This window comes from Diceros bicornis, chromosome 6 (assembly GCF_020826845.1).
Source record: "Diceros bicornis minor isolate mBicDic1 chromosome 6, mDicBic1.mat.cur, whole genome shotgun sequence".
Classification (NCBI taxonomy): Eukaryota; Metazoa; Chordata; class Mammalia; order Perissodactyla; family Rhinocerotidae; genus Diceros; species Diceros bicornis.
The window spans coordinates 93,950,215-94,022,303 of record NC_080745.1 but is presented as its reverse complement, the minus strand read 5'-3'; the positions used below and the strand labels follow the sequence as shown (position 1 = coordinate 94,022,303).

The window sequence follows — 72,089 nt, the reverse complement described above, 5'->3', positions numbered from 1 at the left end:
TTTTTTGTCCCCTTCAGGCTCCTGGGTAGAATTGCACTTCAGCAATAATGGGAACGGGAGCAGTGTTCCAGCCTCAGTTTCTATTTTTAATGGTGAAATGGAAAAAATACTGCTAGATGCCCAGCATGAGTCTGGACGGAGCAGTTCCAAGAGTTCTCACTGTGACAGGTGGGTATAGACAAGTGTGTGTGTTACGGTGCTGATTGAAGTGGAGGAGCGGTCACAGCTGTGCATGCCGGCTTCACCTCAGCTTAGGCCACAGTGGGGGGTGGCTTCTCCAGCCCTCTTTAGACAGTGGGCCCCTTGCCCTCTGGTGGGAGGAAGTGACTGGGGCTTGGTCTATGGAGAGACCATGTTAAAGCCAGGGGCACATCTGAACCTGGTCCCTATGCTTCTGCCCCATTGCGTTGGTTAGCTTTGTCAGGCTGGTCATCATGAGCCCGTGTCTCAGCACTGCCGTGTCTCAGCACTGCCCGTGAATCAGGGCAGCATGGCTGGGTCAGAGATCAAAGGTCAGGTGCTCTCAAGGGCTGTGTAACAGATCACAAAGCCAGTGGGTGACAAAGCCCCGCCACCTGCTGGCTGTCCCATATCCCCCTCCCCCCTGAGGACTGGCCTAGCCGACGCCTGTCGAGCTCAGCTGAAAAGATGGAGGACCAGTTTGGCCCTGGTCTGGTGCCGGTGGGAGAGCAGAAGTGGGTGCTGGTGGAGTGCGTCCTGCCCCTGAGGAGACGCTCCCTGCCTGGGGGTTTGCTTCTCATGGGGAGAACAGTAACACGACGTTGTTTTTCCCATTCTCACTCACATCTCGCCCAGCCCGCCTCGCTCACAGACCCCACAAGATACTAACAGAGTTTCTGAAACAGATACCCATAGCATCGGAGAGAAAAACAGCTCTCAGGTAAGATGAGCAGTTTTACGTGTTTGTGATCTGTTTATACAGGGAAGTTTTCAATGTAATTGAGTAGAGAGAAGTCTGGCTTTTGGACTGTCTCTTGCCTTTTTTTTTTTTAATTTATTTTTTTTGTGAGGAAGGTTGACGCTGAGCTAACATCCGATGCCAATCCTCCTATTTTGCTGAGGAAGACTGGCCCTGGGCTAACATCCGTGCCCACCTTCCTCCACTTTATATGGGACGCCGCCACAGCATGGCGTGACAAGCGGTGCTTCGGTGCGCGCCCAGGATCCGAACCTGCGAACCCTGGGCCACCGCAGCGGAGCACGCGCACTTAACCACTTGCGCCACTGGGCCGGCCCCTCTTGCCTTTTTTAAACTGTGGGGTGGGGACGTCCCCAACGCTTGGGTTTCACCCTGAGCCGACCCGGGGAGGTTCAGGCTCGGGCTAGGATGTGTAGCGTGGGCTGCCTCTGCCCCACGGCACCATCCAAGGACACCTGGGAGGGAAGGCGAGCTGGGAGCCCGTTAGTGGCTGCTCTCTGTCTTTGTGGCTGTTGGTTGGGCGGTGAATGGGTTTTAATGTCTGAGCTGTTCAGAGCCAGGATTACACCCATGCGGCTGTTCGGGAACCCCTGCTACTGTGGTTGGACTGCCGACATTCCTTCCTCATCGGGCACTGCGCTGCAGCTGCTTCCAAAAACTGTGCCTCAGGCCGTGCCCACTGGTGCTTGGGTGGTCTTGAGTTAGGAGCCAGCCAGGCTGGTTACTTGAGCCTGAGGTCGCTTTTCCAACATCTGCTCCACAAATATTTAAGGGGTCTGAAATGTCAGGCACTAAGCTTTGTTGTGGGGCCACAAAGCCTTCTAGAGGCTTAGGTCTGTGAGGACAAGTGCCCTGGGGTGTGGCTGAGTGTCCTGCACTGCTGTTCCAGTCCACTCGCCACAGGACCTTGGGGCCATGCCCAGTCTCTCGAATCCTGTCGGGGAGTGCTGCCCCTGTGCACACTGAGGCACAGGACATGTCTCTGTGGGTGGTTTGGTAATTATGATCACGTGACAGTGGAAGTGACTCCCACGCTGTCTTAGGGAGCAAGTCTCCCAGTCAGGACCACTGAGTCACCCTCCCTCCTGGGTTGGGCTCCCCTCGGCCTCCCTCACCAAGTTGTCAGGTGAGGCTCTGCCCCAGGCACTCTCAGAGAAGGCTCCCGGCCCCTCAGACTCTAGAGGCTTCTGGAGCTCAGAAAGAGCCCTGACAGAGCGTGCCGGGGGCAGCTGGCCTGCTCCCAGACACTCGGAGTCCACGTCTAGCTTGGTGCACCCAGACGTTTGATAGGTTTTGGTACTACATTCCAGAGTATTTCCAAACTGTTTTTCCTGATTTTAAAAAGGAATTATATGCTCAGGTATAGAATTTTTAAAAGACAAAAAAATAGAGAACAACATGTATAATCCTAATTTTTAAAGTCCCTTTTAATTAGTGTGTTACTTAATTTTAAAAACGTAGCTGAAATCATGGGTGTATATAGGTTTCTGGTGGTTAGCCCTCTTATTTAACATGAAAGTATCTTTCTTTTACACTCATCTGCTATCCGGTATTCCATTTACGGTTTTGGGCCATTTTTATTTTATTTATTTATTTATTTTTTTAAAGTATAGTTTTCTTTTTTTTAATTTTTATTTATTTACTTTTTTCCCCCCAAAGCCCCAGTAGATAGTTGTATGTCATAGTTGCACATCCTTCTAGTTGCTGTATGTGGAACTCGGCCTCAGCATGGCCAGAGAAGCAGTGCGTCGGTGTGCACCCGGGATCCGAACCCGGGCCGCCAGCAGGGGAGCTCCAGCACTTAACCGCTAAGCCACGGGGCCGGCATGGGCCATTTTAGATGGTCTTCATTTCCTTCTGTTCTAACCAGCACTGCAGGCAGCATCTGTGTGTGGATGTCTTTGTCCTCACTTCACATTGCTTCCTGGGGACAGTGTTTGCAGCTCGTGGTGCCACCAGAACTTCCCAGCTGGGCTTTCACTGTAGTCCCTAGAGGAGGAAAGCAGGGCTGGTGGAGCCCCAGCCGCCCGCTCTCCACTGTCCTTGGACTGGCTCTGCTGAGTGGCTGTGGCCTGAGCTCAGCTTGCTGATCTGATGTGCTCAGGTGGAAGGTGGTGCTTTCTGGTGTGGATGCGATAGGTTAATCTACTTTTAACACTTACTTTTTCTTAGTCTGAGGAAGATTATATGGAGAGAAGGAAAGAAGTTGAAAGCATCTTGAAGAAAAACTCAGACTGGATATGGGATTGGTCAAGTCGGCCAGAAAATATCCCCCCCAAGTGAGTCTGTTTTCAGTATCATGGGGTCTTCCTTTGACACAGCACCCTCGACTCACTCAGGTCTCTTCCTGCCCCAGGGAGTTCCTCTTCAGACACCCAAAGCGCACAACCACCCTCAGCATGAGAAACACGAGCGTTATGAAGAAAGGGGGCATTTTCTCCGCAGAGTTTCTAAAAGTTTTTCTTCCCTCTCTGCTGCTGTCTCATCTGCTGGCCATTGGACTGGGGTAAGTGACTCCCAGCACGACGGGCCTTAGGATAATTCTAGGTCTTAGTAATTTATTTTTAAACGTTTACTGAAAGGTAGAGCATAAGTCACAGCTGATGTCATGTAAGCGTGTGAACAAACCTGGGCATGTCATCACCATCCAGGTCACGATCAGAAACATAACCTGTGACCCTAGAAGTCTCCCCCCTCCAGTCACTGTCTGGCCCGCCTCGGGGCAGCGTGGTGCTGACCCTCGGACATCAGAGACTAGTTTAGCCTGTCACTTCCCTTTTTGCAGATGAGACTCTTGTGTCCGGCTTCTGTGTCTCTACTGTCTAGTGTAGGTCTCTGTGCACATCAGTCAGCCTTACTCCTTACGGTGTTGCAGTGCGTGGATGCTCTGAACTGTCCCTGTCCCTTCCTGCCGCAGATGGGTGGTCTCTGTAGCTCCTATAGGACACGACTGTTCTAGTTCACTCTCAGCAGTAACAGAAAGGCGAGGTCTTCAGTTCTCAGGCTTCTTGCACTAAATGTGCAGAAAACATACACGTGCAGCCATGGATCCTAAAGACATTCAGCACAAACAGTGCTGAGGAGCCAGAGCATGCTGCTTGGGAAGCCAGGGCTGCTGTTCTTGTCCTTCCTCAGCCTCTGTCCGGGTGGGTAGTGGTCTCAGCACTCCCGGTGTGTGATGCTGTCCTGTGGCTGCAGCTTATTGGACAGACTGGATAGTCGAGAGGGGCTTCTGATTTTGGCTGGGGCTACTTGGCCGGAGGGCTTGCTTCTAGGGCACAGAGGGAAACAGGATGAAAAAGCCGCTGTAGTGCGGTCACTCTTTTCCCAGGTTCCATGAATGTGGCAGATGAGAACCGGTCTGTTCTGTTTTGGGGCAAATGTGAGTGTCTGGGTCTTGCAGGTTATGCCCAGCCCTTCCACCTGTGGGTGGTGAGAAAGGAGTCGCCTTCCCTGACCTTCTGAGCCCCAGACCACAGTTCTGCCTGCCTCTGGAGATGGCTTCCTGGAGGAGCCAGTGGCTGCTTGCAGTCTGCATGCTCCAAGTGAAGCTCATCCAGTGTCGTGGGCCAGACTCCATGGCTCCCTCCCCTCCTGGTTCTGTCCTAGCTGTTTCCTCTCAGCACAGCCCACTGACCCCATTCTGGCCAGTGCCTCTGGAGTCACATGCACAGACAGCACGTGTCCGTCTCACCCAGGGAGTTTAGATACTGGCCTCTGGAGCTTTCTCCAGGACCAGCAACTCAGATTCTGTGGGGGCAGGGCCTAGTAACCTGCATCTTAAATACCTGGTTTAGGCCTTCACTTCAGGTTGGATTTCTGCAGCCAGCTCCCACCTAGCGTCCCTGCCCTTCATCCTTCCAAAGCCTGCTGGTGTCATGTCCTGTCCAGAAGCCCCCAGGACTTCCCGTCCTCCTCAGGATAAAACCACCCTCTTCAGGTGGTCCAGAGAAGCTCCGGCAGCAGGATCTGCAGTCTCTTTCTCACCACTGCCCACGGGCCTGCCAGGCTCCTGTTTCGGCTTCCTCCCTCCCGGGTGACACCCACTACTCTGCAGGCATCAGCTGAGCCTGTCTCCTCAGGAAAGCCTTCCCTGACGCTCTTGCTCCTTAGGTACTGGGCCCTTAGACTGTGTGAGGCAGGGGCTTTGTTCTCAGCGAAGGCCTCTGTGAGGCTGGGGGTGAAGGTACAGCGTATCACCTGCTCCTGGGGACCACCTCCTCCAGCAGTGTGGTCCTGGATCCCGTTCCAGACCCTAGAGGGAGTGCAGCAGGTGTTCCGTGAGTGACAGCGTTTTGGGTGGGTTAGCATCCTCCTTGGTACTAGTTTTGAGTACATTGCACTGTTAGAGCACTGTTGGATTTTTTCCTAAGTTAGAGTACTGTAAAATGCATAGTGATGAAGAATAAAATGCTTGATAGAAGACTGCAGATAGTCATCACAAAACTTTGAAAAATAGGTATAAGATAGCCTTTTCCCTCCCATAAGCTATAAGCATAGTTAGCTGCCTTCAGCTGTGCAAAATCATCCAAGAACGTGAGGCCACATTCACTGCCAGTTGCTTTTCCTGTTAGGATCTATATTGGACGGCGTCTGACAACCTCCACCAGCACCTTCTGATGAAGAACTGGAATCCAGCTTTTTTCATGGAGCGGGATTTATATCGGAGCTTGCAGCATAGCTAACTGAAGAGCTCTCTTGGTCCTTGGCTGGCTGCACCACTTGTGTTTATTTGTTCTGTAAATGTGGCGTTGCTAATTTAGTGAAATGAAAGATAGACACTAAAACCATGCTAATCTATAATCATACCTATGGGATCAATTAATAAGCATGTCATATTAATATCTACTGTAATAATTTGGTAGTAAATTTTCTTTGGATGTTATAAATATCTAAGTATGAATAATTTTAACATACAAGTCATGATGTACGTAGTATTTTAACAAAAATTATCTGCAACCTTAATTTGGTTAGAACACTTTATATTTTGGAAGAATGAATAATGTTGATATTAAAATGACTACATAAGGGGTTTATCCCAAATAAATATTGTGGCCTTATATTCACACTACTGTAGGAAATACTATATTTAAGGGGGCGCAGGATAGTGTAGTAAAGACTACACTCAGCTCTGCTCGTTGTTCTTTGTTATGTAGTGAGTAGAACCCGGGGCACACACAGACTTGCTGTGTGGTCAGACACTGGACTGCTTGCTTTGCAGGGTGATGGCTTCAGTCTCTGACTGTTAGTAGCCACCCTGCGTGGTCAGTCTTCTGTCCCAGGCACCTGCCAAGCTGAGTACCTTACTCTTTATCACTCAAGGTTGCTGAATTTAGTCTTATCCTTTGTGTTCAGTTTTTGTGTGCTCTTAGAATTAGCTTCATTCTAAGGAAATGTGTCTACTTTAAAAGACTGGAAATAGAAAAAAATAAACCTTTGCCAAACCTTCCTAGATTACTTACACATGGTTGAAAACAAAACGTCATAAAAGCTTTTTGATGAAACCAGGCATATTCCCCTCTGTCACATTCTTTATCTTTTCTACAGCATGATTTTTAAAAGGCTGTGTCTTTGATATACTGTATATATGCTGTTGGGTATTTGTTTGAGTTTTTCCACACTAAATTAGTTCTGCTAAAATAAATAACATTTTAATTTTTTAATATCTTTGTTGATATTTAAACAATTACTATGGAGTAGTAGCTTAGAGCCCTTTCATTTGGAGACATCTGGTGGGATGGCATCGGAATTCTTTATGTAGTTCATCCTCTAAAAAAGAGAAGGCCTAGGAGGTCCCATTGAATCACTCTGGCCAAGAGAATTCCCTTTTGTTACAGCGAATGTTTCTCTTTCATCAGAAATAAAGGGGTTCGTCCCTTTGCTTCTCTCCAGTGTCCTCAGAATCAGCACCCCTTACAGGGAGCTCAGTGAACCCCTATCACCATCTGAACCATCACTCAGGTGATTTTGGGCCCTTGGCAAAGGCAGTCAGGTTTGTCCTCCTCCTCGATGGCATAAGCTGAGCTGAGACTGGCTGGAGGTACCAGAAGCGCTCCACACAAATGAGACGGGACGTCACAGCTCTGGTTTTCAAGAGGCTTTTTTCAGACAGCAGCCTTACAGTGGACATTTTAGTCATATAAAATGACCATTTAAGTGTGTATGTATATTGGTGATGTATGTGTACTTTGTTTTTATCTTGCAGGCAGGATAACAGCTGTATAGTAATTGAGCTTTTGCAAATAGCCCTTCTTTCTGCTGTTAATACAAACAACATCTTATTCATTTTATTCACTGAAGAGCAAAGTTTACGAAATATTTAACATAATCTCAACAATTTTGGATTTAAAAAAATTAAAACACTTGGCTCCTACTTTTAAATGCAGTTTTCTGATCCCGACACTTGGACTAACCAGAGTGAGTTTGCAGACTGTAATGTGACACTTGTACTTTGCTAGAAGGAATGCAAATGGGTACAGCTCTCTGGAGGGAAATTGGGCAGTACCTTAAAAAACTATCCTTTCATGTTCCTTTTGACTTAAAACCCACTTCTAGGAATTTACCCTGAAGATAAACCTCTAAAGATTTGAAAATGTATATGTACAAGGATGTAACTACAGTATAATGTTAGTGTATTAAGTATAAGATATTCAAAACAACTGAAGTTCCTGTACATAGGAGACTGGTTGAATCAGCTGTGGTAATTCCACAAAATGGAGTGCCACGAACCATTAAAAAAAAGAAAACCACAGTGAAATAACTGATAGTGATTCCCAGGATATATTTAAGTAAAAAAAAAACAAGGTGTAGGGGCTGGCTTGGTGGTGTAGTGGTTCAGTTCACATGCTCTGTTCAGCAGCCCAGAGTTCGTGGGTTTGGATGCCAGGTGCAGACCTACACACTGCTCAACAAGCCATGCTGTGGTGGCGTCCCACATACAAAATAGAGGAAGACTGGCACAGATGTTAGCTCACGGATAATCTTCGTCACCAAATAAAAAAAAAAAAAGGTGTAAAAGTGTATGTATCCCCAACAGATAGGAAATAGAGTTGGCAACGGGGTTTTAAAAACGACCAGGCTCGCTGATGGGCAGCCTCAGGATGAGATGAGAGGCACCATCTCGGTTCCCTCCCCTGGACTCAGGACACTTGGCAAGCAGGAGGAGGAAGTGATGCTGGGCCTCTCTGTGGGCCCAGCCTTCAACTGGCAGCTATATCCTGCCTCTTCAAACCCACTCACTGTGCTGTGAGGAAGCCAGGCCATCTGGTGCAGAGGTCTACCTGGAGAAGACCTGTCAGCCGTGTGGGTGACTCGTGTTTGACATGGATCCTCTGGCTTCAGGCGATCTGCCCCAGTTGACACCATTTGGAGGAGAGAGGAACTGAACCCGCTGAGCCTAAACTGTAGACTGGTGAACAAATTAAACTGTTCGAAAAAAGAAAATAGAACATACATGGTATGCTATCATTTATGAAAAAAGCACAAGAAAACATCTCTTCCATTTGTACAAAAAAATATGGGGTGAACTTTCCAGAAATGAAAGACAGGCTACCTCGAGGGGTGGGTGGTGACAGTACAAACAGTGGGAGAATGGGAAGGAGAAGGAGGCACTAGGGTGCCCTCTGTGTGACTGACTCAGAACACAGTGCTTCACTTACTGCCAGAATCCATAGATGAAGTCAACATTTTGGGGGAATTCAAAATGGAATACGAACAATCAGGAGACCTAACTAGTACAAATGAATGAAGCCACGTGGAAGGGTGAGAAGGAAAACACTAACGTGAGCACCTTGGGGACACGTTTGGACTGGGTGCTGTGAAGGAAAATTGAACACAAATACTGTGCTCTTGCTAGTAAGTCTGACTGTCGTGAAGGTACAGGCTGGCAGTCCTGGAGCTGCTCGATGTGTATGCTAATAGTGAGCACGTGAGTCTCACAGGCAAGAGATCCAGGTTTCACTGAGACAGGAGTTCGATCAGGAGTGGGTGCTGGCGTCAGGCCTCTGGTGGGTGTGAACTGGAGGTGTTAGTATTAACTCATGGTTTCAGATATATAGAGATACAGAAATAGAAGAGTGTGTGTCAGTATACATGTATATAATTCCTAGCTCTCTTCAATAAAGGGCCTTGGAGCAGTGAGACCTCAACAGTGCTGAGCCGGGCCAACACCCAGATTCTGGTTTCTAACACCATTCTCCAGTAAACCAGGGCTCCTTGGCAAAGTGGTTGATTCCAGTGCAGTATGAGTCTGGAACATTTGTGGTACCAGAAAGTTAAGGAAGTGCTCAAAAGATGATGGCATAGTGAAAGGACACAGGAGCCAGCTTGCAGAACTCCCAAAGGCCCAGACTGGGACAGCTAAGAAAATCGTGGTAGTGGGTTTTTACCCACAGACTAAGGCAGCTATCCACAGGTGCACACAGAGAGACACCAAATAAGTGGGAGAAAGGGACAGTTCCTCCGTAGAGTTCCAGCGGATAAATACAGAAGGGATGACAGAAGGAGTCACCGTCAGGCAGACAATACAACTGCTAAATCATCAGGGGTGCTCACGTCAGTGGGCAAAGGTCTGACAAAAAAGGGTATTTCTGTTTCTCCCCACGAAATAGTAATTTCTGTAAAACTAGCAGCTTTACAGTGATGGAACCTAGCAGACACCATCTATCTCCTGATGATGCACAGAGAAGCTATAAGATCTCCTCTGTATTCTTGCCAAATGTGTAACTGAAGGTTAATCACAAGAAAATATCAAGCAAACTCAAATTGAGGAAGATTCTACAAAATCATCCAGGGTCGAGGTCATGAAAGACTGAGGAACTGTTGGAGATTGGAAGGTAGAGAGGCATGACAACTAAAGGCAATGTGGGTCCCTGATTGGATCCTGGACAAGAAAAAAACGTTACAAAGAAAACTGGGAAAATCCACAGAAGGTTTGTAGATGAGCTAATAGACTGTCTTGTTACTTGCCAAGTTTTGATATGTCACTATGTGACCTAAGATGTTAACGTAAGGGAAGCTGGATGAAGGATATGCAGGAACTCTGTGTGATTTCTGCAACTGGTTTAAAATTATTTAAAAATTAAAAAAGATAAGTAAAGTAGACGATACCTTCTTACTCCGAGCACTGTCCCTGGACTAGTGGCATCAGCATCAGCCCGCCCCAGCCCTAGAGCCTGCTTCTCATGGTGCTGGATGCCTCCTTCCAATAGCAGAGGAAGCTCCCCATGAACTGCTGCGGGGAGACGGCAAGACGACTGTGTGGAAGGAGCGACACAGCAGTGCACATATGCCACCTTGTGTGCACAAAGAAATAGGAATGTATCAAAGTATGCCCAAGAAGAGAGTAACAAAAATGACCCACAAGGGTCAGAGGTGGGGCACGACCTTGCTATGATCCTTTTAAAGATTTTTGAAATCTGTACAGGCATTACCAGTTCAAGACTTACATTAAGGAAAAAAAAAATTTATCAACAAGGGTTGGTGAAGCTGTGGAGAAAAGGGAACCCTCATGCACTGTTGGTGGGAATGTAAATAGGTGCAGGCACTATGGAAAACAGTATGGAGGTTCCTCAAAAAATTAAAAATAGAACTACTCTATGATTCAACAATCCCACTTCTGGGTATTTACCCAAAGAAAACGAAAATACTCAAAAAGATACAGGCACCCCCAAGTTCACTGCAGCATTATTTACAATAGCCAAGATATGGAAACAACCTAAGTGCCATTGATAGCTCAATGGATTAAGATGTGGTGTATATATATATAGAATGGAATATTATTCAGCCATAAAAACGAATGAAACCTTGCCATTTGCAACAACATAGATAGACCTTGAGGGCATTATGCTAAGTGAATGAACCAGACAGAGAAAGACAAATACCGTATGATCTCACTTATATGTGGAATCTAAAAACAAAACAAAAACAAGTTCATAGATACAGAGAACAGATTGGTGGTTGCAGGTGGGTGGGGGGCTGGGCAGTGGTGAAATAGGTGAAGGGGGTCCAAAGGTAAACTTCCAGTACAAAATACATAAGTCCTGGGGATGCAGTATACAGCACGGTGACTATAGTTACTAATACTGTACTGCGTATTTGAACGTTGCTAAGAGACTAGATCTTAAAAATTCTCATCACAAAAAACAATTTTGTGACTGTGTGGTGACAGATGTTAACTAGACTTACTGTGGTGATCACAACATATACAAATACAAATCATTGTGTTGTACACCTGAAACTAAATAGTTATGTCAATTATATCTCAATTTAAAAAAATCCCTAATAAGAACGATAGAATTATACTACATTCAGATATTTAGATTTTATTTTATTTTTTAAATATAGGTTTGCAAGTTCTTTTTTTTTTTTTTTAAAGATTTTATTTATTTATTTTTTCCCCACATCCCCAGTAGATAGTTGTATGTCATAGTTGCACATCCTTCTAGTTGCTGTATGTGGGACACGGCCTCAGCGTGGCCGGAGGAGCGGTGCGTCGTTGCACACCCGGGATCTGAACCCAGGCCGCCGGCAGCGGAGCGCGCACACTTAACCGCTAAGCCACGGGGCTGGCCCCCAGATATTTAGATTTTAGAGAACAAGTTTTTTCCCTGAAAGTTCTTGTAATAACAAGTTAATGTTTCTCTTTCTATGGAACACACGTTTTAAAGATGTCTCAAGATTTCCAAAGGTAATTTTACAATAATAAACTCCCAGGCAAACCAGTGAACTGTCTCAGGACACGGTTGTCTTGAAAGCTACAGTAAACCCAAGAGAAACACCCAACAGGTTCATTAGGGATTTGATGTCACGTAATGACTCCATGTAGATGGAACCTGAAACCCTGGGCCTCAGCTGCACTCCTTCATGGCCATGGCCCAGCAGGCAGCTCGAGTGGACCTGGGCCAGGCCACAGCGAGGTGGCGTCCATGCACCAGGGCATCCATTCTGACTGGGGCGGCCTGGGTTCTGTGTCTAAACAGCTAGGCCCTTGCAAATGTGCAAGAGACTGGGTATCCATCTGAGTTTCCGGCCCAGGAGCAGAGCTCGTTAGAAATGACAATGACGTCTCAAGGACATTAAGAAAAGGAGAGCTACGTAGCCTGAGATGAGATTTGCAAAACTGAAAATTATATCACTACCAAAGATATTTTCAAACCACCAAATGGAAAATGAAAACTGAACAAGTCACCTTCGTGACTTACTAGTGACTATGATGGCCAGAGCAACCACGGGTTCCATTCACTCACAATGTCCTGAGGTTCACGGAAATCAAAGTGACCAGAAGCTGTCTCATACGAGTGCTCTGTCAGGCCTCAGGGCGGCACATGGGGGATGAAGTCTGAGGCAGCGGGGGGAGTGAAACTAGACGGGAGATCCAACAGGACAGGGGTCCGTCAGCCTTGGATAACTCCAACGCCAGAAAGCAGAAGGGCCTCAAACAGCGAGCTGTCCAGTGTGACTCTGCCCCCTGCCCTGGACACGGAATTCAGGGAAACATTTGGTGCACCTACCTGAGGTCGTATGTGGAGGTCTGAGCTGCCAGACAAGAGGTCCAGATGACTGAAGCTAAGACTCCAGGCCCAGATGACCCCAACTCCGATGTTGTTCAGTCGATGATTCCCTCCTCGCAACTTCAGGAGCGCTGTAGTTCCTAAAGGATCAAAGTCAAGCCCCACAGCGTGCAAGCATCCTGTACGCACCCCGGTACCGAGTTTAAACCTGAGCCCATCCCCGGTGACCGTGTGCTGCAGTTTGTCCTTTGACCCACCACCAGATCGGTTTTAGGGAAACTCAGCCCAGTGCCTGCATGCAGCAAGCACCGGGCAGAAGGGGGTTGGCACCATTACTGTCACCATCTCCTTGTCACTCATACCAGTCAAACCCGAATGCTCCCCGTGGCCAGGCCTGTAATAGCCCTGTGTGTGTGGAAGGAGGTGCTGCCCCTTCCCCAAACCTCGTGTACACCGCATCCACACTTGGCCTCCAGCACCTCCTGTGTAGAGAAAGCCCGTGTGGGGTAACGTGCTCAGCTGTCTCAGGCAGCCCCTGCTGTGGGCACAATGAGCCCCTTTGCAGTGGAGGATGGGACCCAAGGGAAGCGCAGTAGAGCCTGGCCAGGCAGGTCTGGGCTGCCCACACGAACAGGCCTTTCAAGTAAGTTGAGGAACCTAAGGTCAGCAGGCAGATGCCCAAAGGTTGGTGTCTGTCTGTGGCTTCCTTTCCAACTCCCTGCCTCTGCGCTGCGTCTGCTCTGCACCTGGAGTGCCCAAGGATCCGAGTCCTGGTTATTTATCACACCAGCTCACACGAGAACTTTCATCTGACTTTCTAGGCTCACCTGGCACAGCACTGATGGGACAGTTCATAAGGGAAATGACTTCCATCCCCACTCAACATCCCAACACAATCCTAGGGCAGAACCCGGTCTCAGACCAGGGCTCTGAGTGCAGAACGATGTCTGCATACAACAGGCACCTACTGCTCCTGTGCTATGGCAGCCACGAAGATGCTGCTGCCCAGGCTCTCCTCAGTCTGGGCTCCCACTACTCTGACCTCATCTCCGACACTCCCCTGGTTAACGCTGATGCTGCTGGCCTGTGAACAGAACATGTTTAAGTGAAAAAAGTCTAAGTGCCAATTCTGACGTCCTTCTCAGTCCCCTTAAGCAAAGACTTGCACACAATTCTTCCTAAGAAAGCAATGTAGCAACACAGAGCCCTCTGCTCAGCCCAGGAGGGAACTGGACACACCACACTGACCAGGTGACAGCTCTGGGGATGGCTCCTCAGCCCTCCATAGGAAGAGTGGGCAGAAACTCAGCATTTGCTCTTCTGTTCCACTCACTAATGACAAGGATTTGTGGACACTTTAAAATCAGACTTTGAGTCTTGTCTTGTACTGGTTTACAGCAGCTCGATTTTTTTCTGAAAATGCATGTCTAAATCCACATGTGAATGAAGCTTGTTCCTCTAGTCCAGGTCATCAGCCTGGAGAGCATTAATGCTTCAAGTAAATCAGGAGCACGAAATTCTAAGCAATGACAAAAATTCACAGATTTAACCTCCAGGAACAGATAAAATTTCTCTAATTTTAAATGAGAGAAAAGGGGAAAATTTGAAAAGAACAAGAAAAATGACAGGTATTTCATAAATAACAAATAAATATAAGGCTGAAAACCATAGGATTTATACCTCATTGGGAGGGAAAAAGGGTTAAATGGAATCAGAAATATAAAAGGGAAAAACACGAGGGAGAAATCCCTGGATGCCTTGTAAAGTGCAGACTTCTCACAGGGAGTTGCTCCTGGGAGCAGCTCAAGTACCGACAACCACAACACTGGGTAGAAGAGCCATAGAAAGGGGGGCTCCTGAGCCAGCAAAGAGAACACCAGGGAATCCACACCCCAGACCACGTGGCAGCCCCTGAACCACAGTGATGCCGCAGCCCTTACCTTCTGCGCCGTCCCCTCCAAGACACAGAGGCTGGTTTTCTATTTGGTAGGAAACATGTTTTAAAGGAAAGATGGAAAAAGTTGTCCAAATACACAGTGCAAATCCAGTTAAATACTTAAAATTTATTAAATTTTTTGGTCAAAATAGCTGAACAAATATATACAATCGTATTTTACTAGAACTGCTTCTTTCTTAAGGACCAGGGTTGACTAATACTTAAGTCTGTCCCATATCTCAGATTTTTAAATTGTGTCACAGCCAATATACAGTATAAGAATTATTTTAAAATTAAAATAAATGTACTTTCAGATTCTCAATTTTTAAACTGAATATGAACTTAAGTGGCATTCTGTTAATATTAATTCAGGGTAATCAATGGTAAGGCATTTTGTCCTTGCATATCTATATCATTAGAAATCATACTACACCAATTTCAAGAGCTACAGTATGAGCCTGGCTCTCCCACCTCACCCTCTGCAGGACACAGTGATTTGGGTTCATATGTGAAATTCCACATAGCAAGCTCCAATCACTTAGTATTGTTACAGCTCTATATTTTTTGTTTTGTGAAATCCTGATTTCTGATATCAAAGATCCTACTTTTAAAATAAGTCACTAAGGTACTGGTGGTATCACATAGTAATTAAAATGATTTAATTCTGCTGGCTTGAAATGCAATATGAAATTCAGCATGCATATAATTTTAGCAATTTTTAAAAAGCATATCCCCCCTAAGTACTTCTAAAAAAGTTTTAAAAAGAAAGCATGTAAGTCTTCAATGGCAGTGAACTTGAGGTGTACTTGAAACCAGGTGTTAACTTTATAGCAGCAATTCTGTGACTGTTCCTTGCAGGTTGCTGTCTCAGACGGGGTCTAGTTAAGGCTTTTCTTGACCTTACCTGGTGTGTCATGTACTATTTCTACACAAACAAAACCAAGTCACAGAAGTCTGGGGATAGCTACATTCAGGGTGTGAAGTCCTGCACACGTGCCACCATTCTGCCAATGAAGGACAAAAGCCTTCCAAATTGTTCCAAAGCATAATTCTGCATAATCTCATTATATGCAATTAAAGCAAATAAAAAGACGATACTTCCGTTTGGATTTAAAAACACTTTTTATAGTGTGTTGCTTTATTTAAGTGGTTGTAAACCAGAAGGTGTGATGGTAGGTACAGGTGTGTGGGGGAGTAAAGCCGCCTGAGCCTGCTCGGGCCAAATTTGCGCATCAACGGTGTGCCCACCCGGGCTCAGAGGAAAGCAGAGGTGAGGGCAGACAGTCGCCATGGCATGTGCACGTGAAGGCCCAAGTATGAGGGCGGAGGAGGAGGGAAGAGAGCTGGAGGGAAAAGAGATTTTATCTGACAAAAGCTTTTCTCTTGGATTTAATTTTTTGGTGTATAAACTGGAAAGGAAGGCTCAGATTTAAATAAATACATTTATTTTGACTAATGGCCTTTATTAAGCACTGTTTGTCAATTCTGCTTCGAGCGGGTTTTCACTTGAGCAGCGACACCCGAGGCTCACCTCACTGAAGGCAGACGCGTCATGGACTCCGCAAGGGTAGCCCACTCCAGTCTATGGAGGAAGCAGGAAGGTACTGCTGCTCTGCACAGAGGAGGACGCCCCTGCTCTGACAGAAAACCACTGGGCTCGACTATGCAGGACAAGACGCGGTCCTCACGCTCGCTGCCTTAGTTGATTCTGTCCTGGAATATGTACAAGTTATTGGTGGCAGCTACAGCAATAATATTCTCTGCAGGGTGCCAGGCTGTGTGGAGAATCTTCTTATTGAAGTCCAGACTGTCCACACTAATCTCGTCCTTCTTTCTCTTACCACCTGTACATACTTTACGAGGCTTTAAGCTGGCTCGAGGCTTGCTGTTCTCTCTGGAAGCTTCCAGTGTAACATCTCTCCGTGTATTTCTATCAAACATCCTGAAGAAGTTGTTGTAGGACCCCGTCATGATTGCACTGTTCAGAAAAGAAGAGAGGGTGACGTGTCTGAACAACACAGCGCCGGGCCCAGCACACTAGACATGTGGTAAGGATCACTTTCCGTTCCTCCCTCCGCTACATAACACAATTATTCTTAGAAATAAGACATAATAATGGTCAGGAGAAAAATGCAGTGAGTATTTCTTACTGAACTTTATATGTACAATCATGTCAGTAAAAATAAATATTACAGGAGTGATGTCAGCATCACGGCAGAGTGAGTTGTGCCCTTTGTCTCTGTTCTTTAAGTTAAAAGTGCATGGACATTTATTAACCAGGAGAGAACTCCCTGCACAGCAAACAGGACATGTGAGAGATCCACACAGACATGCATCTGAAGGTGGGGGGAACGGATCCCCAGGAAGTAGTGGAACTAGGGGAGCACAACACCTGCCCCCACGCCCCCCCACCCCACTGGCGGCAGCAGTCCACGTCATGGGTCCTCACAAAGTGGCCAGCATGACGAAAGAGGAGGTGGGGGCAGCCTGGCCTTCGTGAATGCTTTCAGAGTTGTAGCCTGGCCTGTGGGAGTGTTCCTCACCGAGTGGTGGCAGCTCAACCCCCATGAAGGAGCCCCCACCAAGTGCAGCAGCCCAACTGAGCCGCCAGCGAGCGTAAAGCCGGCCAGCACATAAAAGACAGCGCCTCATCCCCGCCTAGGACACCAGCTCAGCCAGTCCCCTGCTGAGTGCAGTGGTCCTGGCTCCAGAGCAACCTGCCGGCAGGGCACAGACGCCTGGCCTCTGTGTGCGTGACCTGCCCAGTGGTTGTGGCCAGTGCGCAAATGCAGTGAAGCCCTACTGGCACAACTTCCAGCAGATGGGGCAGGATCAGCAAACAGCTCCTGCCCCTACCCCAGCAGTGGCAGGTGGACCCTGCAATGTGATACAACCACAAACGCACCAGCAAAGGATCACTTCATCAAACACTGTGAAGAACTACAGTAGCACTTCAGAGCAGAAGGAAAATGACAAGTCTCCAGGAACCAATCTTGAGAAGTTTACAATCGGAATGACAGAGAATTCAAAATAGTTGTCAAGAAGAAATTTAAGGAGTTACAAGAAAACTCAGAAAGACAGTTCACTGACCTCAGGAATACAATTAATGAGCAGCAGGAATACTTCACCAAAGAGATTGAAACTCTAAAAAAAACCAAACAAATTCTGGATATGAAGAACACAATGAGATAAAAAATAATCTAGAATCCATAAAAAATAGAGCTGACATTATGGAGGACAGAATTAGTGATTCAGAGGATAGAAATGCTTCAGGTGGAGGAGAAGAGAGAACTAAGATTTTAAAAAATGAATAAATATTTTGAGAAATATCCGACTCAATTAGGAAAAGCAACATAAGGATTGTAGGTATTCCAGAGGGAGAAAGGAGAAGAGAGCTTCTTGAAAGAAATAATAGCTGAGAACTTCCCAAACGTGGGGAAGGAACTGGACTTACAACTACATGAAGCCAATAGAACTACTAATTACATCAATGCAAAACGATCTTCTCCAAGGCATATATTAGTAAAACTGGCAAAAGTCAATGATAAAGAAAAAATATTAAGGGCAGCAAGGCAGAAGAAAACAATCTCCAAAGGAACCCCTATCAGGCTTGCAGCGGATTTCTCAGCAAAAACCTTACAGGCTAGGAGAGAGTGGAATGATATATTCAAAATACTGAAAGAGAAAAACTTTCAGCCAAGAATACTCTATCCAGTGAAACTATCCTTTAGATACGATGAAGAAATAAAAGCTTTCCCAGACAAACAGAAGCTGAGGGAGTTCACTGCCACTAGACATGCCCTACAAGAAATGTTGAAAAGGAGCCCTCCCATATGAAATTAAAAAGCAAAAGTTTACAAAACCTTGAGCAAGGAGATAAATAGATAGAATCAGAAAACTGCAGCTCTATATCAGAGTAGATATATTATAGAGTAGATATATTATAGATATAGATATAGAGTAGATATAACAATTATGTTAAAATTGTTAGTAAACAATTATAAAAGACAAGGGAAGGAAAGTATCAAAAATAACTATAAATGTTTCAATTTAGTCACAAACTCACAACACAGAACAATTCGTGACAACAATAACTCAGAAGGGGAAGAGGGAAGGGATGGAATCTGCTTAGGCTAATGGAGATAAGAGGCTATCAGAAAACAGACTATCTTATCTATGAGATCTTTTATACAAACCTCATGGTAACCACTGAACAAAAAATCAGAGCAGAGTGACAAATCATAAATAAAGAGAAAACTGAGAAAAACATCACAGAAAACCACCAAACTGAAATGGCAGTCAGAATGCCAGTCAGAATGCAAGGGAAAAGAAACAATGAAAATATAGGACAACCGGAAAATGAGATAAAATGGCAGTATTAAGCCCTCATGTATCAATAATCACTCTAAGTGAAAATGGATTGAATTCTCCAATCAAAAGATACAGAGTGGCAGGATGGATTAAAAAACAAGACCCAACAATATACTGCCTCCAGGTAACACACCTCAGCTCTAAAGACAAACAGGCTCAGAGTGAAGGGACGGAAGACAACACTCCAAGCAAATGGCAAGCAAAAGAAAGCAGGTGTGGACATTATAAATAATCAGACAAGGCAGATTTCAAGATAAAAAGCAATGAGAGATAAAAAGGGGCAGTATATAATGATAAAAGGGATACTTCCTCAAGAGCACATAACACTTATAAATATACATGCACCCAAGACAAGAACACCGAAGTACATAAAGCAACTATTAACAGACTTAACGGAGATATTAACAGCAACACGATAATAGTGGGGACCTCAACATCCCACTTACATCAATGGATAGATCATCCAGACAGAAAGTCAACAAGGAAATAGTGGATTTAAATGAAACACTAGATCTGATGGACTTAATACATATATATAGAACATTCCATCCAAAAACAGCAGAATACACATGCTTCTCAAGTGCACATGGAACATTCTCAAAGACAGACCATATCTTGGGAAACAAGGCAAGCCTCAATAAATTTAAGAAGATTGAAATCATATCAAGCATATTTTCTCACAACAATGCTATGAACCTAGAAATGAACTACAAGAAAAAAGCTGGGAAAGTCACAAATAGGTGGCGACTAAACAATGTGCTACTGAACAACCAATGGATCAAAGAAATAAGAGATACCTGGAGACAAATGAAAATACAACACACCAACTCTTAAGGGATGCAGCAAAAGTGGTTCTAAGAGGGAAATTCATAGCAATACCAGCCCACCTCAACAAACAGGAAAAATCTCAAAAAAGTAATCTTAAACTACACCTAACAAACTAGAAAAAGAAGAACAAACAAAGCCCAAAGTCAGCAGAAGGAGGGAAATAATAAAAATCAAAGCAGAAATAAATGAAATAGAGACTAAAAAAACAGTAGAAAGGATCAATGAAACTAAGAGCTGGTTCTCTGAGAAGATAAACAACAGTGACAAACCCTTAACCAGACTAAGAAAAAAAGAAGTCTCAAATAAAATGAGAACTGAAAGAGGAGAAATTACAACAGATACCACAGAAATACAAAGGATTATAAGAGAATACTATGAAAAGGTATATGCCAACAAATTGAACAATCTAGATGAAATGGATAAATTCTTAAGACTCATACAACCTCCCAAAACTGAATCAAGAAGAAATAGAGAATCTGAATAGACCCATCACAAGTAAAGAGATTGAAACAGTAATCAAAAACGTCCCAAAAAACAAAAGTCCAGGACCAGATGGCTTCTCTGGTGAATTCTACCAAACATTCGAAGAATATTTAATACCTAGCCTTCTCAAACTATTCCAAAAAACTGAAGAAGATGGAATGCTTCCTAACTCATTCTATGAGGCCAACATTACCCTGATACCAAAAGTAGGTAAGGACAACACAAAGAAGGAAGATTACAGGCCAATATTGCTGATGAACACAGATGCAAAAATGCTCAACAAAATACTGGCAAACTGAATACAGCAATACATTAAAAGGATCATAGACCATGATCAAGTGGGATTTATACCAGGGACACGGGATGGTTCCACATCCACAAATTAATGTGATACTCCACATTAACAAAATGAGGAATAAAAATCACATGATCACCTCAATAGATGCAGAGAAAGCATTTGACAAGATCCAACATCCATTTATGATAGAAACTTTCAATAATATGGGTACAGAAGGAAAGTACCTCAACATAATAAAGGCCATATATGACAGACCCACAGCCAACATCATACTCAATGGTGAAAAACTGAAAGCCATCCCTCTGAGAACAGGAAGAAGACAAGGCTGCCCACTCTTGCCACTCCTATTCAACATAGTACTGGAGGTTTTGGCCAGAGCAACAAGGCAAGAAAAAGAAATAAAAGGTATCCAAATTGGAAAGGAGGAAGTGAAATTCACGCTGTTTGCAGATGACATGATTCTATATATAGAAAACCCTAAAGAATCCACTAGAAAACTATTAGAAATAACAACTACAGTGAAGTTGCAGGGTACAAAATCAACTTATAAAAATCAATTGCGTGGGGGGGTGGGCACAAGGGGTGGAGGGATGCACTTATATGGTGACTGATAAGCAATAATGTACAACAAAAATTTCACAATAAAAAAAAATCAATTGCATTTCTATACACTAATAACGAATTAGCAGAAAGGGAACTCAAGAATACAATCCCATTTACAATCGCAACAGAAAGAATAAAATATCTAGGAATAAATTTAACTAAGGAGGTGAAAGACCTATACACTGAAAATTATAAGACATTATTGAAAGAAATTGAAGATGTCATAAAGAAATGGAAAGATATTCCATGTTTACGGATTGGAAGAACAAACATAGTTAAAATGTCCATATTGAGGCTGGCCTGGTGGCATAGTGGTTAAGTTCGTGTGCTCCGCTTCGGCGGCCTGGGGTCTGCAAGTTAGGATCCCAGGTGTGGACCTACACACTGCTTATCGAGCCATGCTGTGGCAGGTGTCCCACATATAAAGTAGAGCAAGATGGGCACAAATGTTAGCCCCAGGCCAATCTTCCTCAGCAACAAGAGGAAGATTGGCAACCGATGTTAGCTCAGGGCTAATCTTCCTCATACACCCAAATAAATAAATAAATAAAGGTCCATATTATCTCAAACAATCTACAGATTCAGTGCAATCCCAATCAGAATCCCAATGACATTCTTCATGGAAATAGAACAAAGAATCCTAAAATTTATATGGAACAAAAGACCCCAAATAGCCAAAGCAACCTTGAGAAAAAAGAACAAAGCTGGAGGTATCACACTCCCTGACTTCTCTACAAAATATACTATAAAGCTATAGTAATCAAAACAGCATGGTACTGGCACAAAAGCAGACACACACATTAATGGAAAAGAATCAAGAGTCTAGAAATAAACCCACACATCTATGGACGGCTAATTTTTGACAAAGCAGCCAAGAACATACAATGGAGAGAGCAAAGTCTCTTCATTAAATGGTGCTGTGAATACTGGACAGCCACATGCAAAAGAATGAAAGTAGACCATTATCTTACACCCTACACAAAAATTAACTCAAAATGGATTAAAGACTTGAATGTAAGACATGAAACCATAAAACTCCTACAAGAAAATATAGGCAGCAGACTCTTTGACATCGGTCTTAGCAGCATCTTTTTGAATACCACATGTACTCAAGTGGGGGAAACAAAAGAAAAAAATAAACAAATGGGACTATATTAGACTAAAAAGCTTCTTCAAGGCAAAAGAAACCAGGAAAAAAACAAAAAGACCACCCACCAACGGGGAGAAAATATTTGCAGATCATATATCCAACAAGAGATTAATTTCCAAAATACATAAATAACTCATACAACTTAACAACAAAAAGACAAACAACCTGATCAAAAAGTGGGCAGAGGATATGAACAGACTTTTTTTGGCTGTGAAAGATTCTCCCTGAGCTAACATCTGTTGCCAATCTTCCTCTTTTTTTTGTTTTTCCCTCCCCAAAGCCCCAGTACATAATTGTATATTTTAGTTGTAGGTCCTTCTAGTTCTTCTACATGAGCCGCTGCCACAGCATGGCAACTGACAGATGAGTCATCTGGTTCCATAACTGGGAACTGAACCCGGGGCACCAAAGCAGTGAGAGCACCAAACTTTAACTACTAGGCCATCAGGGCTGACTCTGAACAGACATTTTTCCGAAGAAGATATACAGATGGCCAACAGGCACATGAAAAGATGTTCACCATCACTAATTATTAGGGAAATGTAAATCAAAACCATGATGAGGTATCACCTTACACCTATCAGAATGGCTATAATTAACAAGTCAAAAAATAACAAAGAGGATGTGGAGAAAAGGGAACCCTCCTACACTGCTGGTGGGAGTGCAAACTGGTGTAGCCACTGTGGAAAATAGTATGGAGATTTATCAATAAATTAAAAATAGAAATACTATATGACCCAGCTATCCCACTACTGGGTATTTATCCAAAGAACATGAAATTAACAACAGAAAGAGATCTATGCACCCCTATGTTCACTGCAGCATTATTCACAATAGCCAAGATGTGGAAGCAACCCAAATGCCCAACAACTGATAAATTAATAAAGAACATGTGGTGTGTATATATATATATAGTGGAATACTACTCAGCCATAGAGAAGGACAGAATCATCCCATTTGCAACAACATGGATGGACCCTGAGGGTATTATGTTAAGTGAAATAAGCCAGACAGAGAAAGACAAACACCGTTAAGATTTCACTCATATGTGGAAGATAAACACATGGATAAAGACGACAGATTACTGTTTTCCAGAGGGGAAGCAGTGGGTGGGAGAAAGGGGTAAAGGGGCACTTATGTATGGTGACGGATAAAATCTGACTACTGGTGGTGAGCATGATGCAGTCTATACAGAAACTGATATATAACAATGTACACCTGAAATTAAAAAATGTTATAAACCAATATGATCTTCAATAAAGTAAAATTTAAAAAATAAATATTACAGAATAAAAAATGAAAAAGCAGTGGATTCATAATTACATTAATGCATTTTTTGAAAAGGTAAAAAAAACAGTCCATGTTCATCTGTCCCAGTCATGAATAACAGTCTAACTTATTTTCAAGTCTTAACTTCTGCACTGTCAATGACTCAAAGTTGATCTCCACATCTTCATGTTTCATAGATATTAGATTTGTCACTGTATCTTCACTCATAGTTCATCAAAGAATGCTTTTTAATTCACTTTAATTTCAAAAAGTTTTTTCACATGAAGCAACAGGTATACAAACAGGTAGGAAAAGTCTTACACAGGGCTAAGTGTGGGAGAAATCTAGACCTCATTTCACTAAATTTCAGATGCTAGAATACTGTCCGTGTTTTTATCTCTTCAGGATTAATCCTAACGACTTTCAGTGTCTCTGCAGTCAAAAAATTCCAGTGAAATAACTATCACCACGATACATTTGTATTACATTGGTAAAAACTTCTGCTCTTTTTCTACAAAAATGAGAGAAAAATAGCTCAATGATAGTGAATGTTGCCATGATTCGACTCATGGATTTCCTGATAAGAAAAATGTGTTCCAACAACGACTTTCTGATCTCTTCTGACAGGATAAGACCGGAATCTTCTGCTACTTTGCTGGCAGTCTTCCTCCTGTCTTGTTACTGCATGGTTAGTGACTGATCTTTGAGGCACCGTGAGAAGCTTGGCGTTCCATTACACAGCTCAGGGCTGTCCTGGCTGTGTGCAAATACTTCAGTGGCTGATCAACCTTACCTAACACTTGACACCAGAGAAATAGATAAGCTCATAAAAGAAAAATTACTTGTAGCTATCCTTGCTTATTTCAACTGTACTGTTTAAACCCAGGAATATGTAGCACTTCAGGAACTGGAGAAGCGAACTGCGTGTAAGTCAACTCTGGCAATGCCAAATGGCAGTGCCTGTGTGAGGACCACCCACAACTGGGAGTTCTCCAAATTAATTTCCATGTAGAATACAATGTTCATGAAAGGATAAGCAATAAATGTGCTGATCTGAGGCTTATATTCACGTTACTAAAACTAACCACAACTGCAACAATTTTCAGAACAGAGATGAATAAAAGATCCTTTCCAGGAAGGAGTATTTTATTATCAACATTGATTAGAATTGTTGGTGCATGGTAGAAAGAAAAGGAGACCAACTTTTATACAGTTTTATTATAATACTTTAGAATTCTGGACAGACAATGCCTGCACAAGAAATGGGCATTCCCACTGGCCCACCACTCCACAGTGCATAAATGAGAACCTTCCAGAGCACCTGGCCACGTGTTGCCCTGGCGGGACAGGTGGGAACACTGCCAAACGCAGGTGTGAGTAGACTCACAAGCAAGCAGCTATGTCTGGTTTTGCTAGACAATCTAGAGCACAATAAAGCAGTGCCCCTCAACAGCACGGTCTGGGCAGAGTGACAGGATCTCACCCCACTTCACTCTACCCCTCATGAGAAGCTTCCAGGCAAGAAGGCTGGGGAGCATTTGCAAGAGTGAATGAGGGCCAGCCCGGTGGCTTAGCGGTTAAGTGCGCGCGCTCCGCTACTGGCGGCCTGGGTTCGGATCCCAGGCGCGCACCGACGCACCACTTCTCCGGCCATGCTGATGAGGCCGCGTCCCATATAGAGCAACTAGAAGCATGTGCAACTATGACATACAGCTATCTACTGAGGCTTTGGGGAAGAAAAAAAGGAGGAGGATTGGCAATAGATATTAGCTCAGAGCCGGTCTTCCTCAGCAAAAAAAAAGGAGGATTAGCACGGATGTTAGCTCAGGGCTGATCTCCCTCACAAGAAAAAAAAAAAAAAGTGAATGAACAAGTAAACATTACTGGAAAACTTTTGGATGTTCCTGGGGATCAGTAATTTAAATGTATTCTGCAATATCTCGGATATACAAGAATAATACCCATAAGCCACTGCTAGTAGAGTTAAATCTTACTGTGTAGCCTTCTAGAAAGATGATCTCCCCGCCTGTCCCCTGGCTGGGGCAATCACTTGTTAAAGTGTATCATTCCTGTATGGTTTATATTTTGAATAGTTTAATTCATTGTTTCACTGCTGTTTAGTACTGTACATTACGAGTGGACAAACATTTCCCTGTCTATTCCCCTAATGATGAACACAGGGATTGTTCCAGGCGTTTGCTAGTTCAGTTTTCAGAACGTTTTCTCGTCTGCACATGGGAGAAGCTCCCACCCGCCTGGCCATCTGGAGTCTCAAAAGAAGGGCAGGTCGAGCCCGTCAGCCTCTGCCTCTACGCCAACACCTCCAGCACTCTGGTGGGTGTGAATGGGCATCACCATCACTTGAATCTGCTGATTACTAATGAGGATGAGCGTTCTTACTCATTCTCCCCCATTTCTGTTAGTTTCCATTCATGAGTTGTTTGCCACTTTCTTATTGATAGAATTCTTTACATATTCTGGATACTTATCTCTGTTAGTTATATTTGCTTTTCTGGGTTTATTTTCATTGTTTTATTTTGAAATAAAGAAGTTTAGAAGTTTTCATGTAGTTGAATTTCTTAGTGGTTTTCTTCATTGTCTGGGTTTTTGGGGCCTTGTTTAAGAAGACCTGTAGGCTCCAGAGCTCATAAAGATGCTCCCCCATAGATCCTTTTAGTATCTAAAACACCCCGAGTTTATTTACTGTCTGGTCTGAGGGAAGGTTCTAATTTTTGTCTCCCCAACACAGACAAATCACTACTGTTTCATAGAGTCAATGTTCCTTTAACGTGGCTCACATCTTCACCAACTATTTTGCTTGTCTGTCTGTCTTACGTCTCCAGGGTCCCTTTCCTTCTCCTAGAAGTACATTGTTTAGTGAGTTCCTTTAGAGCTCACTTTCATGCGTTTTCTGTTACGGTAAATTCTGTTTTCCATCTGAAAATGCCTTTATCACACACACATCCTTTAATGATCATTTATCTCAATATACAATGCTAGGCTGGCAGCAGCTTTCTCTCAGCACATGGGAGAGTCAGAAGGGATCACAATATACTACATCATGCTTTCTTCTGGCTTCCGGTGTTCTGCTGAGAAGCCTGCTCAGTCTGAACGTCTTTTCTCTGAAGGTAATGTCTTTTTTTCCCTGTCTACTCTTTGCTTTTGGTGCCCTGTAATTTCATTACGATACAGATGTGGATTTCCGTGCTTCCTGAATCTTTGTATTCAGTCTTTCATCAGTTATGAAAAATTGCTGGCCATTATCACTTTTAACATGACATCTCCACAATTCTCTACTTCTGGATACTTCTCTCCATTTAGGTGTATTTTATACCTTACCCTAGCCTCCATGTTTGTTAACCTGCCATATTTTCTATCTCTTTAGCTCTCTGAGCTGCGTTCTGAAAAATTTCTCCTGATCTTCTTCAATTCACTAATTCAAGATCTCTTTTGCTGCACTGGATCTGCTACTAAATCCATACGGTGATTTTCAACTACTGTATTTTTCATTTCTGAAGTTCTGTTTCTTCCCAAATTTCTTGGGTCGTTTTTAATGGTCTGTAGTTCCTTGTTCAGGCTGTGGGTCCTTCCTATAATCTGTAAGTATTCCAGCACTCTTATTTTACATTCTGTAACTTGTGATTTCAGTACCTGAATTCTCCGAGGTTGTGGGTTCTGCAGCTTGTTCCCAGTGCCTCCCCTACATGTGCCTGGCAGTTCTTACCTGTGAACTCACATTGAACTGCTTTTCACCTGGGGACATCCTGAGCTGTGGCTGTCCTGGAAGAGGCAATCGCCATGGGTGCTGGGCGCCCCTGCATGTTTGCAGGAGGCTCCAGGAATGTGATTCTTGAGCGCTCTCGACCTGAGCATCTCAGGGCTGTGCTGCAGCAAACTGCAGGCTTGTTTATCAGCTTCTGTAAAAGCTGTGGATCCCCCAAGCTCAGTGTGCATTCACAGTGACACAAACCTCACAGCTTGTGTGGCACCCGCCTGGGTCCCTTGTGTCACTCCCGTGGGACCTGGGGGAGGCTTGGGAAACTGATGCCAATATGAAGCTCATGCTGCCTTGCCGTGCCATGAGGAAAAAAGTCCTCTGTCTCTGACCCCGGAGTCTCATGTCTTCAGCTAGCATCCATGACACACTAACAGGTGGCACGTCAGCTTGTAAAAGAGGGTGACAGACCAGACCTGACATGGTTCACCCTCCTGGTGCCCAAGCACCGCCTGCCTGGCAGCACTTCACTCCTCACTCAGCTTTCCCAGATCACACACCACCAGCACAGACATGGACTCCCCACCCTCGTGAGGTGGGCAGGCTTACGGTTACAAATCTCAGGGGATTTTTATCTATCCCAATCCAACGTCTCAGACAGACAGATTTCCCTTGGGACTCCATCTCAACGAAGATGGATGCCTTTTCCATAACCCTTGAGGGTCCCAGCTTAAACTGCCCTCCTTGTGTAGGCCCAAGGCCACAACTCTTATATACTCCTGGGCTGTTAAATCCAAGGCAGCAGGTTCCTGGTACCAGCTGATGCCTCCAGGCCAGCCTAGGGCTTCAGGGTTCACTGACCATTCTGGTTTCAACTCCTTCTTCATTTCTTGCCATTATGAAATCTCCCTTACTTATTTGTGAGCTCAACTATGCACGTGAGGAGATTTGTGGTGTCACATCCAGAGTTTCTAGGTGTTTGTGCCGAAGAGTTTTTCAGAATGTCCAGTCAGTCCCTTACTGCCAATAGCAGAAGTCCTCTCTCTGTTCACCTAAATTATGGGCAAGCACTACACTGTACAAAATTCTATTAAAGACGATGCAAGATGATCTGTTATCTGAAATGTACTTTTTTGTATAAAGACATAACTCTCTGCAGTACTAGGATTATCATCTTTAAAAAACGTGCACAAAATAAATTATTGAGGCATCAGAACTGTCACATTACAAATTAAATCAGGATTTCACATCAGCCATCTCCACTTTTTGTCCAAGTATGACATCCACTAAACTCTAAGGGTATTTTCCTCTACTTCTCTCCAGAAGAAAAGGCAAACTAAAATGTGGCCATTCCACATACTTAATAAGAAATAAGTTCCCCACTTCCTTCCTTTTCACTCACCTTGGAAATAAAAAATAAGAAAGCATCCTTCACTAAGTATTTTAAAAACAGCCAGTATGAACCTGGTGCTATGCTTACTGTCTAAACATAGATGGAGTTATAAGTAAGGTGAGAAATTTGCTCAGAGATCCTATTTTCGCCACCTCAATACTGTCATCAAACAAAGAAACAAAAGGCCTGGAAAGAAAAGTCCATCAGCACTCCTCCCCTGCAGCCCCAGACTGCAGCTCACCTCCCTCCCTGCAAGCCCCTCCCTGGCCTTCTGCTCTGGCTGCTCCTGGCTGCCCGAGGAGACACTGAGGGAAATGGGCATGCTGCGGGGTGTCAGTCACAACACAGGCCTTACCTATCCGAACCGTTCCAGCAGCACTCAAACTTGTCAAAGATGCAGTCATTTTCGTACAGAGAACAAAGCTTGCTTCGAAGGTATTCGTGGACCTTAATGAAATCACAGGAAGGTTAGAAAGCGTCACGTGTGAGGTATGGTGCCAACCCCGCACGGTGGCCTCACCTGGTGGGTCTCCACAGGCCGGCTCTCCATGTTGAGGTCCCACACCTTTACCGACAGGTAGTCTCGGGTCATCATGTACCGACCACTATGACTGAACTTCACATCGGAGATGGAGGAAATTATTTCTGAGAAGAAAGACCTACTGCTGGGATCCTCAGGTTCTTCGAAAACTGAAAAACACAATGTTTCCAGCTTCTATTTAAAAACTGGAGAACAAATCATTTTAAAGTTCAAGCAGGACTCGGGCCCTCCTCAGAGGCTCCAAAGGGTGCAGCCTTGACACCACTTAAACTTCTGACCTTTGTATGTTTTCGGTCTTTGACTTCCATGCTTAAGAGGTTTAGATAAGGCATTCCAGTACCAGTTGCTGACAAGGGACAGCATCAGAAGCACCGGCCCTCAGTCTCACCCAGACTGGGAACCAGTGTCTCTGTCGGGGAGGCCCTGGACTGCAATCTGGAAGAGCTCCTCAGGACACTATGGGTCCTGGTCAAGGACGCCTGTGCTAACCTGAGGTCGTTACTGCACACACGTGCCCTAGCAAACCATGTTCTGCCCATCCCGTCGACATCACAGGAAGACATAAATGGCATTACATGAGAATGCAGACACGGCACTCCAGAGCTGCTAAGAAGTACCCACTGACAGCCCACCTCAACGTGGGAACACTGTGGTCCAGATTTTAACACCCATAATGGTCCTGCCCGCCCAAGCCAGTCAGGAAAAGGGGGTCTCCTCTTCACTATTCAATATTGTGATCTACTATTAACAAAACTGAATGACTATTTTCAGAAAGATTTTAAATGCTTCCTTGGCAGACCTTTCTTTCTCCTACAGTTCTGCCTTCTCAGCAGTAACTCAGTGGCCCCTCACCTGTGCCCTTGCAGAGAGCCCCCCCCGATGCTCTGCCGGCTCCCGGGGCACACTCTCATGCCTTTGGCTCAGTCAACTTTGGGTGAAGAGGTCTGTACTTCCTTTCATTTTAAGCTACTTTAGCTTTTTTTTTTTTTTTTTTAATGTAGGAACCTGTATGTTTCTTGGCTCTGCATGTGAACTTGATTTTAAGCAAGCTCATAGAAATATCGAGCATTTACTCAAATAAATTACTTTGCTAACAAATAAAACTACTCTTGGAATCCAGAATTGTTTATTCAAGGACGTTATCTTGAAGACACAGGCCAAAGGTTATAAAAGACTCGTTCTTCATTGCAAAAATTCTACAAGGAGTACAGAATTCTTTAACATATTTTAGCCTCAAAACAAGAGAATAATGCAAAAAGGTTACTGAGACCCAGTTAGCAAGCACATTTAATGCTGGAACTGCTGGTGTTGGACACCTGAATCAGGAGACACCCTAGACAGAGTGACCAACAAACCGACAACACTGAACGAGCAAGTGTCTCAGGCTATGAAGACCCGAGGAGCTCTCTTGGACAGGGCTGCTTTACCAGTCAGCACATCAGGGACGCGTCAGCAGAGTTTCCAGTGCACACGTCACGACACATGACACACAGACTACTGGTTTTCTATAAAGTTGGGCCTATTCTTTATGGCTAGAAATAAAAACAAAACCAAAACTCTCCTCACCTAGAGGGAACTTCAAGGCACAGTGGACTAAAGCACTAGACGTTCACCTGAGGGAACTGGCTGTTAAGTCCAGCAGAGCTCACTGTGAACAGCCCATTCCGACAGCTGAGAAGGGTCATGAGTGAAATGTGTCTGGCAACCTCAGCGAGGTCCTAATGCTCAGAGCTAGAGGCAACAAACATTTCTGGCTGTACCCGGACAGGGAGCCCTCTGATGAAGCAGAGATTCTGGGCAGGAGTAAACCCATGGGGTTTCCCCTCCACGGAGCCTGAGGGAAGCACGACCTCGAATTTCAGCAGGCCCACGACAGAGCCATACTGGGACTTACAAAACAAAGGCAGGGTCCTAAGCTTGCACAGGGATATGGACACCAGAAGAAACCTCTAAGTCTCTGGAGATGGTTTTGTGTCTGGAAAACAGAAGACTTAAAGGAGACGTTTTATGCAGGCCAACACTTACACTTGGAGTGCCTGTCGCACAGGGCAGAGGAGCGCATGTCGCACAGTCTGACGGTCCCTTTGCTGCTGCTGTAGACAAACACGTTACACTGGCGCGGGTGGAACTCGGCCGCGGTGATCACCTCCGTCAGCTCCTCCATGTTCGCAGGCTTAATGTCCACGATGTCTGCAGCGCACGGTTAAGGCAGAGCGCTTGCTGGTGTTTTCAGTCCACATTCAAGGCAACAGCAGGCATCAAATAACCCAGCAGTGAGGTTTAAGAGGTCAGATGTAAAAGAAGTGATTATACATACTGTACGCCAGAGGAGCGCTCCAGTAAGAGGATCTACATTAATGCGTTAATCAGAGAGTGCAGTAACGTGCCTGACGGGGCTGGATCTACACACAGACATGAGTGCTGCTTTCATTTGTTGCTACTGCTAACGTTCTACAAACAGACTTTCACGGCCAGATATTACATATTAAATGATCTAAATAAGAAAAGCAAGCAAGCACCCACCTGCACAAAAATCCCATACTTATATCTATAAATAATCATACACACAAGAGTAGTGCCAAATTCCAGAAGATTCTGCTTTTCCAAGTATCTGACATCAAGAGCTTGCTCTTAGTTAGGACAAAGTCACACAGCAGGTTGCCAAATACAGAAATCATTCCACTGAACAAACACAAAGAGTAGAAGGTGGCCTTGGGCCAAGATGGAACAGCAGGGACCAGAGTCTACCCTTCCACTGAAACTAGGAAAGCTGACAAACTAGGGGACACCACAGCTCAAGTCACCAGACATCAGATAGCGCAGTGACCCCATGGGCAGTGGAGCCCCACAGCTCCCCAGCATGCTGCCTGGGGAGTTTCCAGGCTGGGCCCAGTGACTGCCTGGGAGTCTGGGGCTCACAGGGCCCGCAAGGCCAAGTGCCAGAGAAGAGCTCCCAGCAGGTTCAGGTCAGCGCAAGCCTGTGAGGAAACTGCCCAGGCTGTGGAAGAGCCGCCTCCACAGAGATCAGCACCCCAGCTCACGCGAGAGCTTCCCCAATGGCACAGCTGGCCACGGTCTCAAGAGTTGCCTAGGAGACAAGAAGCCCGAGGCACATTGAGGGACAGCTGTCAGAGGAGCAGCCCGAGTGGGGCTGTCTGTGCACAGATGGTGCAGAGCTGCGGGGGCACTGGGGTAGGTGGCCGAGCATCTGGGAGAAGACAGTTAGCCCCCATCCCTCTCATGTAGTGGATCAAAGGTATTTTTAAAGTGTTAATAGATAGAGTAAGTATATGCAAGTGTATATGTTTTAGAGTCTTGTTCACAGGGAAGAGCATCTGAAGCATGATCATGGGACAAAATTTTTAAAAAAGCAATGAAAGATATGACTACATAAACAAACCCTTTATGTTTTAGAGTTCTCACAAATCATTAAGGAAAAATAGGAGCTTCTGCAGGAGAAAAAATGACAAAGGACAGTGAAATAGATAAATAGAAGATATTCTAACTCAGCAATAATCAAAGAAATTAAAAACTACCTTATTTTGGTTTCATAGAACTGAAGTTATTTTTTAAAATATCCAGTGTTCTGCTGAAAACAAGGACAGTACTCACAGACAGTAAGGTGCACCCCGGCTCAAAGTCTGCACGAAAACGTACAGTGCGCAGCCCTTCAATCCAGCTCAAGGCCTGGGGATTGAGTCTAACGTAAGCGTACAGAGATGCGTGAACACAGCCATGTGCTGCAGCACTGTGTCCACACTGATACACTGGAAATGATCGACAGCTCCACAGAAGGGTTCATAAAATAAAGGAACATGTGTACGATGAATTCTGCAGTTATAAGTCTGTACTCCTACTGATATGGAAAGATGGTCATAATATGTTAAGGAAAAACGAGGCTAATGGTAGGAGGCTTACTGCTATATAGCAGGCACTGTGCTGAGAGCTCTGTATCCATTCTCTCTGTTAGTTTTCACAATAATCTCAGGAGGCACATTCTAGTGCCTCAATTCTACAGAGGAAGAGAAAAGCTTGGAGAGACCGAGTGACTTGATGCCAAGGTAGTCAAGCTTGACTTGGGCCTCCCGACCCTCCCTCGTGCTGGGAACTTCATTATCATTGTGCAGAAGATGAGCCAGTTGTTTTTTTTTTTTTGTGTGTGTGTGTGAGGAAGACTGGTCCTGAGCTAACATCCGTGCCCATCTTCCTCCACTTTATATGGGACACCGCCACAGCATGGCTTGCCAAGCGGTGCGTCGGTGCACGCCCAGGATCCGAACCCGCGAACCCTGCGCCACCACAGCGGAGCACGGGCACTTAACCGCTTGCGCCACCGGGCTGGCCCGAGCCAGTTGTTTTTAAAACATAAACTTGTTTATACACACATAAAAGCTTGGAAGAGTATATCTCAAACTACTTACAATGGTTATCTCTGGAGGGCAAGATTAAGTGGGGAGAATCTTCCTTCCTCTATATTATTTGAGTTTTGTTCAAACTGGTTATGTATCACCAGAAGGAAAAATTATTAAAAATATCAGGGTTTAGGGAGAATCAAGAGAAAGCAGGGGACACAGTTTATACAAAGTCGAAGAAAGAGAAACAGAGGGAGTCAGAAACGGCTGTCAGTTCACTAGTGTGGCCCCTCATGCAGCACCTGGGGGGCCACCCCGACCGGGCCTTCCACCTGCCAGCACGATACAGAGATGTCTGTACTGTCGTGCACACTTTTACATTAACTAAGTAACCAAATCAAGTAAAAGGACAACAAACAATAAAAATTACACGTGAAATGCTAGAATTTAAAAATCACATATACCTCACTCCACGAGATGCACCTGAGTAAAGCCCTGTCTGAGCCTCAGCACTGGACTCCTCGAGGACTATTGTCCAACTCTGGCCAGCCAGACGTCACTCCAAAATGTGGGAAAATGTGATGGAAGTCACCTGATATGCACATATCATAGGGCTCTCTCATTTTCTGGAAAAATCAGTAACTTTTTAAATGCGTGATTAGCCAGTAATATTTAGATTTTCATCTTAAAAATAACAGTACCGTTATATCATCTAAAAGAAATGAGTTTTTAACTATTCCTGAAACAGTTTGTCTTCTAAAACAGAATTCTTACAGGATCAGTCCCTTCTCTGGTTGGGTAATTAAAACATCACTCTAACCAAAGCCAATATTTTCTATTCTTTTATCTATTAGCAAATTCAGAAGAAGAAAAAAAGAACATGCCAGACTGAATTTCCAAATCTACACTATTAAAACTGCCTCTGACTCTACCAGAGAGGCAAAGGACTTGAGGTCACCCCCATTATATAGAGAACTTTCCCCAAAGGTAGAAAGAAGTTTCTATCTTTAGGGTCACTTTAAATTGCAGAGAACTTACATCACAGGCTACTATGTAGCAAACCATATTCAGAAGAGTAACCTCTGACATACAGGAGTATAAATGCATGTGAGAATCACCCATCTGACAAACAGTCCTACGAAGAATGCCGAAATATCCATTTGATGAAGGATACTAAAACTTCTATCTGTGATTTCCAAATGCCACAGATTAATTCTCAGGTCATCTGCAGAAAGATATGTTTCATGGTCACTATTTACTGAAATGGAATTTACATGATACGTGTGAGCGTTTGCAAAAACGCGCCGTGGGCTTGCTTCTACCATAAGGTCCATGGGCTTCAATACTGGGACCTAAAAATGGAAGGAGATAGGAATTCAAAACAAAGATCACAGCAGCATAAAATGAGAACACTTATAGCAGATAACAAAATGGCACAAATCTACATTCACAGTTAAGGAACAGTTTTGTACAGGTAATACCCCAAAATAACCAATTAACAGAGTTGTGACCACAGGCTGTGCGATGGGATACTCTCTGTTCCCAGCTGTCCCTCCTTGCTGCCATTACCGAGGCTGAGAGCTTCCCGGTGAGGAAAAGATGAAACCGCCACCCAAGCAAACGGCCTCCAGGGCAGTGACGGGGGCGGGGGGGGTGGCTTTAGGCTCCTGTCTGTCCCTGCGTCCACGAGTCACCTGACAGCACAGTCTGCACAGGAGGCTCAGGCAAGACCCTCCCTTTCTCTTTTCTCCTTGCAGCCGCTGCCTCCAACAGTGAGAGTGGGGCGCAGGAGGCTTTTCCTTCACTTCATGAGTGGTCTGCTGCTCAGCACACACACCACGAGCCCTGGGAGGGGGAGTGCACAGGAAGGACCCTGCGGAGCTAATGAGGTGCCATTTCTTGATGTGGTGCTGGTTACGTGCGTGTGTCCAGCCTGTGAACCCTCATGGGGCTGTTCACTTGTATGGCAGAGGCATTTTTTGGTATGTGTATTATACTTCAATAAAAGGTTAAAAAAAAGGCACAAAAACATCATCTCTGTGCTGAATGCTGTGGTCAGAGAAGGATTCCCAGGGAAGTGGACATCTACATGGAAATGGAAGAAGTGAAGAGGAGTTAGCCAGGTGAAGGATGAGAGGAAGGAGCCCGGCCCGAGCACACCTGTGGCCAAAGCCGGAGGCAGGGGTGCAATTGTGGGTGATAGTGCCCACACATGAGAAAAAAGAAAAAAAGGCCCAACGTCACTGACATCGAGCAGGAAAGAAAGCAGAAGTTTTAAAATCAAAACAAAAAGTTAACGATACTGGCCATGAAAACTGGATGAACAGCAGTGGAGCATTGTCTGATAAAGCACCAGAAGGTGAGAGGATGGTGTGGACCCTGTCCACAGGGTCGCCAGGAGTCAGAATCGACTCCAGGGTACTAACAACAAAGAAAGGCTAGAAGGAACTCTCTCCATTTAGTCTCCTCTGGCCTAAATTCTGTAAAAACTAACTTGGGGAAATGGGCATAGAAATACTTCCCTCATTTTACACCAGTGAAGTGCTGACCACACATTTGGGTTCTCTAGAGCAGGGAAGTGTCAGTTGCACAGGCATAGGACAGGCCGGCCACACCCCTCTAACAAGTCTCTAATTAATCAAAACATGTGACAACTACAATACATATAATAGAAAGAGTCCTTCTTCTAATTAAATTCCTTTTCGGGCTCTAAAATAATTTAAAAGGAAAACAAAATTTAAAAAGAGCAACATTTCTGACTCTTACCTAGTTTAGACAAATTAATAGCCCATGCTGAACTCTGAGGGAGGCGAGCTCATGAAGATGTCACGTGTACACAGTGATCCTGGCTGTGCTCTCTTACCCCACACTGTGGTTAATCAAAGCAGTTCTTGAGAGAACTACACTTCTCATAGGCTTTACTCTGGCCACCAATCAGACCAGTTTTATTTAGGCTAAATGTAAAAAAGCAGCCTTGAATAAAACCAAGATTGGGCCTAATAAGACCTACATTTTCCACAGTAGGCAGGTGAGCATCACGGTGTGGTGAAGCAGGCCTGGCTACAGGAAGAACCTGGGTTCCCGAGAGAGGGGAAAGTGTGTTTGGGTGGGAGGCAGGGGAGAGATGGACAGGATGGGAGCCGGATTATTACATCCCACAGGGCACTCAATGCCTTACCCGTTCTATGTTCTATTACACTTACAGTTTAAAACGTGCAGTTTACGTGTTGGTAACTGTAAAACTAGTGTTCTTGTCACTAACAATAATTTATCTAAAAACTATCACTAATTCACAGATGCAGAAGCAGCAGCATGGTGTAGTAGAAATTACCAATGTTTGGATCCAACATCTTGGTTCAAATTGGGGTTCTATAAACTCGATTTGAGCAAAGTACATAGCTTCTCAGTCTCGACCCCCTGGAAATACGGTGACACTAAGGACCTAGGAGGTCTTATGATGACTCTGTCCCATCCTGCACTTCTCCTTGGCAACACTTACCTAATCTCATCCCACCGGTTTCCTAACTGTGGGTAGGGCAGCCTTCGCCACTGGGCTGTGCCTCTGTCCTGTGTGCCCACCATCCCAGCACCATGCATGCACCCACTACAGGAGAGCTCAGGGATGGTACTAAACAGACCACACACACTCTGTGCCCTGTCCCTACAGTAGGGCGTGGAGTGGGGAAAGATTTCTGCAATACACCTTGCTCTGCAGCACCGCAACTACTAATCTGCAATGTGTTCACGATGTCTTCATTTGATACACAACATTTTAACAAAGTTTTAAAACCTGATAAAAAAACAAACTAGCCAAGAGTTTTCAGATGTCCTGGGTAGGGTCCTGACTCAGGGCCTCCTCAGAGCTAATGTGACTGCTCTCCTGCTGCCGTTCAGTCCTTGGCAGCACGCACAGGACGGCGCCACTCGGTGTCTCACCGGGCATGCCTGGGCTCGACTCAAGTCTGTCAAACCTCCTTTCCTGTATTTCATCTCACTTAAGACACCACTGAGGGTGTGCACCACTAAGCCAATTACAAGACACTAAGATTTTAACTTTTACTCAATTTCACAGATGTTAAAATGTAAAAAAAGATCTAGGTATCAGAACTGATGAAACATGGTCATTTCACACTGTACCTAGCGGCACCAAAAAGGGAGTGAAGACGTGAACAATTAGAACAAAGAAGTAATGATGCTCACAGGTTGACAGGCAAAGAATTCTGAAACATCAGAATCTGCCTTAGCTAACTTGGAGGAAATTCAGTTAAAACCATCATAATGTATCTTAGTAGTCCACAGTTTCCTTTCAATTTACAACCTATGCTATCTCATCTAGGGAAGAGTTCTGAATACCCCCTGGACTTCAATCCGACCAGTGTGCTATTCTGAACCTTCACAGTGAAAGGTAGTTGATACATTCAGAAAGACTTCTCTTGCGGAATTAAATCTGAGTCTTTTCTTTACTACTATTATATTTTTTGAAGATAATGTGCAACTTTTTGCTTTTGTGAAAATATGAAGAATCCCATTTTTAACGCATATACATAAAAATGATTATGATTATTACAAATAAGTTTCATGAATCAAGAAGGCAGATTTCACAGTATTTCTACTTAACAGTATTCTCTAAACAGCTAACTTAAGCATTATTCTTGATTAATTTATGAAGTGTTGGATAATTTAAAGAAAATGTAATGTATACCCGTAGTGCTGTAATTCTAAATGGATCTCGAAGTCGTCCATCTTCATCTTTCAAGTTATAACCTTCTGCTCTTTTATCCCGTTCACTTATTTTCCATAATTTAATAGTTTTATCTGAAAATAAAAACCTCATTCTCCATATTAAAAGAAAAACCATATCATGCACCACTATTAGTTGAGTATCAATTAGAAAAGTCTGTGGTTCTGTGTTGGTCTATAAGCTAGGAGTCTTTGAACAGTAGCATTTCTAATTATGGATGAACATTTTGTTTCCTACAAAAAGTAAAGATTTTGTAGAAATGTATGCAAAGCTAAGTAGTGTCACATTGGGAGTATGTATGTTTTTGCATACTTTGAGTTTTCAACCTATCACTTGCTACCTAGCTAATAATTTACCGCCCACTGCCCCCAAAGTTTAAAGCAGAAATAACTTCTAGAATGGGTTAAAAATAAAAGGTAACCTACACATAGAAAATTAGAAATAAAATCATAAATAGCCACTTAAAGAAAAAGCTCTTACCATTTGTAGAGAGTAGAAAATGAGCAGCATTCTGTTGTGGTAACCACCTAATTTTATTAATTTTTTCCTCAATTTCTAGACTTTTCAAATAATCAAACTCTGGTTCATGACTTTGAAAGGTACTGTAAACATTATATTCTCCCCTAGAATGAGGGCGGCTTTTATTCTGCAAGGAAACATGAAGCTGTTTTAATGAACAAAGCACAGTACAGAGAAAAATTCAGTATGACCAAGTTGAATATCAAAAGACCACACAAATTTTTAAAAGTTAAAAAAAATCCTGGGTCAAGAAAATGTCAAACAGTTGACCCTCAGAATTAATTTACTTGGGGAAAAAAATAAGAAAGACCATCTCCCGGCCCTTCTCTGCCACTTCCAGGCATCTCCTCTAGAGCAAGGCGGCCACACTTGGCTCACTGCATGTGCCAGTCAGGGTTCCTGGAACAGCCAGGCTCCCTGGTGCACGCACTGGCTCTGGCTCCTTCTGCGCTACCCGGGAAGAGGGCTGTAGCTGTGAGAGAGGCCCAGGAAGCAGCCCATGTTTGCAGTCTGGCCCTGTGGAGAGTCTGCTGAGCGGGCCCAGGTCTTCCAGGAGCTGGCCGCAGGGACGCGCACTGCACCATCACCTGTACCAGCCAGCCAACACAATGCTTCTGCCGACCAGGGAAGAAGACCGCTAAATGACAGAGTCATACAAGAACACCATACAGCAGTTACAATAAATGAACCAACTTGGGCAAATCCCGCAGCATTGTGTAAGAGAGGCAAGTTGCATAAATATACCCATAGTAAGTTACCTCTTGTGCAAATTTTTAACACACATAAAACAATTCTATACATTGCAGTAAAAGTTAAAAAACATGCTTGGGAAGATATACACTGCCTTCAAAATACAGGCATGCGTTGCTTAACGACAGGGATACGTGCTGCGAGAAATGTGTCACTGGGTGATTGCATCACTGTGCGAACATCAGAGAGTGCACTTACATAAACTCAGATGGTAGAGCCCACCACACACCCAGGCTACAGGGTACTAATCTACCATCATTCACCAAAGCATCATTATGTGGAGCATGGCTGTCATGACCAACTCTGGGAAGGGAGAGGGAGAATAAGATATGATTCGGGAGTAAAGCGGAAAGACAAAGTGAGGGAGGGGCACAACGGGCGCTTCATCTCTGTGCTGAGGGTTCTCTTCTTCTATAACATCTGGGTGGTGGGTTCACAAATATATTTATATTTATCTCTGATATCTTCTGTATGTCCAAAATGACATTTTCTAAGAAACATTAAATATTTCATAATTAGAAATCAAGACCAATATTTTAATTCTTGCTCGATAATCGATATCTAAAATCTTCTGTTTTTAAGTTTAGTATGTGTGTCAAAGAAATTGAACTAAACAAATGAACCTTTATGTCTAGATACTTCTTTATATTTCTGAATTAAGATCATGTATTATGAGAAAACATCCCAAAACATTACCTGAATCTCTCTACTGCACTGACTTCTTATGTACTGTATATTCCGTCAAATCAAGCATTCACAGGCAGGATCCTGGAAATCGCTGTTATCTGATTTCCACAAGTGTGTTGTGTTGGTGGTTAATGCTATTTAAACTACTCTCCCTGTTCACTATCCCCAACATCTCGACGAAAAAGCAGAATACACCAATAGATACTCCTAACTCGCAAATAAACAAAATGAAACGCAAACATTTAAAAAGAAAAATCTGTAGAATCAATGAGTCCCATGCCGTTAAGACATTAATCTACTAAGAAAAAACAGAATAATATGAGCAAAGAAGTGAAGCGCCCACGTCAAAGTGCTGCCTGTACTTCCCCGCCACTCCCTCCAAGAGCTGGAACAGACGCTCCTTACGCTGCGGGCCTGTCTTCCTGCTGCTACCTGTGCTGAGCCCCCATCCCAAACACTTAACACCGCAGTCAACCGCTGAACCCCTCTGCCCTTGTCCAATGCGCTGAGATCTCTGTCAGCCTGTGAGGGGACCCTAAGCAGGTCTTCACGCCCTGTCTAGGGAGAGGTGAGAACAGAAAAGGTGAGAGCAAGGGCCTCTGAGGGAGACTCGCCAGGACATGGCGACTTGATTCTGAGCAGGAGAGAGCAGAGCCCAAGCCCGCTGAGGCTCCAGCCTGAGCTTCGGGAACATGATAAACACACAGGAAAGGGAGACGGAGGGAAACTCATTTTGTTTGTAGGTACACTCATCTCTGATGTAACTAGATGAACTATTCAAATAGAAGGGATTCTATGGAGGGGTGGGAAGCAAAGATCTTGGGAGTCCCGATGCATGGCAAACTGAAAAACTGAGCTTCAAGGGCAGCGAGCTGAAGAGTCACGTCCATAAAAGCCGCTCCCCTTAAGATTTACACACTGGGCTTCCCTGGACAGGGGGCTCTACTGCTAAGCAGGAAAAAAGCTCAAAAATCACATTGCTAATTATGCTTCCTACCTCTTGTCTTTTGCACAGCCAGAACTTTCCAATGGCTCTCTATCAAGCAGACGCCTTAACCTAACATCCTGCGCCCTCCCCAAGCTAGCAGGGCACTGCGTCATGCTTCAGCAATCCTCTATGCTTCACCGATTCTAACATGCATGTTCTGACACCTCTGAAACCTTGGTGCAGCTTCTAATCGAGAGCTGTGGCAGTTTACTTGGCAGCAGTTTCATTCTAGTGCTGCTGCAATATCATCAACTGCATCTTTGATTATGGATGAAAATATAGTAAGTTTATACTTGTATCCACAATGGAAAAGTTCAAATCCACAGTGAGGATTATACATAGGAACCACTAAAATATTTTAAAAGTAGATGGAACAGGAAAGCTCTTTTTATGTTAACCAAGATATGAAGAAAAAGATGGGGGGAAAAAAAGCTGCCCGGGGTTTATTTATTAAGTTGCAGTTGGTCAGGTTTACCAAATTGAAACAACTTTAGGAACTTGTTGCTATACGAATCTGTTGCTTCACATAACAATGACTTATACATCTGAACTAAACACTTAACATGAGAAGTTCTCAAAACTCCAATGCCCAATGTATTCTATAACCAGATGCTTGACTATTATCATAATCTATTTCATGTTTGAAGCTAGTATTTTTTAGGTTTAAACAATGACCCACAAAACAAGAAAAATTTCATATTCTATTAAATCATTAAAATGGTGAATTTTAAGGAGCTAAAAGTGTCCTCTTAAAGACACCTATGATTCAGCAGTCTGTTAAATAATCCTGCTAAAAGTAATATTCAAACACCACCACCCATTTTTACTTCTGTTGAAAAATGTAAGTATACAGTTCTTTTTATATAGCACTGTGTGATAAGCTACCTCTGGGATAAGAATGCAAATTGTAAACTTATCAAATTGTCTGTGAAGAGTCAGAAAGATTAATGATAATATATATAATATTCACAAGAGAATTCTCACCATCCCAAATCAGAGAAAATAGGATTTAAAAAAAATTTTAATTTCTACAGACATAATCAAAATTAGAGCTGCAACAGTTATCTTTTAATAATGAGATGTTGGTACCCCATAAATCTCTTCCCATTTACCAAGCAATCCTCCACTCCCACTGGGGGCTCAGGGCTCACTCTCCTACAGAAGCCCCTAAGGACCCCTCTCTGGCGGCAGGGCTGGCATTTACTGCCACACAGAAGATCTATACAGAAGGGAACAAGGGACGCTAGCCTCTATATCAAAGTCTTATCACAGAAATTTACAGACTAAATTTGGAGACGAAAAAGTAACAGCCCACTGATCTGCCAGGAATCAGACAGGACAAACAGGAATCCTATTTATGAGTCTGTCAGGGAAAAAGCAAGAGAGACACCTTATAGAAACCCCCAGCCTGCTGCACTGTGGTCTTGCCTGGAACACTTGCACAACAGATCATGACCTTGCTTCCTTCATCAGCACCATTAAGAAGTCTGATGAGGCTCACCAGAAATAAAACGGGGGTTGGCAAGGCCTGTTCTATTTCCCATTCTCCTCTTATGCATAACAAAAAAGAAGTGTTTTTCTCTCCTTTCCCCCAAAGAAGGGGAATGACCTAAAAACCAGTGCTCCTGAGTGAGGTTCATGTGTGGGCTCCTCCAAGGCCCACGTTCTGAGGATTCCTTCCCTTCCCAGTGCAGCCCTCAAGGGCAAGGAGTGAGTGCTGCTCAGCTCTGACTGAGGAGGGATAGAGAATTTTTGCCCGCCCCTCAACACACAGAAAATCTCCTCTGCAGCCAGCGCTGCAGGAGCCATTCAGAGCATGCGGCACCGCCCCCGGACAACAGGGCTGGAGGCCAGCACCACTGCAGGCTTGTCAAGCGATTTTCACAGACAACCACTTCAATTAACTACAGGATGAAAGCAAATAAATGCAGAACCCCACCACCCCACATCCTTCCTTTGTCCTCACGACAACCTGTGGGCAGGGCAAGGACTTGCTTCCTACCCTAAACATGAGGGCACTGGGGACTGAACGGTGCTCAGTGGTTAGAGGTCAGGGAGCTGAAACAGATCTTCTCTCTCACCCCTGAGATAACTTCTGAAAGAAGACTCCGTACAGTTAATGTGATAGAACTGAAATCTAAATGAAATGAGAAACTGAGAAAATAACTGCGCTTCCTTCCTTATAAGTGTCATGAGAAGGGCTGAATGATTTCATTTGGTTTGTGGATTGTAAATTACTGACCTCTTGTTCCCGCTGAAAAATAACAACTCTGCCGCCCTTGTCTCCTGTTGCAAGAAGATCTCCAGAGTAATTAAATTCAACAGTTGAGATGATGTCAGCTGTCAATAAAATACAAAAGCAATTTACCAGATTATGATTTTGAGAGGATTCACAATGAATATAAAAAAATCAATACAAAGGATCAAAGAAAGATAAACATACATAAAACTTTCCCTGGTATTTTCATGGGAAACTTCTAATTACCCAGCAGCCACTTCTTGGTGCTGGTGCCCAGAGCCCACAAACACATATGGATTTATGGGTTTTGCTCAACTGATCTAATGCCTGGTCCCTGGTGCACCAAGATTTATCTAGACTGGGTTGTCTTAATATAAGGATAGAGGGTAGAAATTTAGAAAACTAATTTTGAAAAGGAAAAAAATTGGTCCTAGAAAACTGTAGCCTACTTTTGTAATGCATGCCTAATATTAGCTTTTAACATAAATCTGATTCTTGTGTAATATTAACAGAAATGTTTTATTCTAAGCAATGACTTTGGTTGGCTTCTGTACCAAATAACAGTATAGACAGCACAAGTTCTATTCCATTGTCTGGGGAAGGTCACTGCCATTCATAACAATGACATCATTACCTGTGAGACACTGTGGGTCAGACCCCTGAGATTTCTGACACCATCCACACAAAGACCTTGGACATCAGCTCACTAGGGGTGGCCCGGGGTACAAAGAACAAACCCAACTGCTGGAAAAGTCCTTAGGTATCCTAAGGCTAATACTTGTCAGAGGGAATGGATCTGGATTTACGACACAGACACGAATCAAGAAAAATACCCCAGGACAGATTTTAGAGGACACCTGCCTTCTCCGTAGCTCAGGAGCACTGAGAGCTGTCGGAATGAAGACAAAGGCCTGGGTCTGGTGTCAGCTTGTTCTGTGACCACAACTGGACTCGCAGTCAGCTGCTCCAGAAAATCTCATCTCTGGCTGCTCCGAGGAAAGGCTGCATCACTACAAACTCATCCCTGCGGCTGGGGCACCAACTCAAAGGGCGAGCCCTACTGGCAAAGGAAAGTGACGGTTCTGCACATGCCAGGGCCACAGTACCACTGAAGTCCCAAGTGTTTAAAGACAAATACTGCTAAATGGCGATTACAAACAACATATCTACTAATAGGAAACAAACCCAAAAGTTGAAACTACTTGAAGAACTCCCCAAAAAAGTGGTCATAATATAATGCAGTTCTTAAAGGCCTGCAAACACATTTTAATCAAATAATTGTCAATATATGATTTCCTGCAAAACAAGTTCTTACTGCATTGGCACCATTTACTGACTTTATAAAACTACTGAATTCTATTGCCCGGGATTTCTTTTTTTTAAAAAAAATCTTCCATTAGACTTGAAAAAAGGATTAGGCTTCTTGTTAGAAGTGTCACTCTTTAGATTAAATTACTCAAAATAACCTAGTTGGCATGAAAGAAACCAAAATATTCTGTACTGGACTAAAAGGGACTAAATCTACGTCATTTATACCCAGGGTGTGTACAATATTACATAATTAATGATATTCTAGCTCTGTCAGTGATTTTCAAACTTAAATAAAATGGAGTGAATCTTTAAAAAGAGAAACTCCCATGTCTGCCAGCCGTGAGAAATTATTTTCATTAAGCTACGTAAATATGTATGAACCTAAAATTAGAAATACCCTCTGAAGAGTTTAGAAGAGCTCTAAAATCAAAATAAATATACAAACTAAATACTAACAAAATTAGAAAACCAATCAAGTTTAAATCACCAACATGAATTTAATCTGATGGATATTACTTTACAAAACTAGACAGATGCTAAAAGCATAAACGTGGTGCTGACCGAGGGCACCGCGGTGGGTATTTTAAAACTACCCTGTGGGGCTGGCCCCGTGGCTTGGTGGTTGGGTGTGCGTGCTCTGCTACCGGCAGCCCGGGTTTGGATCCCAGGCGCGCACCGACGTACTGCTTATCGGGCCATGCTGGGGCGGCGTCCCACATGCAGGAACTAGAAGGATGTGGAACTATGGCATACAGCTATCTACTGGGGCTTTGGAGAAAAAAAGGAGGAAGATTGGCAATAGATGTTGGCTCAGGGCTGGTCTTCCTCAGCAAAAAGAGGAGGATCGGCATGGATGTTAGCTCAGGGCTGATCTTCCTCACAAAAAAACAAAACAAAACAAAAAACTACCGTGTGCTGCCAGATGACTCCTTTCTGCCCCTTTTTCTGTCTGAGTGGCCAGGAGCCCCACTCACAGCACAGACCGGCAGCTCCTGGCCGTCCTGGTGACATCAGGTCTCTTCCAAGAGCCAGAGGCAGGCTCCTTTGCAATGGCGCAAATAGCCCATGCCGAGGCACTTGGCTGTAGGGGGGTGGTCTGGCTGATGCAGAACTTACTTACTAAATGTTTACATCATCCTCAAAACCATGACGATGCTCAGCAGCCCCTAAGAACCATCTCAGACTTTCAGTCAAGTGTGGTGGCCCATGTGATGTGCCCATTTCCTTTCTTCCCAACCACACTAAGGTGTCAGAAGGAAACTGAATAGCTATCCGTCCAGGAGGCAGTGAGCTGTGAACAGGCTTTGACAAACGCGGAAGACGGCAAGGGGCCGCAGAGGAGTGGAGACTGACTGGTGACGGTCTAAATGTGCACAGGAGGCCAAGGTCTCAACGTGCCAAGAGCCTCGGGCAGGCTCTGCAGCAGGTGCTGGGCATGGAGATGGCAGAAAGTCTGCTTACAGAACCACTGGGTCCCCAAGCTCCCATCAGGTGGGAGCACACAGCTACTCCCACTTCTTGTTTCCCAAATGCTGGCTGCCAGGAGTGAATTGTTCCGCCATCCCCAGGGTTCCTCTCCGAAATGCCAAAGCCCAGGAGAAAAGGCCTCAGGATTCAAACGCTTGGGGTCCTTAAAGAAATGACCAACCACAGGGAAGCCCTCCAGCTGAAAACGCCCACCTGCTCACAGAACTGCCTATTGGATCCAAAGTGGCTCCACCTTAAACCTGAATTAATAGCTCAGGATCTGCAGACGTGAGAGAAAGCGCCAAAACAAAGAAAGGACTTGGAGGAAAGAGGGACAATGCATCAACAAAATGTCAAAGAAACGACAATTCATGTCTGCAGGGAGCCAATTTCTAATAACAGTAATTACATTACCAGTGTTGGCTGAGTGTTTGCTAGGTACCAGTGCTATTCTAACCAAGTACAAACCCTGTATGCACCTGGTAAGCCTCACAACAGCCTATGAGGCAGGGGTACTGTCACCCCTGTCGGACAGGAAGCAGGCACTGGGCACTGCACTCAGCTCACCCACAGTGGCAACCCCAGGTGGTAAGTGGGGGCAGGATGCCACTACATCCAGCAGGATCTCTGGGAGACAAGTAGCATGCTATGAAAAGGAAAAAGAACAAGGAAGTGCTCTTTGAAATTCAAATGGTAATAATAAATTTAAAACTCAAGACCTCTTCCAAAGGGTAGATAGAGCAAAAAGACAAAGAGATGGACAACAGGAAAGAAAAGATAATCAGAGCATTGCTTTAGGTGGCCCATCACCCAGTTAAGTTCCAGAAAGATGACAGAGAAAAGGAAGGGAAAAAGCAAAGGAGTAAGACAAAAGTTTCCCAGAGTAGAAGCACCTGAGTTTCCAGGCTGAAGGGCCCATGGAGCTCCCAGCACAACTAATGAACAGACCCAGCCAAGGCACACCACTCTGAAATCTAGAACACCAAGGATAAAGGGAGACTCTCCAAGTCTCCAGAGAAAGCAAATGGGCCACACACAAAAGGAATCAGACAGCATCACAAAGGACGCAGGAATATGGGTGATGGAAGACCAATCACTCTCAAAATTCTGAGAAAAAATAATTTTCAACCTAAAATTCTTATGCCTAGTCAAATTTTCAATCAAGTCTGAGGGAAGAGTAAAGATGTTTTCAAACATGCAAAGAGCAAAAACACCAACAAAAACCCCTTTCTCAGGAAACCACTGGAAGATGCAATTTGGCAAAATGAGAATAAACCAAGAAAAAGGAAGATAAGGGGATCTGACACCCCAACAATGGTGAAGGAAGTCCCAAGACAGGAGCCATGTAAGCCATCAGCCCTGGAGAGAGCAATCCAGGCTGGAAAAGACTGGCCAGGAGAGGCTGTCTGGGAAAGAAGGGCTGAGGATTACCTGGTGTGTTGGGGAAAAGTTACTGCTAGATATCTGACAGATCTGTTGAAGTGTCTGTTTAAAAACAAACAGCACTAAAGACATAGATAATTAAGCATATAAAAACTTAGGCAATCATTAGTTCTAGGAAAAATGAAAACTTGCACGAAAAAGAAAACGTATACTTTAGTTCAGTAATGAACAGTATTTACATGGGCAACGTAACACTGACATAACTAAGACTTGTAATAGAATTCTCTCAACTCCTTTCTTTAGCAGGGAGAGGGGTCCATGTGGGTGGAAGGTGATGTTAGTAAAAAAGCTAAATCATCAGTTACCATAACAGGAAGTGAGTACTTAATGTTCAAAATCAGGAAATCAGAAGTTAGCAGTATAAGACATTATTGAGGGGCTGCTGAAGATGTTTCACGGCTGGGAGGGGGCAGGTGATAAGGAAACAGGTGCTGGATATAAGATAACGTTAGTGTGAAATGTGGAGGGAGCAGAGGGAGGGCTCAAAGTGGAAATGCAGTCAATGGGATTTTTGAAGATGGAGAATATGAAACTATGTCCCTGTGCCCATGCGCATGATGTAGTAGTGGGGGACAGACTGATGATGCAGGAGACAGAACAGGGTCAGAGGACAGGCAGGAACGATGGAGATCCAGAGCCCAAGTGGGGGGCTGCAGAAGAAAGGAGCAGGGATGCCTCCGTTTGGGGAGGGGTCAGGGGTGTGCATGGCACAGAAAGAGCAGGCTGTGAACTTGGGCTTGGGAAGATGAGAGCTCATCAGACTGGATCTAGTTCCTCTATGAGGTATGAGAGAAGATTAACCTGCTAAGAGTGAAAGGGAGGGGGGCAGTTTGGGGGAACATATGAAGGAAGTGTTCTCAGAACAGACAGGAGTGACCACACTAGAGAAATGCAGGGCTGCCTCACAGCATCAACGTCCAGGGGAAATTTGAGGTCAGTAATTTATTCTTCAAATTCAGCAAACATACTGAGTGACTACTATACAGCAGGTGCTGCACGTTGCAGTAGGCACTGGGGATATAAGAGACAAAGTCCCTGCCTCCTGGGATTGACATTTTAGTGAATGAAGTAGTGACTGTAAATGAGACCATTCAGTACAGCTCCTGTAGCTATGTGTTTCCAGAAACGCTGTCCAGTGGAGTAGGGGTATAGGCTCAGAATAGGCAGACAGTCGCTTGAAACAGGTTTCGGGTTTTGCCAGGAGTATGATGATAGGGCTGAGAGAGGCAAGGAGGTTAAGAGGGAGCAAGGAGTGACGCAGTGTTAGACCCTGGAATCCAGTTGAGGGGAGGGGAGGCACAGGGGGAAGGGTGAGGGACAGGGAAGGTGGAGTTGGGGTAGGAGCCCAGCTGAGTTAGAAGTACAGGAGGTAGAAATCCGAGAGCGGGCAGCCCCTGAGACTAAGATTTCAGAGGTGGGATAGCTGCTGATGACCAGGATGTCTAGGGTCAGCATTAAGGAGATCCAGAAACTCATCACTGTATCCTGGAGCCTAGAACCTTGGACAGATCATTTACAGAGATACTGAGCCACAGAAATGAAGGAAGACAGGCAGCTCTAGTGGCAAATTCTGGGGCTGAGTATACAGATGTTAATCATTCTTGTACTTTTCCAAACTTTTAAGCTTCTCAAAACAAAACATACAAATGTGAATATTTCATTTCCTTTACTTCTGTCAATCTTACTGCCACTGCCCTACATCCACAGCGACCACCATCTCTGGCTGAATTATTGAGACAGCCTCCTAAGTGGGCCCCTCACTTCCTCTCCTGCCCCTCAGAGTCCAATTCCCAGAAAGGAGATAGAGGAATTTTTTTAAAGGCATAACTAACATTACTAGCCTGCTTAAAACCCTATCAACACCCAACTACCAAAATCAACTTGTCTATTTTTCAAATAAGTAAAATATGGTACTCAGAACTTATCACCTAAAATTACTGAGCCATTGTCAAAACAAATGAATCCATGACAACAATTAGATGGGAGATATAGTTTTCAGCACTTTCATTTTCTCCCTTCAGCTAGTTCAAGATTCGGAGGATTATTTAAACACCACCTCTTGGCCAGTGACCACAGTAGGTTCCAGGTAAGGAATACAGCTCCACTGATCTAAACAGCCACCAGCAGGACTAAGGGGAGGCCCGGAGCTCTGCATGTTCCTCCTGAGACCACTCCCCCTTTCTTTTTTTTTTTTTCCCCTGAGGAAGATCTGCCCTGAGCTAACATCCATGCCAGTCCTCTTTCTGTTGAGGAAGACTGGCCCTGGGCTAACATCTGTGCCTATCTTCCTTCACGTTATATGGGAAGCCGCCTTGTCAGCATGGCCCGACAAGCGGTGCATCGGTGCACGCCTGGGATCCGAACCCAGGCCGCCAGCAGCAGAGTGAAAGCACTTAACCGCTACGCCAGGGGCCGGCCCACCTACTCCCCCCTTTCTAACATGCTCTGCCTCATCACTCGGAACCATGTTAGAAACAGTCCCAAGAAGTGGTCATAGTTAAAGTCAATCATCTACTTCCCCTTAAGGTGTCAACAAAACTGATCCCAGGCCAGTAAATATACGAAATGGTGTTCAAGCTCGGCAGCCGGCGGGGGAGGAAACTGACACCTGCAAGAACGGCAGAAATTAAAAAGACCGCTCCAAGTGCTCATAAGGATGGGAAGCAACAGGAACACTCACACGCTGCTCCTGCGAGTGAAAACTGGACAACCACTTTGTCCATCAACAGTAGAAAGGATGCACGAATTGTGGAACAGTCACACAGCGGAGTAGCACGCAGCAATGACAGCGAACAAATGACTACTCCACATCTCACCATGGGTGAGCTTGCCCAGTGGTGGAAGCACACTCCTCAGAGTCTCACCAAAGCCCTCTCCAATGGCGGCTGTTTGCTCTCCCACACCCACCGACACTGATTTCCACTGGAGGTGCCCAGACCACTGCTCCGGCCCCCCACCTCACGACAACCTCTTTACACCTTTTCTGGCACCCTAGCCACTCACCTCAATTTCCGTTAATGATTCTGCTTATTTCACTGAAAGACAGAAGTGCCCAGAAGAGATCATCCATATACTCCCATCATCAGACACATCACCTGCAGCGACATGCTCCCCTTTCCCCTGTGGCAACAGGAGGAGCCACCGCTTCTAGCCAGGACCAGCCGGAGCAAGAGGTCCCAGCCCACCCAGCCTCCTCCAGGACTGTGCTCCTACGGCAATCCTCCTCCTCTCCTCTCTCCGCAGCACCACCTGTTCTCTCCCCTCTAACAGATCATCCCCATTTTCAAACAGAAATGCTGTAATCTCTCATCTTAGAAGACAAAAAACAAAAACAGCTGACCCCCACGTCCCCCTCCAGCCACTGCCGCACTTCTCTGTCCTCTTAAAGCAAAGCTGGACAGTTGTCTGTACTCACTGCCTGCACTTCCTCCCCTCCCATTCTCTCGTGAACTCACTCTAAGGAGTGTGTGCTTCCTACCAGCAGGTTCACCTATTTCAATGCATCCAGGTCCTTCCCCCTGAGTACCAAACCGATCACCTCTCTCCCCTATCTGTGAACTTATAAGAGGTGAACTGAGGGTGTGGCCATTTACCTCATGCTCCCTAGCACTTGTGAGAGTGGCATGCAGATTATAGGGACTCAAACAATGACACAGAACATTAGTCGAGTGACAGGAGGCTTTTTACAAATTACATTCAAAAATTCTGCAAGATGAATTCACTATATATTCCAATTAAGGAGTACTATCTGCTTTCCAAGGATGAAAAGTCTTATGAGGATGTCAGATAATTTCCACTTATTATGGTGAACATGACGATAGAGCACTCTGGGATATTACACATTTACATAAAAGTGGAAAAACTTCCACCAGCAAACACAAATAAATAAATGTGTGTATGTGTATAAATGAATATATACATGTAAGTGCAATATGTTTATTGCATTTCTAACTATGTCTTTTTAAAGCAGATCACCAAAGGCAAAAGTTCTCTGCTCAAAAACCAGACATGAACTGATAGAAGTGAATTATATGCCTCCACCAAATATAAAAAGTGGAAAACCACCTATGTAAGAGATATAGTAAGGTTCTACACGGGAGACACTATAATCTAAAGCACCCAAAATTCAGTTTCTCCAAATTACAATTAGATTGCATAAAATGTGACAAAAGAAAAAATCTGAATATCATTTTCTAGTCAGTTAATCACTAAAAAAAAGTTCATGGCAAATTATTCTAAAATGAAAAAGTCAGAAGGGACAACTAAAACTCAATTTCTCTGCTCCAAGAATAAACAATATTTTAATAAAAGGAAAAGCATACCATATTCTAGGAATACAAGGCTGGTCTAACATAAGAAAATGAATCAATGTAATACACCATATTAATAGAATTAGAGGACAAAAACCACATGGTTACCTTATGTGCAGAAGAAGCTTTTGACAAAATTCAATACCTTTTCATAATAAAAGCACATAAACTAAGAATAGAAGAGAACTTCCTCAAGTTGACCAGGAACACCTATGAAAAACTCTCAGCCAACATCACACTTGTTGGTGAAAGTCTGAACACCCACTACCAGCCACCAGGATGCTCGCTCTGACCACTTCCAGTAAATGTAAACATTCAACTGGAGGTTCCAGCCAGGGTAATTCGGCAAGGAAAAGAAATAAAAGGCATCCAGATTGAAAAGGAATAAGTAAAATTACCTGTTTGCAGATGACATTATCTTGTATATAAAAAATCCTAAGGAATCCCAAAAAACTATCAGAGCAAATTAACGAGTTCAGCCAGGATGCAAGATACAAGCTCAACACACAAAAATCAATTATATTTCTATACACTAGCAACGAAGAACTCGAAAAGGAAATTAAAGAAGCAATTCCATTTACATCATCATCAAAAAGAATAAAATACCTAGGAATAAATTTAACCAACTAATTGCAAGGTTTATAAACTGAACACTACAAAATATTGTTGAAAGAAATTAAAGAAAACCTAAATAACTGGAAATACATTTTGTTCACAGATTAGAAAACAATGTTAAGATGGTAATACTCTCCCAATTGATCTAAGTGATGAGACACCATCCCTATAAAATCACAGCTGCCATTTTTTTGGGCAGAAATTGACAAGCTAATCTTAAAATGTATATGGGAATGCAAGGGACCCAGAAGAGCCAAAACAATTTTTAAAAAGAACAAAGTTGGAGGATTCACACTTGCTGATTTCAAAACTTACCATGAAGCTACAGTAATCAAGACAGTGTGGTATTGGCATCAGGACAGAAATATAGACCTAGGGAATAGAATTTAGAGTTCAGAAAGACACTCTTCCGTCTACAGTCAACTGATTTTCAATAGAGTTGCTAAGACAACTCAAAAAGTTATTTTCAACAAATGGTGCTGGGACAACTAAATAGTCACATGCAAAAGAAAGACGCTGGACCCTTACCTAACACCATATACAAAAATTAACTCAAAGACCTAAAGGTCAGAGCTAAAGCTATAAAACTCTTGGAAGAAAAGAGTAGCGAATCTTTGTGATACTGGGTTAGGCCATGGTTTCTTAGATATAACACCAAAAGTACAACAAACAAAGGGAAAAAACAGATAAATTAGACATTATCAAAACTAAAAATTCTTGTGCATCTAAGAATACTACCAAGAGAGTGAAAAGACAACACACAGAATGGGAGAAAATATTTGCAAATTATATATCGGATAAGGGTCTAGTGTCCAGAATATATGAAGAACAATTCAACAACAAAAAACCCAATTAAAAAATAGGCAAAGGATCTCAATAGACATTTTTCCAAAGAGGATATACAACTGTCCAATAAGCACAGGAAAAGATGCTCAACATCATCCGTCACTAGAGAAATTGCAAATCAAAACCACAATGGGAGACCGCATTACATCTATTAGGATGGCTAAAATAAAACAGATAGACAGTAACAACTGTCGGTGAGGATGTGGAAAAGCTGGAACGGTCATACACTGCTGGTGGGAATGTAAAATGATGCAGCCACTTTAGAAAACAGTTTGGCAGATAACAGAGTTGCCATATGACCAAGCAATTCCACTTCTAGTATCCTACCCAAAAGGACTGAAAACACCTGTCCACATAAGCACTTGTTCACAGCAGCCCTATTTATTTAACAGCCAAATCGTGGAAACAATCCAATCTCCATCAAATGATGAACTGATAAACAAAATGTGGTATATATTCACACAACGGAATATTATTCAGTCAAAAAAGGAATAAAGTACTGATACATGCTATACCATGGATGAAACCTGAAAACATTATGCTAAGAAGCCAGATAGAAAAAGCCACATATTATATGATTTCATTTATATAAAATGTCCAGAATACGCAAATCCATAGAAAGAGAAAGTAGGTTAGTGGTTGCCAGGAGGTCGGGAGGAGGGAATGAGGAGTGACTGCTAATGGGTTTCTTTTGGGGGTGATGAAAATGTTCTAAAATTCTAGATAATGGTGATAGTTGAACTGTAAACTTTAAAAGGATGTTTTATGCTATGTGAATTTTATCTCAATAAAGCTGTTATTAAAAAAGTGTATCATAAAAACAGTTGGATGAAGTCATTACAAGGGTCCTCACAACTTGTAACCTTTGTCAATTATATCCTAAAAGTAGATTAAATTTCTAGTTTTTCCTTAAAAAAACAAACAAAGACCTGCTATGAATTTTTCAGCAAGACACTGTTTTTAATCCCTCTTTCCATTTAAGCGCAAAGAGCCTCTGCTTTCTTTTTGGGTGCTTTACTTCTTGCGAGTGTGAGCATGAGGAGAGGGCGGCGGATGGAGAGTCTTTTACTGTTGCATCAGGAAAGTCAGTGTTCCATCATTCCCTACCTAGACGTCTTGTCTAAGCAACTTCAACAGACTTCAGAACTCAGGAAACCACACGTAACCTCTGTCATTAAAGCCTCTCTCTAAAGACTGAACCACTCTTTCAAGGAAAATCTGATTCATACAGAATATTCCATGCTATCTCCCTCACCTCATGCTGAAAAATGAGAAAGTTTTTACCCAAAAGTCTGTCTGACTGTATACATTAACCTTTCTCCCAAACATATTAAATGACTTGCATTACAATGAGATTTCATGCTTAATTTCACGCTCAGTAATTCTTCCAGTGAGTAACAACTGTGTGAGCCATGGCAGAAGTACGACCCAAGGCAAGTCAAAGCACTCGATGACTATTAAGCACAGTTCAACGTCTCTGTAAGACAATCATCAACGTACTTACTACGCTCTTCTGAAAATTAAAAACACACTCTCCAGCTGAGCATCTTGCCCTAAAATGATTCCAGCCCACCTCTGCAGACTGCAGCTGGAGTAATTTTTATTTTTTAAACACAAACGTGATTGTGCTATTTTTCTACAAAAACACATCAGGTGAATTCCCCCTGCCCTGAGAAGAAAGATCAAAATTCTCATGCCATTCTCCTTTGTTTTCTACGGTCTGGTCACCTAGGCCTCTTTCAGTAATTCTTCCTATTGCAAGCCCTGCTCTGTGCTCTACCCTCCGCCTGGACAGCTTCTCCCATCCCTCAACTCTGCCCATGCCCATCTGTCCTTCACATCAGAGCTCAAGGGTCCACTGTCCAAGGAAGCCTGCTGACTCCTTCCGGAGCCCTCATCACAATGGCAATTAACCAGGTAACTGCTTAAGTCTTAGGGCCATGCCTATTGCAGAGCAGTGCTTTTGCTCACGGTACCTCCTATGCCCATGGAACGGATGTGCCCAGCAGTGAAAGAACGAGGGGAGCCCCGAGCTCATTTATCACCCGGGTCACTCCCTATTCCTCAGCAGAGCTTCCTCTCAGCCTCTCTCCTGTGCTGCACAGCCAGGGAGGTAACAACAAACAACTACTCCTCAGTATTTCAGACTCAGTCAAACTACGAGGAAAACAGTGACTAGTATTTTCGTCGTCTACATTAAAGGTCACTACTTTGAGAAATTCGTACCAACGAAGAAGAATCTATCTGTAAATTTGGGAAATGATCCTTAAGCCTAGTCCATCATTAGACAAACAAGGGTGCTCATGTTTCTCTCCTTAAATACCATCTTTTATTAGCATCTGTTGGGAACACAAACAGCCCTGAGATTCTTTCTTATATTAAACAAACACAGTTAAGTATATTTAAACACACATGAAAGAACTCACAAATATTTCTAAGGTAGACAAATCCTGAAATAGCTAAGATTATCAAGTAAGTGATATATTTATCAGGTAAATGATAAAACAAGTCAGAGTTTTATCAAACTTCAAGCAAACAATAATTACCCACCCTCAGTTTGTGATTATTTACTTTAGAAAAAAATTGTAACAAGCTGTTTTTGACCAGTAAATTCACTCAATGCATATAAATAATTCAATTTCCAAACAGCTTTTCAGGAATACATTTACTGAGAGTAAAAATTTGAAAAGTACATTCACTGACTAAAAACAACATAGAAAAGGTAGCTTAGAAATGTATCATTTCCTATTTAAAAAAATCCACATCTAATTCTGCCATAAATGGAATGAAATTCCAATACATTCAAGAGAATGAGAAGAGAAGCCACATACTGGGAGAAAATATTTGAAAAGATGCATCTGATAAAGAATCGTTATCCAACATATACGAAGAACTCTTAAAACTAACAATAAGAAAAAACCTCAATTACAAAATGGGCAAAAATCCTTAGGAGACATCACACCAAACAAGATATACAGATAGCATATAAGCATGTAAAAAGATGCTCCACATCATATGTCATCAGGAAAATGCAAATTAAAATGAGACACCTCTACACACCTATTAGAACGGCCAAAGTCCAAAACACTGACAACACCAAATACTGACGAGGATGTGGAGCAGCAGCGACTCTCATTCACTGCTGCTGGGAGTGCAAAATGGTGGCGCCATCTTGGAAGACAGTTTGGCATTTCTTACAAAACTAAATATTCTCTTACCATACGATTAAGCAATCACACTCCTTGATATCTACCCAAAGGAGGTGAAAATTTATGTCCACACAAAAACCTGCACACAAATGTTTATAGCAGTTTTATTCATAATTGCTAAAACTTGGAAGCAACCAAGATGTTCTTCAGTAGGTGAATGGATAAATAAACTGGGGTGCATCCAGACAATGGAATATTATTCATCACTAAAACAAAATGAGGTACCAAGCCATGAAAAAACTTTAAATGCGTATTACAAAGTGAAAGAAGCCAATCTGAAGAGGCTACATACTGTGTGATTCCAACTATATGATATTCTGGAAAAGGCAAAATGATGGAGACAGTAAAAATCTCTGTGGCGGCCATGGGCTGGGGGGAGGGGTGAACAGGCGGAGCACAGAGTTGTTTTAGGGCAGTGAAGATAGTCTGTATCATACTACACCACATACGTATCACTATACGTTCATCCACAACCACAGAATGTACACCACCAAGAGTGAACCCTAACGTAAACTGTGGACTGGGTGATACTGATGTGTCACTGTAGGTTCATCAGTTGTGACAAATGCACCACTCTGGTGGGGATGCTGATAGTGGGGGAGGCTGTGCACGTCTGGTGGCAGAAGGTATATGGGGAATCTCTGTACCTTGCATTCAATTTTGCTTGAGCCTAAAGCTTCTCTAAAAAAATAAACTCAAAAAAGATTCTGATACATGCTGCAACATGGATAGACCTTGAAAACATGCATAGTGAAATAAACCAGATGCAGATGGGAAAATATTGTATAATGCCACTTATATGAGGTCCCTAGAACAGGCAAATTCAGAGAGACAGACAGCAGAATAGAGATTACCAGGGGCTGCGGGGAGGGGCGAAGGGGGAGTTGTTTAACAGGTACCAAGTTCTTGTTTGGAATGATGAAAAAGTTTTGGGTATAGGTAATGGTGATGGTCATACAACACTGTGAATGTAATTAATGTGAATGTTATGAATGGTTAAATGATCAATATTAAGCTATGTATAGTGTATCACAATTAAAAAAAAACTCCCAGACGTCAAAAAAAAAAAAAATCCAAACCCATCTCAGCCCGAGTGTTATATTTTTCTCTGTAGGTCAAATCAAGTAAAGAGATGCAGCTTCAGGAGCTAAGTCCTTAAGGTGGTGGCACGCGCTCTCCCCAACCCAGCCTGCCCTATGCCAGGACACCACAACCTCACAGCCAGCAACCCCAAAGGTAAACTTTCAATGGATTTCTAAAGCAGTCATTTATAGGATCACTACTACTTTACCTAGTGACACACTCACCCTCAACAGTATTTTAAAGAGTACACAGAAAGTCCTAAGAAGACAATCTCATAATTCAAATCCATTACTCTCTTTACTACTGAGCTCTACTTCTTTAGTGAGCATTAGTAAACAGAGAAAGGTTCAAGTGGAATTCTTCTCATCCTCATTTTCAAATTGAGATGACTATTACATATCTGAACTTAACCAGGGCTCTACGGCAGAGCAAATTAATGATCACTTTGGTTAATACTACTTCAAGGACTATCTCTGCTATTTTAGACGACTTCAACAACTGAGAGATAGATCCTTTTTGGTATCACAGTCAAAATCTAAGAAACGTGATCTCTAACATCCAGTTGGATCACTAAGGTCTGACAAAACCAGAGAGCTGGAGAAAAGGCAGCAGCAGCTGGGAGGAAGTGGATCTGTTCATCTCTGCCGGATGACAGAAGCGGTAAAAGGCAACCTGTACATCTGTTTTGATAAAAATTCAAAAGCAGGGACAGTCTATATGCCAGTTTCATGGCAGAAGTTGCCACTGGTGAGGCAAGAGAGAAGCGCAGGAAACAGAATTGGGGAGTTCAAAAAAAAAAAAAAGAGGGATTTTTTTTTTTTTCCAATCTGTTTGTTTTATTAAAATCCAGTGGCTGTTCACAGCATTTCAGAAGACTACCTGAAGTCCTGGACTTGAACTAACGCAAACCGTCAGCAACTTTTAAAAAGAGGACTTTCTAAGTGTAACTTTTACATCTTAAAAAAGTCTGAAACAAGTAAAACCAAATGTTGAGAACATGGGTGTTTATTATTATTGATATTATGTTAATAATAATATGTATGTATATTATTATTTATTTTAAAAGCAACTTATGCAGTTTATCAAAATGTGTGGTGGCAAACAGTTGAATATTAAGATTTAAAATACTTTCTCCCGTATGTACAGTGTATCCAAAAAATAATGAAATTATGACACTTTAGAACATGTAGGTACACAGGTCACTGCAAACAGCAGAACCAAAGCTGGAAATAGCCCCCGGCCCTGAATCAAGTTAGGGATGTTGACAAATGCACTGACGAACATAAGGCATTGAAGGCCCCTCTCAACAAGTATTACTAGCTGGGTTGTTTTGCTTTGTTTTACATCTAGGTATGATACAAGAGTTTTGTAATGGATATGCTTCTATGGACATCTTTTTTGTCATTCCAGATACCTAGAACAGATGAAGAAAAACTTAGAGAAGTGTTTAAGGTGCTTTCAAACACAATGCAGGGGCCGCCTACACAGCAGGTACTCCTGAGCAGCAGCAAGGGAGACCCTCCTCCACTGCCTTGTGATAAAGCTCGTCCTTGCCTCTTCTCAACTGGCCTTTTTCTCCTCGTTATTACACAAAACAGTGCATCCTTGGTGTGGAACATTAAACAATATGGAAGTGTGCAGAATAAAAGTGAAAGGCCCTCTTCAATGCAAATCTGACCCTCACTCCCCACAGGCACCCCTGATGCTAACCCTTGGGGGGTAACTTCCAGACCTACACATTTACAACCACAGTGGTACATGGGATCACGGTTCTGCAAGTTGCTCTTTGTTACCTAATGTGCCCCAGACTGCCTTCCAACAGGCATGGACCCCCTTAATCCATAATATGGGTGTATCATAATGCATTTAATCACTTCACTACTTTTGGGCATTCAAGTTTTTTCCGATGTTTTATTGCTGCAATGCACAACTCTGTAAATCCATCTTCATGAAATGCTGGCATATTCCAATAGGATTCCTGTAAGTGGAATCATAGAGTCCCAACCCTTGCTTCAAGTTTGACAGATCTGTATGCCAAATTGCTCTCCAAAAAATAACTGTAGAGCGGGCCGGCCCTGTGGCGTAGCGGTTAAGTGTGTGTGCTCTGCTGCTGGCGCCCCAGGTTCGGATCCCAGGCTCGCACTGATGCACCACTTGTCAAGGCATGCAGTGGCGGCATCCCATATAAAGTGGAGGAAGATGGGCACAGATGTTAGCCTAGGGCCAGTCTTCCTCAGCAAAAAAAAAAAAAAAAAAGAGGAGGATCGGCATGGATGTTAGCTCAGAGCTGATCTTCCTCACACACAAAAAAACTGTAGAGATACTCTTTCCAGAAATGTAAAGCAAAAATAAAACCTCATCATTGCTTTAATTAAAGTTTATTTGCTTATTAATGCCATTTCTTTGATGATTTATACTTTTATTTATCCTTTTAAAAAAATGAATGTCATGCCTATAGATGGTTAAAAATGAAGACCTATCATTTGTTTTTTCACTCAAATTTTCCTAATTATTATCAGGGAACTTGCTACCTTTGGGGCAGGCATGGTGACTCACTGAGAATTCACAATTTATTAAAATCCTTGCTATGTGTCAGCATTGTGCTAGGTATAGTGCAAGATATACAAGGAGATAAACATGTCCTACATATTCACACAACTGCATTTCTATTTTAGCTGTGGTTTTCTTATTTCTGGAGATCCAGATAAAATAGGCTCAAGTCTGTTCCACACGTTAAGTCTAAAACCCTCAACAAGCTTGCTGTGAATTCTCTAGGCTCTTCTGTTTTCACGGTTGCCCCTGCCTCTGAGCTCTGAACTCCTGCTACTAATTCAAGTTTAACCCACGAATCACTCTTCCCGTCCCACACATTGTTTCTCTTCTACCCTATTCCTGACCCAAACACGGATCTCAGTTTTTTCTTAATTTTCAATAGCAGCAACAAAAAATCCACTCGAAAAAGACACATGTATAGTAGACCTAACTGAACTCTGGGTAAGAGGGTGTATGAAATGGGGGCAGAAGAATTAAAATTCAGGTTAGTAATAAAAAATATTCAGATAGATCACTATTTATAATATATAAAGAGCTTTTAAAAATTGATTTTTAGGGGCTGGCCTGGTGGCATAGTAGTTAAGTTTGCGTGCTCCACTTCAGGAGCCCAGGGTTCGCAGGTTCAGATCCCAGGCAAGGACCTACACACCACTCATCAAGCCATGCTGTGGCTGCATCCCACATACAAAACAGAGGAAGACTGGCACAGATGTTAGCTCAGCAACAATCTTCCTCAGCCAAAAAAAAAAAAAAAATTGATTTTTAAAAAGCTCAGTAGAAAAATGGATAAAAGATACGGTCCAACAATTCACAGAAGAAACAGAAATAGTCAATAAAAAAATCTCAACTGCATAACTGATAAGGAAATGCAAACTACAACGTGAGATTTGCCATCAAACTAGCTGAGATGAGAGAGACTAATGCCTCAGCATGAGTGGGGAATGGGAAGTTTTGGGGAAGGTGTAAATTGGCACCATGTCTTGGAGGGCAATTTGGCAGCATCAAAATGTAAACATGCATGCCTTTGACAGTGTGTTCGTTCCTAGGAATCTAGCCACAGAAATGCCTGTACTGGGCAGAAGGATGAACCGGACTCTTTACTGCAATATCTTTAGTAACAGCAAAAACTGGAAACACCAACAGGTTACTAGTTAAATAAATAAGGTAATCTGTACAATGAAATACTAAGCAGCCATCAAAAAAGGATCAAATAGAACTATGCAAGAAGGCAGTATGGTTAACAATATTTAGGGGCCGGCCCAGTGGCGTAGCAGTTAAGTTCGCACACTCCGCTTCGGCGGCCTGGAGTGTTCGGATCCTGGGTGCGGACCTACTCACCGCTCATCAAGCCATGCTGAGGTGGTGTCCCACACAGAGCAACTAGAAGGACGTATAACTATGACATACGGCTATCTACTGGGGCTTTGGGGAGAAAAAAGCAAAAAACAAGGAAGACTGGCAACAAATGTTAGCTCAGGGCCAATCTTCCTCAAAAAAAAAAAAAAAAAGAATTACTTAAAAAAAAAAAAATTTAAGTGAGGGCTCTGGACTCAGAACCCCTGGACTGAAATCCTGACTCCAGCACCTGCTAGCTCTGTGACCTTGGGTAGTGACTTAACCTTCCTGAGATTCAGTTCTCCCATGTGTAAAATGAAGGCAATAGTAGCACTTACATCTCAAGGGGGTATGGCAAGGGCCAAAAGAGCTGAAGGGTCTGCGCAGCTCAGGAGCACGTGCGTCACTGTAAGAGTGCAAACTCTTACACTAGACATGCAAAAGAACAAGTCGCAAACAATACTTATAATAAGACTCACGTTTCATAAAGAATAAAAAAACTGCTTCTACACAAACTAAATTTTAAAATAAAACTAAATAGGAAATGGTCTAAAAATATATACACGCGGTTCAGAGTAGTTCCCTCTGCGGAGGGGTCCAGGACAGCAATGGGATAAAGAGGAACTTTCACTTCTACTCTTTATCCATCTGTATCATTTGATTTTCTTTAAATAATGAACACTCTACTTTTGTATTTTGAGACAAAACCAATAAAATCCAGTGAAGATGAGAGGGGACAGTTAATACTGAAATCTGCCCTGTTCTGTTTTTCCTATTGCTAATAGCTTGCTTTACAGCAGTAATTCTCAAAATGTGGTCTGTGGACCCTGGGGGTCCCCAAGAACCGCTTAGAGGTCCATGAAGTCAGAATTATTTTCATAATAATACCAACACATCGCTTGCTGTTTTCACTGTGCTGTTATTTGCAGGGACAAGCAAAAGTGATGGTGGCTGGAACAGCTGGAGCCTCAGCACAAACCAGGGCAGCAGCACCCAACCGTGCTGGTCGTCACACCACACTCGCAGGAAAGAAGGCAGGAAAAAAGCCAGTTTCAGTTAGGAATGTCCTTGAGGGACAAACTAATTAATTTACTCAGTCACAGCCCTCTGTATACAATGGGCACTATGCACAGATCACGTCTGCTGCACCCCCAAGAACAGTGACTGCTGCGAGGAAAGGCACGCGCACAGCTGTCTGCTGCAAGCTTAACTTTTTCACGGAATGCCATTTTTATTTGAAACAACTGACCAACTATGGTTACTCAGACTTTGGTATCTGGCAGAAATTTTCTTAAAAATGAACAAAGTGAGCCTCTCACTTCACAGAAAAACAACTGACAGTATTTGTTGCCAATGATAAAATCCAAGCTTTCAAGAGAAAATCAGAATTTTGGAAAACTTCTATCTATTACTATTAATTTGACAGCTTCCCGCTTTAAGATTTTTCTGATGAGATCAGTGGTGATGGTAACAAATGTGATTTTCTTTGATGTTGTGTAATGGAATATATCAACATTTAGAAGATGTGAATAACTCAGTGGACCAATATTTCCAAATGACCAACGTGTGATGTTAGCAAATCATGCACATAAGCAAGAGATCCATTCAAAGTCAAGACAGAACTATGGATTTTAATGTAACCAGGGATAAAAGGTTCACTGATATGGTTTCAGTTCCGATGTGCACTCTAAAGTTAAAAAACCATCACGTGTCCAGTTTTGTTGCAGTAGTAAAGAATATCCACAATTGTATGAAGAGGCTATTAAATCACTCCTCCCTTTTCTGACCACATGTAAGTGGGAGGCCACATTTTCTTCATCTATTTCAATAAAACAATTGCAATAGACTGAATGCAAAAGCAGATCTGAGAATTCAGCTGTCTTCTATTGAGCCCTATACTATAGGGTTTGCAATAGACTGAATGCAAAAGCAGATCTGAGAATTCAGCTGTCTTCTATTGAGCCCTATACTATAGGGTTTGCAAAGTGTAAAACAATGCCACTCTTCTCACTAAATCTTTTTTTGTTTTGGGAAAGTTGTTATTCATTAAAAATGTTACGTTAACGTGTAATAGATTTACTATTTTAAAGTGAAATAATAAATATTTCAAGTTGTTCTGTTTTAATTTCAAATATAGTAAATATTGATAGATATAACCCACACAAAAGCTCTCTGGTCCTCAAAAATTATTAAGAGTATAAAAGTCTCCTGGAACTAAAAGGCTCTGAGAACTACTGGTTCAGCACAGGAGCTGCAAACTACAACCTGAAGGCAAAACCTGGCCCCTGCTGTTTTGTCAATATAATCACGCGCCGGATAACAACATTTTGGTCAATGATGGCCCACGCAGATGACAGTGGTCCCATAAGACTAGTACGATAGAGCCCAGGTGTACAGCAGGCTATACCATCTAGGTTTGTCTAAGTGCACTCTATGATGTTCACATGACGACGAAATCGCCTAAAAATGTATTTCTCAGGATGTGTCCCTCTTGTTTAGTGACACAGGACTGCAGTGTTATTGGGCCACTGCCATGGCCTTCATTTCATGGGTCCTGCAGCTGCTTTCCTGCTACAGAGGCAGAGTTGACTTTGGTAGTTACAACAGAGACAGTCTGGCCTGCAAAGTCTAAAACATTTACTATTTGGCCCTTTGCAAACCTTGATTTAGAGTAAGTTCACATTACAGACTTTACTAACTTATTTATTTATTTATTTATTTTGGTTAGGAAGACTGGCCCTGAGCTAACATCTGTTGCCCATCTTCCTGTTTTTGCTTGAGGAAGACTGTCCCTGAGCTAACATCTGTGCCAATCTTCACCTATTTTATATGTGAGACACTGCCACAGCATGGCTTGATGAGTGGTGTGTGGGTCCATGCTTATGATCCAAACCCACGAACCTCAGGCCGCCAAAGCAGAGCACACAAACTTAACCACTATGCAACAGGGCTGGCCTCTACTTACTTATTTTTTTTGCTGAGGAAGATTGCCCCTGAGCTAACATCCGTGCTCATCTTCCTCTATCTTACGTGGGACCCTGCCACAGCATGGCTTTACAAGCGGCACGTTGGTGCGCACCCGGGATCCAAACCCTCGAACCTCCGGCAGCTGAAGCAGAGCGCGCGCACTTAACCACTACGCCACCAGGCCGGCCCCCTTATTTATTTTTTTGTTGAGGTAACATTGGTTTATAACGTTATATAAATTTCAGGTGTACAACATTATATTTCACCCTCTGTATAGATTACATCGTGTTTTGCAACAAAAGTCTAGTTTTTACCTGTCACTGTATACATGTGCCCCTTTTCCCCTTTCACCCTCCCCTCACGCCCCCACTGCCCCCCACTTCACTACCGCCCCCCCACACCCCCTTTAACCACCAATCTGCTCTCTGTATCTGTGTGTTTATCTTCCATATATGAGTGAAATCATATGGTATTTGTCTTTCTCCATCTTCCAGCCTTTATTATTGCAGTAACTTCGTAATTGACATTTCTGCCTCCATTCTCACCCTATCGGCATCCATTCTCCAAAGGCCAGAATGACCTCCCTAAAGACACATAAAGTTGATGTCACTCCTCTACTTACAATCTCAAAGGCTCATAATCACAATCACTTCAAAGCACAATTCAAAGTCTTCAGCACAGGATTCAAGGCTTTTACTAATCACACTCTGGCCCCTGCCAGCCTGCCCCTCATCAGGGGCCACTCCCCTCTCTGCAGAAGGAACATGCCAAGTACTCTGATTTCTCAGAACGGACCATGCTCTCTCCAATCTCCACTCCGAGCCCCCTCCATCTGGAACATTCTTCTCCCCTTCCCTTCCTCCCTCTTCCTACACCCTCATTTCCTCCCCTTCACTCCCAACTCAAGTCTGTGTACTAGGCACTTGGACCACATTCCCTCGACGTACTTCGCTCTCACGACAGTGCAGTGACCCATCCACTTGCCAGTCTCTGTCTAAACAAAGGGCTTAGTGAGGTAGGAACTGGGTTTCTCTACTCCAACGTAGAACTAGCAGCCCTTTAGGATGCTGTCGCGAATGTTTTAGGCGAACTAAGCTGACAGCTAGCCCCCATAACATTTTCTTAAGTTGGCTCCCTGGAGCAACACAGAGTAAGTTATTCTCCTGTGCAAGAGGGTCTCTTTAAGATACCAACATTTTCACAGTAATCAGTTTCTGTGTGCTGTCTGCCAGAGACTTCTCTGCTTTCTCTGGAATCTTCCTAACAACCCTGTGACGGTCACAAGGAACAGCACCCACGTTTCACAGACAAGGAAACAGAAGGTAAGTAACCTGTCACGTTAACACAAATCTAGTAACAGGGCTGAAATGGGATTTGTACCAAATGCCTTTCCATATCCTGATTAACATCAAGTTGAAGAGATAGGCCTAACCCATGTGATAAAACTGGGGAACAACAAGCAGGATACAGCCAACTGCTAAACATCATGGTAAGGTGAGAGGAAAGGTCCGAGTCTAAGACAGAATGCTGGATGTTCAGAGTGGCTGAGCAGTGATTCATAAAGAAAGTGGAATCTGAGATGGATTCAGAACGATCGGTAGGGTATGGAGCGTACACAGTAGAAAAAAAGAATATTCTAACTTGGGAAAGAAATATAAGCAAAAATTAAGGAATGGGAAGGATCGATGAATAATAGTGGAAAAGGGTTAAGCCCAATGAAAGGGATCTGGGTGAGTGGAGAGATTAAATATAGCTACAACCAAATGCAAACACCTTAAATACATGAGAATTAATTAACAGTGTATCTAACACTTGAACAACACTTCACAGGTTACAAAAGCTCTGCACACTGTTTGATCTTAACAAAAACCTTAGGATGTAATTTCTAGAAGAACAAGCTGAGGTTCAGAAAGGGCCTTCAGACCTGACAAATGGCAGACATGAACTGATATTGCCATCAAAACAACAGATTTTTAAAATCAGGGAATAAAAAAATCGAGTATGATTTAATACTACCATAAATCTCATAAACCTACATCTGATTACGTAACTACGATCAGTCTAGCTTCTTGAACATGCAGCCTGATTGCAGAGACATTACCACGTAGCTGTGCTCAATAAGTATGGTGAATGCATTAATCCTAAGAAAAGCACACATATCTGATTTCCTAAAGGCAGAATCTCCCCATGAAGCTCTCTCCTAAATTAAACTACAAGAATGTTACTAGATCGTTTTCTTGTTTGATGGCTTTCCCCTAGAAGATGCTTTCCTGAAGGCCTTTTTCAACGGCACAGGTATAAATACTAAGTAATTGGGAATTCTACAATGGAATGGAGACATCAGATTGAGAATAATTCAAATAACCAGACACTGTGCCCCATTTGTCACTTAAAAAAAAAAAGTCAATGGTAAGTACTTAATGCCCATTTTCTATACACAGAAAAAAATCAATCACAATACTCTAAAAATAATGACTATGACTGAAAAGTTTTGCATTCACAAATACCAGATTTTATTGCGTCTAAGGAGCACATCTTCCCATACCTTAACATCTTCAAAATCAGATGCATCTTATATTCAAGGAAACACAGTAACTTCCTGGTATTGATGCTCAAGTGTCCTTCATCTTTGTTACCCTTCTCCAACTTACATGTTTCTTTTTTTCTTTCATAATATCTATGTAAACCCCATTAGAAAAGATGGCCCTGCCAGATTACCTGGATACCCATATTATTTATACAACTCCCCAGACTCAAGCTTGAATCTAAGCAGATGAACCTTTAGCTTTGTTTAGTATTATTTCTTTAGAAAAACATTAATGTCTAATTCAAAGCAATGGATCAGATCACGGATTAAGAAAGCAATTAAAACATACTCATCAAATAAAAAGGCAAGACACTTAAAACTACAAATTCTGAGATGAAAGGAACCAGGTGCTGTCAAGCTACACAAAACCACGTGACAGCTCACTACAGGGCCCTCCTCCAGCCCTCCCCACCATTTCTCCAGAAAAGCAACTCCTGCACAGCGCTGCCCTGCAGGAAGGCAACCACAGTCGTGTTCAGGGGACAGGCAGGCAAAGTGTGCTCAGTTACTCTCTCTCTCTCTGTGATATCTATTCTTCAAATCGTTTGAGAATGGCCATTCTCGAACCCTTGTTACTAACCTTACATCATTTTCACAGGCACTTCCTTTACTGGCATCTCATTTTCATTTGTTTTCCGAGGCAATTTCCTACAAGTCCTGGTGGTGAGATCTCTCCTGAGCTTTAGAAGGACAGAGCAATCCCAAGGTTGGGTGGCCACATCCCACAGTGGGGGCTTCATCAGTACTGGCCGCAAATAGCCACTGAAGCAGTACAGCACTCATGGGCTCTGGAGCCAGTTGGCCTGGCTTCAAACCCTGGCTCTGCCATATAACGTGGCTGCTCACCACGTTAACTGCCCTCTGTGCCTTGGCTCCTGCATCTAAAACTAAGAAGAACAAGAGTTCCTCCCTCTGAGGGTGGTGTGAAGGTTGGATTAATGGACCCGGGTGACTTGGAGCAATCTCTGGAACAAAACAAGACTCAACAACTGTGAGCCATCACCACCTCCAGACTGGGTCCTCTTCAAGCTTCAAGCTTGAGAAGCTCAGACTCTATTGAAGACAGACAAGCCAGGGACTATGATATCGTGTGACATCTGCAAAAGATGTTCACCCAGTGCAAGCTGTCCCAGGAAGGGGAGCAGGGGCTGGGTGATGGTGCCTAAATGTCACGCACAAAAAACCTGCACAGTCAACAACTTCCCACAAGGTGTCACCATGTAGGGCCTAAGTATTTGGAGGCACAGGCTAAGAAACAACTTCTCGCTTCTTCTGGAAGCCTCCCCCTGGCTTCACTATTTTGACTCTTGCTCATCTAGGCATAAAAGTTCACCCACTCCACCTTCAGGGGTGATGACTACAGGCACAGCCAGCTTGCTGTTAGGGGAAGGGGAGAGAGGCAAGTGACCAGTGACTGTCACTCATGCATCTTGTCACCAGCAGGACAGTCACTAATTTCCTTTTGAGCCCAGCACTCCTACTTGCAGGGAGATGGGAAATCCCTGATAGCACCATGGCTGACCTGACCCACAAGCAAAACCCTATTCTTTACAAAAGGAAAAAAGCCATCCAATTTTACACACACAATACTTTCTTCAGGAGTTATGATTCAAGTCCCCCCAACCTATTAGTTTTAAAAACCAAAAGGAAATCACAATCCTCTCTCCACTGTACTCATTCCTCAATCTTCAAATCAGGGGAGTCACATGTACCCCTGGCACCACCTCACGCTCACTAGGCGCTGTCCTCACTCAGGTAAGGAGAGGACCCTCGCCTCCATCTCACTCACTTTCCGATCACCCATTGCAGACGAAAGCAGAAAGACGGTCCAAAGTGCAGGGTTACAGTGGAACTCTTCAAAGCAGAGCCTAAAGCAGAACAAAACCTTCAAGAACAAAACACCTCACAAACCACAAACCTAAACAAGTCAATTTTCTATACCTTAGGTTTTACAGCCCAGCTATCAGTGTACAATAACCTCCCTTAAATTACTCATCTCCTATTTATCTCTTATCCACCTTTCTTCATCAAGGTTGAGTTTGGGCACAGCCAGCTTCTTTATTCTCATTGCTTAACAATCAGTAGTTGCTAACAATTACGCTCTCCTTCTTTATCACCGACTTTTACGGTAATAATACAATCCAAATGAACACTCTCACAACTACTCGACAAAAGGATGACGAGTTATGAATATGCTAGCCCCAACGGGTTACTAACGCCAAAGCATAAGTGGATTAAGACAGAAAGCTCTGAATACATACAGCAATCAAAAAACATAGGAGTAATTACTACAAAGCAATCTTACAGAAAAGATAACTCGAAACACCAAACTTTTAGATGTATTCAAAACTTTACTTGAAGAAAGGGTTTAAAACCGCAAAAAGTCCCAGTTAGTTTAATTCTGAGAACAGAATATTTCTGTCAAGATTTTTTTTAAGGAAGAATACTGTTTTCAAAGTTTAACATCACTTAAAATACACCATTTTAGTTAGAGATAAGTTTTAATTCATTCAGCTTGTCAACAAAAGCCATAAAAAGGGAAAGAAACCAGAAATTAAGACAGGCATTAAGCCGTTCCACCTCCCTACCCCTAAACAAACAGGTTTTGCTTTACTCCCAATAGAAATTTTGAGTGTCACCCATGTGCCACATGCAAAATGAAAAAAAAAAAGTAGTATATCTTAAATGAATATAAAAGAAACAGAATCAATACACTATTTAGTTTATATAAAATCACCCAGTTTCAATCTCAAACCATATACATCTTTACAAATTCCTTACAGCACAGTTTTACTTGCTTAATAATCCGGGTACTGTTTGTCCGATGGGGCCAAGGGCCTCCAGACTGTCATACTGCCAGGGAGAGGTGCAGGGTGGAGAAGGAGGGAGCAAAAGGTCATGGGAGGGGCCAAGGTGGAGGAAAAGTGGCAAGACAGCTGACTAGAGGCTGTTAGCTACTTGGGGCAAGGAAGGGGCACTTCGTGGAAAGACAACTCGTTTTCAAGAGAATGTTAAAGGTTCGCAGCGCTCACTTAAATGGCTGAACAATAAAAAGTCACTCTAAAGCTCTAATGAAACCTCTGAGTTGCTAAGAATCAGCTTTGCATTCGGCTGTGAACACGGGAAAGAGAGGTGGTTTACACTTTAAGATGGCATGTAGCTTTGTGGGAAACTGCGGCAGGAGACAGTCCCCAGCTTCCGGCCCAACACCCTACAACTATGCGCCTTGGCTAGTTCAAGGCTATGATTAAGGAAAAGACCAACCAACTTCAAGTAATACGATAAGGTTAAAGGTAAAATCTGCAGTCTGAACTTTAAAATACATCACTGGAGAGGGAGAAGGAATCGCTAACAAACTTCAAGAATTTTAGTACCTTAGAAAGCGACCTTAAGGATCAAGCGGTCCAACCTCCTTTTTAAAGATGAAGAAACTGAGGCAAAACAGCGTGCCCAAGAGTACACAGGTGATTACAGAAAGCTTGGGTCTAGAAGTGAGGCCTCCCGACCTAGTCCAGGACCACTGCCCACTCCACTCTTGCTTTTCTGCAGTTATCCCAATTTTATGTTTCTCGAGTCCCCAATTTCTGCAATTATTTCCGCAGTTCCACCAAATGCAGGAAGCAGCCACTTGCAATGTGAAGAACCCAGAACCCACTCGGAAGACCGAGATCCCTGCAGCCTCCGTGACCTTGGGCTCCTTACATAACCCCTGCGGGCCTGTCTCCTGTCTATGGACTGGACCCCGGTGCACACGCTCACAGCGCGGTGCGCAGGACACGCGCCCCGACACAGCTCCACCGGGCGGGAGGGGCCCCGGGACCGGGGTCCCAGGAGGGCCGGGCCGGGAAGAGCACGTGGGGTCGGCCCGGGGCGAGGAAGCCCGCCCGCCCTGAGCCCAGGTGCGCCACCTCACCTTCGGCCACGTCCTCGTCGATGGCCCCCTTGACCTGCGAGAAGCACCACTGCAAGTCGTTGCCGCCCGCGGGGCAGCCGCCGCCCCCGGCCCCTGCGAACACACCCGGCGTCAGCACCCGCGCCCCTCGCTCCTGCCCCGCGCCCCCTGCTCCTGCCCCACGCCCCCCGCTCCTGCCCCCGGCGCCCCGCTCCTACACCCCGCGCCCCCCGCTCCTGCCCCCCGCCCCCCCCCCGCTGCTGCCCCACTCCTGCCCCCAGCTCCTGCTCCGGCGCCCCCCACTCCTGCACCCCGCGCCCCCCACTCCTTCCCCGGCTCCCCCAGCTCCTGCCCCGGCGCACCCCGCTCCTGCACCCCACTCCTGCCCCGGAGCCCCCCGCTCCTGCACCCCGCGCCCCCCGCTCCTGCACCCCACTCCTGCCCCGGCGCCCCCCGCTCCTGCCCCCCGCGCCCCCCTGCTGCTGCCCCACTCCTGCCCCCAGGTCCTGCTCCAGCGCCCCCCACTCCCCCGGCGCCCCCAGCTCCTGCCCCGGCGCCCCCCGCGCCCCACCTCCTGCCCCCCGCACCCCCTCGTTCCTGCACCCCGCGCCCCCCGCTTCTGCCCGGTGCCCTCGGCCCACCCCGCGCGGCCCTCTCACCTGCCATGGCCGGCGGCCAGCGGGCGGGCGCCGAGACGGCGGCGGAGGGAAGAGGCGGCCTCCGCGCTGTTGCCGTCCGAGCACCTCAGCCCGGCCGCCGCCGGCGCCGCCGCCGCCGCCAGGGAGGGATTTTTCCCTTTTCAAAATGGCGCCCAATGGCCGTCGCCCCGCTCGATGACGTCATCCCCCTCCGCCTCCGCCGCGGGCCGCGGGCGGGGCGGGGCCGCCGGGAGAGCTCCCCTGCGCCCTGCGGGGCGGGACGGGGCGCGCGGCCGCGGGGGCTGCCGGGGGCGCGCCACGCACCGACTGCGCCTGCGCGAGCCGCGCCCCGCCCCCTGACCCGGGCTTGGCACCGCCCCGGCCCGGCGCTACCCTGAAGACCAGCCCCGGGGCCGCCGTCGGCCGCCCGCCTTGCTCCGGGGGAGTTACCGGAAGCCTGGAGGCGGCCCCGCCCCTCCCCGCGGAGCAGCCAATGGGGACGCGCTCGACGTCGGCGGGC

General features: G+C 44.0%; 2 protein-coding genes across 4 annotated transcripts in view; one reads left to right on the top strand and one right to left on the bottom strand.

The window, feature by feature from the left end:
* BNIP3 (BCL2 interacting protein 3) overlaps nucleotides 1-6,603 on the top strand; it is a 23,654-nt gene extending 17,051 nt beyond the window's left edge. Inside the window, 5 exon segments of the mRNA XM_058544309.1 lie at nucleotides 18-168; nucleotides 817-901; nucleotides 3,113-3,219; nucleotides 3,297-3,446; nucleotides 5,515-6,603. Of these exon segments, the coding sequence (XP_058400292.1) occupies nucleotides 18-168; nucleotides 817-901; nucleotides 3,113-3,219; nucleotides 3,297-3,446; nucleotides 5,515-5,560 (539 nt within the window). The 3' untranslated portion in view covers nucleotides 5,561-6,603.
* A 7,890-nt stretch (nucleotides 6,604-14,493) lies between these two features.
* On the bottom strand, nucleotides 14,494-71,684 carry PPP2R2D (protein phosphatase 2 regulatory subunit Bdelta). 3 transcript variants are annotated; one of them, XM_058544306.1, is made up of 10 exons: nucleotides 71,591-71,679; nucleotides 70,953-71,045; nucleotides 43,317-43,414; nucleotides 38,611-38,776; nucleotides 38,092-38,204; nucleotides 34,564-34,741; nucleotides 31,063-31,227; nucleotides 29,017-29,186; nucleotides 28,852-28,943; nucleotides 14,494-16,364 (listed from the first exon to the last, which is right to left on the bottom strand). In XM_058544306.1, exons 1-10 carry the CDS (start codon nucleotides 71,595-71,597, stop codon nucleotides 16,085-16,087), a joined length of 1,362 nt encoding a protein of 453 aa, XP_058400289.1. In that variant the 5' UTR covers nucleotides 71,598-71,679; the 3' UTR covers nucleotides 14,494-16,084. The 3 variants fall into 3 exon arrangements, with proteins under 3 accessions (XP_058400289.1, XP_058400290.1, XP_058400291.1); XM_058544307.1 differs by lacking the exon at nucleotides 38,092-38,204 and having other exon boundaries at nucleotides 34,564-34,614; nucleotides 71,591-71,684; XM_058544308.1 differs by lacking the exons at nucleotides 38,092-38,204; nucleotides 43,317-43,414; nucleotides 70,953-71,045; nucleotides 71,591-71,679 and having other exon boundaries at nucleotides 38,611-38,734.
* Between the last annotated feature and the right edge of the window lie 405 nt (nucleotides 71,685-72,089).

Bases quoted from the DNA above. Each gene is read 5' to 3' on its own strand.
- PPP2R2D (XM_058544306.1), bottom strand. The intron at 38,777-43,316 runs GTCAGTAATTTA...GTTTCCTTGCAG, and splicing joins TTTTTCAGCGGGAACAAGAG to AATAAAAGCCGCCCTCATTC. The intron at 34,742-38,091 runs GTATACATTACA...TTCCATTTTTAG, and splicing joins TTAGAATTACAGCACTACGG to GTCCCAGTATTGAAGCCCAT.